The sequence below is a fragment of the Vombatus ursinus genome, unplaced genomic scaffold (genome assembly GCF_900497805.2).
Source record: "Vombatus ursinus unplaced genomic scaffold, bare-nosed wombat genome assembly UNPS02014770.1, whole genome shotgun sequence".
NCBI classification, from domain to species: domain Eukaryota; kingdom Metazoa; phylum Chordata; class Mammalia; order Diprotodontia; family Vombatidae; genus Vombatus; species Vombatus ursinus.
The window spans coordinates 28,333,036-28,404,366 of record NW_020954548.1 but is presented as its reverse complement, the minus strand read 5'-3'; the positions used below and the strand labels follow the sequence as shown (position 1 = coordinate 28,404,366).

Genomic DNA, 71,331 nt, shown 5'->3' with positions numbered 1-71,331 from the left:
CTGGTCTAGCAACACCTTCACACTACACCGCACAGCTGAGCTGTGCCTTAGCTATGCCAGATTGGCACAGGGTATGTATGTACCCAGTGGGCTTTCATCACCTCTTCCTCTTGTGTCTTTTTCTCTACTTAATGGCAGGTCAGACCCAGTTCCCCTGAAAGTGACCTTGAGATAGAACTCTTTCAAGAGTGGAGTTCTCAGTTAACCAATCAAGCTGCCAAGCTAAGCTCCTTGAAAACAGGGACTGTCTTTTGTCTCTTGTCACATCCCAAACATAGTAAGTGTTTAATAAATATTGATTGTTTGATTGATCTGTAAATAGCACCGAGGGTCACCTGCTAGTATCTTATCTTTCCTTTCTCTGCTTCGTTAGGGAGATTTCAGCCCCCTTTGGAGCCATCCAGGCTCTGCTTCCTAAGAAACTATGGTAGACTGTAGGGTGATCTTAACTTTTGCAAGTGAAGAAAGTGAGACTAAGTGACTTTTGCCCCAGGTTACACAGTGACAGAGGTGGGACCTAAGCTCAAGTCACCTGATTCAGCTCTTTTTCCATAACAACCAGCCATTACACGGTGACCCAGGGCTGGACTGTGAGTTGTTTGGGATAGCTCCTGAACCTTAGGTAGAGCAGAGAGCTTATCAGAAGGAGAATTCAATTATCTGTTCTTATTCCTGCTGCTTTGCTAAGCCTGTTCTTTGATGTTTTGTAAACTTCACCACTTGCAGGAGAAACAGGCCAGGAAAAAAGCAGGGACCTTACAGAGAAGAAAGTTAAGTTTTGATGTTCTCATGAGCTAGAACTCTGGATGGGAGCTGAGCCATTACTGAGTCAAAATTCAGAAGCCCTGAAGATCAAGATAAAGAGTGAAGCGGCTAGAACTAGCGGAACAGTTCATACTATAACAACAGTATTGTAAAAATGAACAATTTTGAAAAACTTCAAAATTCTGATCAATGCAATGATTAACCATGATTCCCAGAGGACCAATACAGACAGGTTATGGACTCAGGGTGCAGAATGAGACACATATGTATGTGTATAATTTTTTAACATGGTTAATATGAGAATTTGTTTTTCTTGGCTATGCGTGCTTGTTACAAGAGCTTTCTTTTCCTTTTGGTGGGGGTGAAGGAAGATGGAAGGGGGAAAAATTAATTGAATATAGTTGGAAAAATTAAGTTAATCAAATTAATTGGAATTTTTTTTTTTAAATATTGAAACCAGTCCATGTAAACTTAGATCTGAGACACAGGTTACACAGTTTTATTTGGCCCTTCCCCATCTGAACACCAGGTCTTAAGCAGAGAAAATAGAAACAAAATAAAAGTCAGGTAGTTCTGTTTTTTCTCCATTGTCAGCCATAGGCCCATCCATGGTGGGCAGCCGTCTCATTCCTTCTTACATTGTTACCCTTTTTTGTTTTCCTTAGCAATTTTAGCCAAGCTCAACGGGTTTCAATCTTTCTTACATTATGCTAACAGGACTGTTCCTTTCCTTTGTTTTCATCCTCAGTTCCCTGCAGAGGCTTCCAATACTTGCAAACGCCTTTAGTAAATATGAGTTTGTCAGTGAGCTTTGCTTAGCCTCATTGAACTCTTCAGACCCTGCCTGCCTGTTCCCCACCTCCCACCCCACACTGGATTCACTTTGGACCACATCATCAGCATTTCATTCTAAAGAGACTCATCCTTCTTGATCCAATGTTCCTTCTAAAACCTTAGCATGACAATAATGATAGTTCATAGTTTAAAGCTTACAAAGCATTCTATGTACAGAGAGGTTTCTGTCCTACAAACTAAACACCTCCAATTCATTAAACCAGTCCTCATATAGCATGACCTCAAGGCCCAACACCTTCCTATTTGTTTTCCTCTGAACGTAAAGAATCAACTTGAGACTTGATTTCTTTTGAACATGAGTTCCTTTTGTGTCCATCAAGCAGGCACTGCCAACTGAGGAGATAGATACAATGGTTCTATAGCTTTATTCACTCTCAGTGAGACACACTCTACAAACAAGTGGATGGGAATAAGTCTCTCTCTCTCTCTCTCTCTTTCTCTCTCCACACACACACACACACACACACACACATACACACACACACACGCATATAGGTATGCTTGTATGTATATGTATATATACATATATTACTATTTATAGTAGTTACTATGTATACATATACACACATACATATATATGTGTCTATGTATATGTATTTATATATGCACAAATATATATATGTATTTATTATGCCTCCATTACATGAAATAAATTATACCATTCATTACATGAAATAAATAGGAGATGGTTGCTTGTTACAAGCAGCTGGTTACCAGAGATAAAGAAGGAATGTGTATTAGTTAATGAATAGCTATTCACAAGAGATAAAAGGGGATATGTATCACTTGAGACAGGAGGTAAAGAAGAGAAGCGTAATTGTCCCTAGGTAATTAAAGGTGGAAAGAAGACCCTGAAGTGATACTGCAGTTCATGCTGGGGTCAAATATAGCAAAATGGCAAATTAGAACAAAATGGAGTTGCTTATGCCAACTTTTAACAGTCCGCTCTTAGCAACCCACTTTTAACAGGTTCGATATTATGAAAACCTTCCTAACCAACAGTAGGATTGACTACCTTGGGAGATAGTGGATTCCCCCTTATTGAAGCTGTTCATATTTGAGGCCTTGCAATGATCTCAAGGCCTTCACCACCCTGGTCACATACTTCTGGATACCTCTCAATATCCTTCCTTAAATGGGAAGCCCAGAACTAAATATAAAAATCCGTATGTAGTGCCAGATCATGGAAGGCCTTGAGGAGCTTGAATTCCACTCACAGCAAAAGGGAGCCAATGAAGATGTTAGGGTAGTGATATGAGCATATAGATGTCTAAGAAAGATTTTTCTGCTAGTTGTATGAAGGATGGATTTAGTGAAAGGAGAGAGTGGAGAATATTACAATAGTCCAAGTGTGGTAATGAGGGCCTGGACTATAGGAGTGGCAACAAGACAGAGAAGTAACAATTTCCATAAATGTTTGTTAAAAATCAGATCAATAGGACTTGATAACTAATTGCATATGAGAGGGTAAGGAGAGAGAAGTATTAAAGATAAACCTAAGGTTATAAACCTAAGGTGGGAGAACAGGTGAATGGTGATACCATAGATAAAAGGAAAGAATTATGAAGTCTGGAGGAGTAACAAATTTAGGGGGAAAAATAATCAGCTCAGATGCAGACAGGTTGCAGTTGGGCTGCTAGCAAGACAGCTAGTTAGAAATATCCTGTAAATAGTTTAGAGGCCTGGACCTCAGGAAATAAGTCCATACTGACAGGATAGATTTGGGGTAAAAGGATTCCAAACGCTTTTTGTATGTTTCTTGAGGTTGTGGTTCCCTTGTTTCTGTCCTGTCCAACTCTTCATGACCCCATCTGAGGTTTTCTTGGCAGAGATACTGGAGTGATTTGCCATTTCCTTCTCCAGCTTATTTTACAGATGAGGAAACTGAGGCAAACAGAGTTAAGGAACTTGCCCAGAGTCACCCAGCTAGTAAGTGTCTGAGGTCAGATTTGAACTCACATCTTCCTGACTCCAGGCCTGGCACTCTATCCACTGTACCACCTAGCTGCCCCTTGGAAGAGGACTGGGTCTAAATGAAAGAAATGAAGAAAAGCTATTTAGAGAGGCAAGAGGAGGCCCACAATGGCATCTGTGAAGCCAAGAGAAGGGAGAGCATGCAGCATGAGGGACAGAGAATAGTATCAAAAGTTACAGAGGTGGCAAGAAGGAAAGGATATTGGACTTGATAATGAGGAAGTCATTGGTGACCTTTGAGAGAGTGGGGGAGAGGTAGGATGGAAACTGAAAGAAGTTGCAGAGGGTGAATGGTGAGGAAGTGGAGGCATCAGAGACAGACAACTTCAAAAAGTTTAGCACTGGAGAGGAGGAAAGAAATGACCCAGCAGCTGATGGGAAAAAAGAGCCAAGAGACGTCTTTTCTAGTGTTGGAGAGACCTGAGCATGGGCAAGGGCAAGGGCAGGTAAGGAGGAGCTAGTAGTAAGGGAGGGGCTGTATTTGGTTATTTTTTTAAATCAAATTTAATTTTTTTCAATTAAAAATGTTTTCTCTCCCTCCTGCCTCCTTCCACCCATTGAAAAAATTAAAATATAAAACCCTTGTAACAAATGCAGATCATTTCATTGACCATGTCCAAAAAATGTATGCCAATCTACACTCCAAGTCTATCCCATCACCTCTCTGTCAGGAGATAGGTAACATGCTTCATTATTGTACTCTGTAATCATGATTGGTCACTGAATTCAGAGTTTTTTTAATTAATTGATTAGTTTTTAGTTTTCAACATTTACTTTTATAAGATTTTGAGTTCTAAATTTCACCCTCCATCCATTCCCCCCTCCCCAAGGTGGCATGCAATCTGATATAGGCTATCCATGTATTATCATATTAAACATATTTCCACATTAGTCATGTTGTGAAGGAAGAATCAGAACGAAAGGGAAGAACCATGAGAAAGAAGAAACAAAAAACAACCAAAAAAAAGAGAAAATAGTATGCTTCGATCTACATTCAGACTCCATAGCTCTTTCTCTGAATGTGGATAGTGTTTTCCATCATGAGTCTTTTGGAGTTATCTTAGATCCTTGCATTGCTCAGAAGAGCTAAGTCTAACAAAGTTGGTCATCACACAATGTGGCTATTACTGTGTACAGTGTTCTCCCAGTTCTGCTCACTTCACTTGGCATCAGACCATACAAGTCTTTCCAGGTTTTTCTGAAATCCACCTGCTCACCATTTCTTATAGAATAATAGTATTCCATTGCATTCATACACCACAACTTGTTCAGCCCTTCCCCAATTGATGGGCATTCTCTCAATTTCCAATTCTTGGCCACCACAAAAACAGCTGCTATAAATATTTTTGTACATGTGTGTCCTTTTCCCTTTTTTATGATCTCTTTGGGATACAGATCTAGAAGTCGTATTGCTGGATCAAAGGGTGTGAATTCATAGAGTTCTTGAGCCTTGCAAAGTTGTTTGACTTTACAATGTTGTTGTTACTGAATAAAGCGTTCACCCAATTTTGCTCAGTTCATTTTTCATTAGTTCCTACAAGTATTCTTAGGTTTCTCTTGAACTGTCCTTTCATCATTCCTTATAGCATGATTGTATTCCATTACATTCATATACCATAATTTGTTTATCCATTCCCAACTTGATGGAACCCCCACCTTAGTTACCTTTTCTATACCACTGCAAAAAGATCTGCTATAAATATTTTTGCCCAAATGGTTCCTTTTCCTCTTCCTTCACTCTCTTTGGCTATAGGTCTAGTAATGGTAGACAGATTGTATCTGAATGGGAAGAACTCCTTCACCAAGGTCCTGAGACAAGCAGAAGAGGAAGGAATTGAGGGCCCAGGTAAAGGATTGGCTCAGGGAGTATTAAGTATATTGGTTCTTCTCTGACCACAGAAGGAAAAAAAGGTGATGCTGATGAGAAGTTGAGAGGAGGAAGAAGGACAACCAGGGGAATGCTTGCTTGACCCTTCCATCTTCTCACTTAAGGAGGGAACTCATCTATTAGGGTCTTGGGGTTAGGATGGGTTTTGTGATGAGAGGAGGGTAAAAAAGCTAGGGACCAGTGCCCTAGAGCATGAGATAAGAAATTGATATAGGCTGAGTAGAAAAGATTGCCAGGGCCCAATTGAAGTAATGCATTATAATTTCTAGTAGATGAAATCAGCCCCATTTTGTAATTTATGCAAGCACACTCAACAGCCCTAGATTTGGAGAGGAAAATCAGATGGCAGGCAGTGACACAGGGTTCAAATGGAGGAAGATTATCTGGTAAAGGGGTGTTAGTAGCTAGTGAAATATGCGAAAACACTATCCAAGGGTAAACACTATTTACAGGAAACCAGTGATTATGTGCAATATCATTTCATAAAGCAGGAAACACCAGCGGAGGATACGAGCAGTTTAAAGAAAGCTCAGCATGAGACAAACATAGTAAGATCATCTAGAGCACATTGAAAGATGAAAATGGGGGGACAACAAACAGAAGAAAAAGGAAAATATTCTGCAACAATTTTTATCACTCATTATTTTCACCATCTGAGGCACCATATTTAGACTCTAGCATCACAATACTATATACGCTATAAAAGAGATAGGAATGGTACTAAAGAGAATAAAGGTGAAAAAAAAAGTGGCCAGACTGGGATCAAAGGGCACATAAAGAACAATAGCTACTTTAAAGGACACTTCAATCAGGGAGATAAACTGGAAGAATAGGGGATGGGTCAAAAGAATCAAAGGTTGTAGTAAAGGCAAAGATGAGCTTCAATGTGAGCCAGAATGGAAAAGCTGTGGTTAAGTCATTTAATTTCAAAGTTCTGGGTCTTGGACGTCCTGTAGATCCAAGGATGAAGTCCAAGGTGTGACTATATATGTGTGTGTGGCTTTGGTGGGCAGGAGAAGTCTGTGGCATTTGGGGCGGGAGGGGGGGATGGGATTCTTCAGGAGGATGATGAATTGTGTAGTCAGGTTATCTGAGGGTTGTTGGGTTAAGCGTTGATATGTTGACATTTTAACTTGGTCTAAAGCCAGAGAATAGGTTTATTCAATTTTTAAAATGGTGGGAATGACCTGGATATCAGTAGTTGTCAATAAAGAACATAGAGACTCTTGCCCCTCCCTCCATGGCCCCCCCATCCCTCCATTTCCCCCCACTCCCCTCCATACACACGAAGTAATTCCCTCTCAAGGGCTAGGCTGGAAACGTTCTACTGCTAGTCTGGCCTAGTATTGGAATACTGGATTCCAAACTCATTGACTTTTTTTTTTTTTTTTTTTTGCCAAGTGCGACAGGGTGACTGATTTTCTTCAGCCAGTCTCAATATATGCTTGGTGTCATCTCATTTCAGCTAATGGCTGGAAGCATTTCACTTATTCTAAATTGACTAAAGACTTTTTCTACACCTAGTTTTATGCTTTTTAATGATTGATTCAATAGAGGTGTCTAGGAATTGCTTACACTTATTTTATACCTTTGATTGATTGTGTAGCTCAGAGACTTTCTCACCTGATAAAGGCATTAGGGAATCTGGTATTTTATTCACTAAATTAACTGGGGCTGGGGATGATTAATTGATTCATTGGAGAAGCCCAGACTTTCTATGTTCTGTTCATTGGGGTGGGGTAGGGTGGACCCTTACCCTTATACTAGAAGCATGGATATGAAGCTAGAAGAGACTTTAGAGGTTATTCAATCTAATCTCCTCACTTTGCAGATTAGAAGCTGAGAGTGGGAGAGATTAAATGGCACAGAGGACTCAGTACAAACAGATTGTGTGTACCTTGAAGAAGGAAAGGTCACTGGTGATCTGGACATGGTAAAGAGTGTTCCCACTCTTTCTCTTACCCCTATGAGTTGTTTGTTGTTGTTTTTGGAGAGGGTCAGGGTCCTACAGTAGGGGAATTAATGAAGAGGGTTATGAAAGATTATTATTTTTCTTTTTTTAGACAGTCAGGCTTAAGTGACTTGTCCAGAGTCACATAGATAGTAAATGTCTGAGGCTGGATTTGAACTCACGTCTTCTGGACTCTACAGCTGGTGCTCTAGCTATTGTGCCACCTAGCTTGTCACCCACCTTTTTTTTTTCTTATTATTATTATAAAGCTACTTTTAATACCCTGGGGTAAGGCCCACAAGAATAAAACCATTAGAAGAGGGTAGCCCCCTTACCTCCAGGAATGCCCTGGAGGAAAACAAGGCGCCCAGGGGGAAGAATGCACAGAGGGAACCCACTACAAACACAAGGCAAATAGAATATCTTCAGTTCTGGGACCTGAATGTTACAGAGGAGGTGAGAACAGGTTGGGATTGGCTCCAGCATCCAGCTCCAGGTCGACGGGCAAGAGAGATGGGCGTGAGCCATAGAGTTTGGGCTCACGGGCCCTTTTCTGCTTCTGTTGCGTGATCTGAGTCCCTCTGCTTTCCGGCAGAGGCAGAGAGCATGGTGCCTAGCATAGTGCCACACTCAGGCTACAGTGGTCACAGAGCTCATTTTTTGCGCTCCCAGGCTAAGGTCTGGCTAGATGAGCAAGGGCCAGGTTACAACTCATAATAATCCAGCACCTCCTCACATAGCCCTAAATGATAATTAACTGTCCATCTTAGGGAGAGGTCAGAGCTACCAAGTGTGGTTGCATTCTTGTTGACAATGAACAGGATTTTGTGGTGGGTGTGAAAGGGGGAGGACATGTTAAGTGTCTGGGATAAGGGGAATGAACCTATCTGTTAATGTCCTGTTCTATCCTGTTGGCCCTGGGGTTGTTTGGTTCCAGGCTGGGATTGGTCTGGTTTTTCAGAGAAACCTGAAGTCCTCCTTCTGTCTTCTGCTCTTAGCATGGGAAGAGGTCTAATAAGGATGGGAACTACCCATGAATTCAAATAAACAAGCTGTTGTTATAAGAGACTCTGGGGAAACTGGTGAAACCATTGTTCCTATCCCCATAACATGTTGTTTTGTGTCTCTCATTCATTCAGTTCAGTTCAACAAGCTTTTATTAAACATCTTTGTTGTAGTTGTTGTTGTTTAGTCATTTTTTAGTTGTGTCTGACTCTTTGTGACCTCTTTGGGATTTTCTTGGCAAAGATACTGGAGTGATTTGCTATTTCCTTTTCCGGCTCATTTTACAGATGAGGAAATTGAGACAAACAGGATTAAGTGACTTGCCCAAGGTCACACAGCTAGAAATTGTCTGCTGCCACATTTGAACTCACAAAGATGAGTCTTCTTGACTTCAGGTCCAGCACTCTATGCACATCTAGCTGCCCTTTATTAAGCCCCTGCTATGTACCAAGCCCTCTCCTAGGGTATTAATAAGACACTGTGTTATAGTTATGTGTATAACTTGTATTAATGTCATATCCTTCTTGTATCTCTTTCAAATTATTATTTACTCTTGGACCCAGAGAGATGATGAAAAAGATTTTGGGGATCTCGTACCACACTCTATTTACCTGGACCAGCACTTGAAATAGGTAGGAAGCCCTACAATAGAATGGGGGAAAGTTCTGGACATTGTCTCAAACTGGTTGCCTCTGTTTCCCTCTGTTGTCCTTAAGATTTTACATTCCTGGTTGCCGTGCAGTGCCTGGGACATTGATTGGACTGGGACCTTGGAACGGAGACCTATGGAGGTCTGATAGCCACAAACTGCTTTAACATAATACTGCCTGCTGCTGACCTGGATTAGAAAAGAGCTGAAACTATAAGTAGTGTTCTTTTGAATCCAGGGTACTCAGAGAACAAGATGTCAGAGATCAGAGTTGAGGTGGTAAGACCAGAGGAGCCCAGAATGGCACATATGGACAATTCCATCCATTGGTGAGGTGGGCGATTCTCTCCCACAAAGTTTCCCTTGCTTTCCTTTCATATAATGATAGTTTCTGACCTTGAGAGAAGGTCCAAGTTATACAATACCTTTAATTTTTTCCACATCCTCTGAGGGAAGAAGGTTTGTGGAAATGATTAGAAGAGGATGGCTTTATAGAATGCTTAACCTTCTTATTTTCATTTTCACTGTGTTGACTAAATTATGGGGCCATAGTATATCTTTCAAAAGAGGTGGTTGGGTAGTGGAAGGTTGACTGAGATTCCAGATGTAGAACGGGGCCTCCAGAGTCATAGATTTCTATTTTTTGTATTTTTGAGCAATATTCCATATCATTCCTGTCCAAGCAAATAAACAAAGTCTCTCAGAGTTGTGTTTAGTAATCAGGTCTATTAGAAATACACATTTCTTAGCAACTGCTGAGAGGCCAATTGACTGGTCTGGATTCCCCTGACAAGCCAAGAGCCCTATTTTGACAAAGGAGGTCTGGGAGTTTACATATCTTTGTAATGGAGGGTCTGGCATATGCTCAGGGTGCCTCAGATGGCATCTCCATGTGGAAGGTGCTTCTGGAAGAATCTTGATGAAAGTAAGGAAAATGCGTTGGAGAGGCAGACTGGGGAGTATGCATAGATATTCAATAACTGGTTTCATTTGGCTAACCACTTGTGGAAGAGAAGGCTCTTTCATTGGCTGTGGAGGCATTCAAAAAGATCTGTCACTTTTAGCTATGATCTCTCTTTGCTTCTGCACTCTTGGAAGAGTGCTTAGCTTATCATTTGGTAAGATCAAAAGGTTCAGAGAATTCTTTACATTCTGTCATTCCAAAGTTTGGGTTTGCATCCAGCACATCATTAATGCCTCAGAGGTATGGAGCCTTCTTTGGCATCTAGGAATTCAGAGTTCAAATTTGTAGTCAGAACGATGCCTCAGTAAATAAGGAGCCCATACCAGCAGGAGCTAATAACAGGACTCAATCTGGTATCAATGCCATTTCTGCATGTGAATTTGGTAACATCACTACAATGTAGGAATTGAACTGTTTCAAACCCACTCCTTCAGAAATCAAGGTAGTGTAGGGTAGAGTATATCCCTGAGATACTGGGAGGAAAATATCTGTACATATATTCTGGCTATGTCTTTGAAAAAAACATCCTTTTGTAAAAGTTAATTATTGTTAAGTGATCAAATGGAATTGGGGTGCCAATTGCTGGCACCAGTGAGGGCTCCAGCCAGCAGCAGAGAAAAGAGATACCCTAATCCCTCATGGTTATCACTTACAATTCTGAGAGGTGACAAAGTTGACCCTAAGAGAGTGAGGCCAGAGCATACACACTACACTTTACTTAAGGGCTTCTAGAGAATTCTAAGCAATTATCTCTTACTACACAGATGGCTTATGGGCAGCTGGTGGTGCAGTGGATAGAGTGCCAGACCTGGAGTCAGGAAGACTTATCTTCATGAGTTCAAATAGGGCCTCAGACATTTACTAGCTGTGTGAACTTGGGCAAGTCACTTAACCCTGTTTTCTCATTTGTAAAATGAGCTGGAGAAGGAAATGGCAAACCACTCCAGTGTCTTTTCCAAGAAAACCTCAAATGGAGTCATAAAGAGTCAGACAGGACTGAAATGACTGAACAACAACACAGGTAGCATGAAAATAACAAATCAATAAAAGAATGTTTAAATAACTGGGAAAGCCATAAAAACTCTAATCAATGCAATGATAGAGAAGTGTTGGACTCAGAGCAGGAACAGATATTTTCTGGACATGGCCAATTTGTTTTGTTTGACAGTTTATATTTGATACAAGAATTTTGCTTTTCTTTTTCCTTTTTCTTGGCTAGGTGATGGGGTTAAACGAATTGCTCAAGGTCACACAGTTAGTAAGTGTCAAGTTCTAAGGCCAGATTTCAACTCAGGTCCTCCTGACTCCAGGGTCAGTGCTCTCTATCCACTGCGCCACCTAACTGCCCCTTCTTTTTCCTTTTTTTTTTTTTCCAATGGCAGGGGAGGTAGGGAGAGAAAATTGATTTTGTTAATTTTTTAAAAAATTTAATTGAAAATAGTGTTTACCTAACAGAAAGGGAAAATAAGTCAAAGATATATCTGTGGTATTAAATCAGAGTAACACATAGTTACACATAGCCTGAAGGACTCTATCATTAGATGAGGTGTTATGTGATCCAAACAAACCATTATTTTATTTGATCATATTCCAAAGATTGTTATTATCTCCTACTACCTTACAGCATTTGCTAGTTTGTAATTAATCTTGATCAACAGTCAGTAGCTTAAATTAGAAAGTCTAGTTAATTCAGCCAAGCATTAAGGCCTTTTTTAATTCTAATTTTCTTATGTTTGAGACTCTAAAATTCTAATTCTTCATCCCCTATGTAAATTCCAAAACTATAAATGCGGATTTTAAACAATTAGCACCTCTGTTTAATCTCAGTCATGGCATGGTCAGGGGGGACCATAACGTAGGCTTTTGAAGGCTGAAAACTCTTTGGTGGCCAGACTAGATATTATAGCTGTTAAGAGTCTCTCCCACACACATGCTATAGAGACCACTCGACTTTTAGCTGAAATGATTACTGTTTGGTAGACAACTCAGATATACTCCCTAACTGGATAATTAATATAGTGACATACTACCTTTCTGTAGGCTTGAGGAAGATGGCATATGAGCCATTGTGAATCTCTTGCAGTACAACTGTTATATGGTATGTTCACAGAATTTCACATGTGTACAAGCCTTACCTCCTCTATTAAACTGATCCCCCTTAAGAGTGGAGACTGGAACTGATTCCAGTTTCTATTTATAGCACCCCTTCTGGTTTATGTCCTCAATGCAGCATTCATAGATTGGATCCCCAGGAGGCAACTATTATCTTAAATTCAAGGTACTCTTTTTTTTTTTCCTTTTATTTTCTTTTATTTCTTCCTCTTTATTTTTTCTTACGTAAACAGTACTTTTTGCCCCCAATTACATGTAAACACAATTTCCAACATTCGTTTTCATATAATTTTGAGTTCCAAATTTTTCTTCATCCCTTCCACCCATCCCTGTTCTCCAAGTCAGCAAGCAATCTGATATAGGTTATACTTGTGCAATCATGTAAAACATATTTCCACATTAGTCATGTTGTGGAAGAAGAAATAGAAGAGGAGAAAATCACACAAAAAAAGAAAGTGAAAATAGAATGCTTCGATCTGCATTCAGACTCCATCAGTTCTTTCTCTGTATGTGGATAACATTTTCCATCATGAGTCTTTTGAATTATCTTGGATCATCGTATTGCTGAGAAAAAGCTAAGTTAATCATAGTTGATCATGTAGCTGTTACTATATACAATATTCTCTGATTCTGCTCACTTTACCCAGTATTCGGTCATGTAAGTCTTTCCAGGTTTTTCTGAAATCTGCCTGCTCATTATTTCTTTTTTATATTTTGCTTGCTGGTGAGGCAATCAGGCTTAAGTGACTTGCCCAGGGTCACACAGCCAGTAAGTGTCAAGTGTCTGAGATTGGATTTGAACTCAGGTCCTCCTGACTCCAGGACTGGTGCTCTATCCACCGTGCCACCTAGCTGCCCCTTGCCTCAATTCTTTATCTGACCTTCTCTCCCATTAAGTGCTGTGTTACCTTCTAGGTACCTAGATCCACTGAAATATGTCATAGATAATGGTGCTAGAGGAAAGAGAAATTGTCCTCTCCGCAACACAGTGCCCTGGCAGAGGTACAAGGGAAAAGGCAGCTAGGTGGTGGAGCAGATAGGGCACTTAGCCTGGAGTCAGGAAGACCCCAATTCAAATCAGCCTCAAATACTTACTAGCTATGTCACTGTGACCCTGGGCAAGTCATTTAACCAGTTTGCCTCAATTTCTTCAGCTGTAAAATTGGGATAATTTAAAGCACCTGCCTCCCAGGGTTGTTGGAGAATCAAATGATATGGTACTTGTGAAGCACTTAGCAAAGTGCTTGGCACGTAACAGGAGCTTTTTGTTGCTGTTGTTCAGTTTTCTGACTCTTCGTGACCCGTCTGGGGTTTTCTTGGCAAACATACCATAGTAGTTTTCCATTTCCTTCTGCAGCTCATTTTACAGATGAGTAAACCAAAGCGAAGGGAGTTAAGTGACTTGCTCTGGGTCACACAGCTAGTAAGTGTCTGAGGCCAGATTCGAACTCAGAAGATGAGTCTTCCTGAATCCAGGTCTGGCACTCTTTCCTCTGTAACACTTAGCTGCCCCAGTTAGGCACTGTATAAAAGGGAAGGAATAATCCCCTCTCAAGAGCTAGGTTCATCCTCTATAGCTGCTTATACTCTGGTCTGCCAGGGAGGCTGCATTCCTTGAAGCTACTATTTCACTTGTCTTCAAAGCTAGCAAGCTAGCTTTTTAAAATTATTATTACTATTTAACTTCTATATCAACTTAAAATTTTTTTTCAACATTTTCATTTAAAGTTTTGAGTTCCAAATTCTATCCCTTTCCTCCTCACTTCCCTCCCCCCTTCCAGAGATGGTAAGCAATCAGATATAGGTTATACATGTTCAATCATGTAAAACATTTCCATATTAGTCATTTTCTACGAGAAGATTGGAATGAAAGAAAAAAAGAAAGAAAGAAAGTGAAAAATTGCATGCTTCAGTCTCTATTCAAACAATATCAGTTCTTTCTCTGGGGGTGGATAGTATGCTTCATCATTAGTCCTCCGGGATTGTCTTGGATCATTGTATTGCTGAGAATACCTAAGTCATTCACAGTTCTTCACTGAACAATATGGCTGTTACTGTGTACAATGTTCTCCTGGTTCTGTTCACTTCACTATGCATTAGTTCATGTAAGTCTCTCCAGGTTTTCTGAAATCATCCTGCTTGTCATTCTTACAGCATAATAATATTCCATTACAAATATATACCACAGCTTGTTTAGCCATTCCCCAATTGATGGGCATCCCTTTGATTTCCAATTCTTAGCCACCACAAAAAGAACTGCTACAAATATTTTTGTACATGTAGGTCCTTTCCCCTTTTTTTTAGATGTCTTTGGGATATAGAACTAGCAGTGGTATTGCTAGATCAAAGGGAATGCACAGTTTTATGGCCTTCTGGACATAGCTCCAAATTGCTCTCCAGAATGGTTGGATCAGTTCACAATTCCACAAACAGCGCATTAGTGTACCAGTTTTCTCACATCCTCTCCAACAACCAACATTTTCCTTTTTTGTCATATTAGCCAATCTGATAGGTGTGAAGTGATACCTCAGAGTTGTTTTAATTTGCATTTCTCTTATCAATAGCGATTTAGAGCATTTTTGATATGAGTATAGATGCTTTGATTTCTTTGTCTGAAAACTGCCTATTCATATCCTTTGACCATTTATTAATTGGGGAATGATTTCTATTTTTATAAATTTGACTCAGTTCTCTATATATTTGAGAAATGAGGCCTCTATCAGAGATACTTGTTGCAAAATTTTTTCCCCTGTTTTCTGTTTTGCTTATAATTTTGGTTGTATTGGTTTTGTTTGTGCAAAAACTTTTTAATTTTATGTAATCAAAATTATCCATTTTATGTTTTGAAATGTTCTCTACATCTCCTTCCCTTATCCATAAATCTGATAGATAAACTATTCCATGCTCTCTTAATTTGCTTATGGTATCACCCTTTATGTGTATATCATGTACGCATTTTGACCATATCTTGGTATACAGTTGAGATGTTGGTCTGTAGCTACTTTCTGCCATACTGTTTTCCAGTTTTCTCAGCAGTTTTTGTCAAATAATGAATTTTTGTTCTAGAAGCTTGGATCTTTGGGTTTATCATATACTAGATTACTATGCAGAGTAGATTTATTAAAAACCATTGTGGCCAAACAAAGCAGCCAATAGTACAGCATTTTCTAATTCCATCAAGAACTTATTTGTATCTCATAAAAAAGGTAACAAAATGAAAACTCTTCTTTGATTTCATCTGCTGAGCCGGGGGTAGGGATTGGGGAAGTGATTAATGAGGCATATCCTCACAAAACACTACCTATCCGGCCCTGACCCATTCATGTGGTGTCTAGCATGGAGTCCGGCAGAGAGTAGGTACTCAATAAGTGTTGGTTGAATCGAATACTTTTCTCTGGTTGACTCATCTCTTTACTTGTCTAGCTTTGAGAGATTGCTCAGCTGAGACCATAGGGGCTGGGGCACTGGCCCCTCCCAGTCTTACACCCAGCCATTATGGTTTGTGGATGAGGTTTGGCCCTGGGGAGCCAGCCCTAGAAGCCCTGGTGAGGAGACACTCTCTTTGTTCACACTCATTGGCCCATTAACAAACCATAGAGCCCCAGGGGAAAATTGTTTATGCTTTAGTCATGTCTCATGTCTACAGGCCCCAAAGGGGGGAGTGATAAAAGGACCTCAAGGTGCAAACATGAATGGGGTATAGAGTGGGTAATTTATCCATCCCTTAAAAAGGAATCCAAATAATCTTTCAGGGGAGTAGATGGACATTTAAAGAAATAGGGGACTTCCAAACCTTCCTGATGAAAAGACCAGAGCTCAACAGAAAATTTGATCTTCAAATACAAGACTCAAGAGAGGCATAGAAAGGTAAACAGGACAGAAAAAAAAACAACATGTTATTAATAAGGGCAAACTGTTTACATCCTTACAAGGGAAGATAATACTTAACTCTTGAGAACTGTATTGTTACTACACCATTTAAAAGGGGTATACATAGACAGAAGGGGTGGGTATAAATTGACTTTGAGGTAATGATAAAAAAATCTAATTAAGTGTGGATCTAAGTAAGTGGATTAAGTGGATCTAATTAAGGGATGGTACTGGGAGAAAAGGAAAGGAGGAGGCAGACAAGGGTGAATTATATTACAGGAAAAGGCATGAAAACCTAGTCAGTAGAGGGAAAGAAGGGAGGGAGAGGAGCATTGTTTGAACCTTACGCTCATCAGATTTGGTTCAAAGAGGGAATAACATAATCAGGTATAGGAATCTAACTTACCCTATAGGAAGTAGGAGGGGAAAGGGAAAAGAAAAGGAAGGGGGTGGATAGAAGGGAGGGAAAAAGTAGTAAGGGTAAAGGGGAAGAAAAGGGATGGGGCTAATAGAAGGGAGGGACCAAGGAGGCAGTGGTCAAAAAGTACCCTTCCTAGGGGCAGCTAGGTGATGTAGTAGATAGAGCACCGGCCCTGGATTCAGGAGGACCTAGTTCAAATCTGGCCTCAGACACATAACACTTACTAGCTGGGTGACCCTGGGCACGTCACTTAACCTCATTGCCTAATCAAAAAAAAAAAGTACTCTTTCTATTCAGATTTCTTGTATTCACTTATCTATGTATATGCTGTAACATTCTCCAGCATAATATGAGATCCTTGAGGGCAGAGACCATTTCATTTTTGTCTTTTATCTCTGATACCTAGCACAGTGCCTGGCCCATAGGGGGCAATTAATATATCTTCATTCATTTGAATGAAATAGAATGGAACTGCCTTAAAAGACTAAGGTGCTGGACCAGGAATTCATAGAGCAAGTCAGATTTTTAAAAGATATTGATAAGATAGTCTGTGCTGCCTGGTCACAGAATATTACAGACACTATTCAACAGTGGGAGTTCCAACATACTTCCTATTTTTCTTTACCCATATTCTTGGTTTCTGTGCTCTTGTGAAAACACCTTCCAAGTCATACTCTTGCAATTATCTTGATGGGCTATTTAAGTTAATCTATTGGAAAATGTTCCCTGCTAATAAAATCAGAAGGAAGGATCAGAAAAAAAAAAGAATGCAAAACATAAAGAATGACAAGACTCATGAACAGAATAGGAATAGCAATAGTAGTAGTAGTAGTAGCTAGCATTTTATAAAGTACTTACTATGTGCCAGGCACTCTGTTAAGAGCTTTACAATTATTATCTCATTTGATCCTCACAACAATGCTGGGAGATAGGTGCTACTAGTTATCTTCATTGTACAAATGAAGAAAACGAGGCAAACAGGAGTTAAATGACTTACCCAGGGCCACACAGCTAGTAAGTGTCTGAGCTTGGATTTGAATTCAATTCTCCTTGACTCCAGTTCCAGTCTTCTATCCAATGGGCCACCTCACTGCACCATCATCCACTGAGGCAAATCCAAGTATGCTCCATGCTCCTTGATTCAACATTCATTAAGCACCTACTATGGACTGAGCTCTGTGGTAACAGCTAGAAGCTGGAAGAGATATTAAATTTTTGTCAGATTTAGCTTGTGCCTTCATGGTGCTTAGAAATCTAACAGTAGCAAGATACAATATTAGAAGACATGGACAGTTAATATACAACATTACATGATAGTTACATTTCAATTCAGTTGTTTTCTAGTCGTGTCCACCTCATCATGACCACATTTGGAGTTTTCTTGGCAAGGGCACTGGAGTAGTTTGCCATTTCCTTCTCCAGCTCATTTTACAGATGAGGAAACTGGGGCAAACAGGGTTAAGTGACTTTCTCAGGGTCACACAGCTAGTAAGAGTCCAAGGCCAGATTTGGACTCACAAAGATGAATCTTCTTGTCTCCAGGTCTGACTTTATCCACTGTGCTACCTATCTGCCCTGATAATTACATTAGAGAGGTACAAAACAAAGTGCTATAGATACAGGTGGCATTTGAGTTGGGCTTCAAAGAATAGGCAGGAACTCAACAGGTGAAGAAGGGAAGAGAGGAAATTCCAAATAAAGGGAACTGCCCAAGCAAAGGTAGGTAAGTGGGAAAGTGAAATCTAAGATCCAGAGAGAGAGGAATCCAGTTTGGCTGGAGTATAAAATTGGTAGAATGTAAAATGAAATAAGGAAGGGGAGGTCCTTGAAGGTCCTTAAATACCAAGCTAAAGAGTTTGAACTTTATGCACTAAGCAATAGGGCTCCAGAGATGATTTTAGATCAGCACAGTTGGCATGACCAGAAATTCACTTAAGAAAGATTATTCTGGCAGCAGTCTAAAGAATGGATTGGAGGGAAGAGAAGATGAAGGCAGAAGTACCCACAAGTAAGAAGGCTGTATAAAGTGTAACAGAGACATGTCTATCTGACTACAATTATCATAACGCCTGAGACCAGAAAGCTATCATTCATTGGGAGAAGCTAGCAGAACTTCACTTTCACCAGGGGGACTGTGTACCTGGAATCAGGGGAATTTTGTCAGGAGGTTGGGACTCTGATAGTGGAGTGAGAGACTTCTGGGAAAGCCTACACCAAGAATACATGATACAAATGGTACAGGAAGGATTTGGTGGGTAGGGCAAGGATACTATGGTAAATGTTTAAAAAACTGCTCTCTGGTGAAAAAATGTACATGACATACTTTTAAGCTTAATGTGCATTAGTAAAATTTTATCCATCACTTTCTTAAGTCTAGACAATCAACAGAAAAATAAATGATGTGTTTGCAGATTTCTGCGACTATAAATGAAAATGAAAATGAAAATGAAAATTTAAAAATCAGCTCTTGTAAGCTGGTCAAATTTGGCTCCAGCACACTCCTGGGCAGAGACTCAGAAATCCTGACTTCCGCTGACAATAATAAAATGAAAGACCCAAGACATCTAAAACAAGATGAGATAGGATCTGCTTGGAGTTGGAGATTTTCTGAGAGTCTCCTCAGAGTTTTCCATTCACATCATTCATTGGAGGAAAGACTCAAGGACTCCTACGTGTGGTACCAGAAAGTGTAAACCAATTGACATTTCCTTTGAGGAAACAAGGGGTGGGAACCCTGAAGTTTACTTGGCTTGACATTATCACATCTGAGGTTCTCCACAAGCATGACTTCTCAGAATCTTACTGGTATGGTCTGTTTTGGTGCAAAAAGGTCAGATTATTTGAAGAGTACCCAGCTATCTGGACTTAGGGCTCCAAGTGATGGAGGGATAATCATTTTCAATGGGGAGGGGATTGGATGTACCCAGGTGTAAGGGGAAGTTTCGGGTCCGTGTCTGATGTTGGCCCTAGTTTCTAACATGGCTTGATCTAGTTTTTAAAATGTATTATCCTACAACATTTCATAACATTTTCACAATTGACTTGTATTGCCCCCATTAAGATTCTTCCTTCTTTCCCACCTTAAATGACCTAAAAGCAAAATATATGTTCATTATAGTTTGGATATATTTATTGAATGAAATTGGAATTTAAAAGATACAGCATTAAAACTCCCAGGAGGTTGAACAATGCTCCAGTAAAGAGTCTGCGATTTGGGCAGAAGAAGTGCGAGTTGGACAGATAGCGGAGAGACCGTGGGCAAGAAGATCTTTGTTCAGAAGTGTGCTCAGTGCCACACTATCGAGAAGCAGGGCAAGCCCAAGATGGGGCCTAATCTGAACCGACTCTTTGGCCGAAAGACCAGCCAAGTCTCCCAGCTTCTCTTACATAGATGCCAACAAGAACAAAGGTATCACCTGGGGAGATGATACACTGATGGAATACTTGGAAAACCCCAAGAAGTATATCCCTGGAACCAAAATGATCTTCACAGGCATTAAGAAGAAGGGAGAAAGGACAAACTTGATAGCATACCTCAAAAAGACTACCAATGAGTGAGAGCTGTCTGGCTACCTTATTTATTATAAAAAGATGTCTCTCATGATGAGATTTCTTTTCTTTTTTCACATGTATCATAACTACCCTATTTAAATTGGTTTCATCAACCAGCTGTAAATGATGTGATCCTAAAGAATTCATCAATTAAACACTTGTGAATATAAAAAAAGTCTGCAATTTTTACTCATCAACAATCCCATCTTTAGTTGGGTATTCTCAAAGTACCTGAATGATCTTTTAGAAAAATAAATTCCCATGCTTCATTTTCTTTTTTTCTTTTTCTGATTCAGTAAATGTTTGTTGATCTCTTGTTTTTAATATTATCTATATTTCCCAATGTATTCCTACCATCTGCCCTTCCCATAAAGCTATCACTTGTGGTTTTAATGAGGGGCACATTGTCAAACATGTTAGAATTGGCCTTCCTGTTTCCATTAGACTATGTGAGAGTTTTGAGTCCTGCTTATCAGACTGTAAGCTCTTTGAGGGCAGGAACTGTCCTTCACCTAGCCCATTTTGTTATTGTTGTTGTTGTTTAGTTATTCAGTTGTGTCTGACTTGTGAACCCATTTGGGGTGTTCTTGGCAGAGATGCTGGAGTGGTTTGCCATTTCCTTCTCCAGCTCATTTTCACAGTGTGTGAACCCTAGCCTATCTTGGGCCCAGCAGTCGTTTGTTGTAGAACTTGGTACCTGACTTGAACTCAGAGCAGAGGTACCCCTTGCATCTTAATGCACCTGGTGCAAGGGAGTCTGTGTTGTTATATAAGCACCAAGACAAAGTGGTTTGGTTTCTCACCAGAAGAATGACTTCCAACTGACCCCAAGTTCCTAATTCCTATGGAGAGAACCCCATTTGTTGTGGGAGCTCTGTAAGGGCCAGGCTTTCCCTGTGAGAGGGGAAATTTGATTTTTTTTTTCCCTTTTCTTATTGTCTTTGAATTAGGAAAGGACTTTGCAAATGCCAAGACAGGCAGTAACCTATGAAACTTTTGTAAAATGATATTTGCTTCTTAAAATTGTGAAATCACAAATTTCTAAGTGGGTGCAATCCCCAAAGGCCATTAGCCAGGGTTGATTTGTTTCCTTGTAGAAGAACGTTTATTTCTGGATTAAGAACTGTGCTATGTGTACTTTTCTGAAACTCTTTAGTACAAGACACTCAAAAGGATAATCCTTGAGCTTCCTTAAGTCACTAGCAGTCTATCCAGAATTTGGGAATATGGACTTGTGAGTACAACTTTAAGTAAGGTGAAGGGGTAGGGATGATGGACCTGGGAGGGGGCAAAAATACTACATTTACGGACCAGTTTAGGTTCTAACCAGGTACTATCTTTAGGAACCATCTCTCTCTCTGGTAAGTCAGATGTCTGCTGAATAAGGCACTTTGTGGACTTTTTTGGTCTCCTTATTGTGGCAATCAATTTATATTGATTAAAGTTCTGTCTGAAATTATTACAGTTTGTATAGAAGTTTGTTCTGTTGTTCATTTCCTCTTTTTTATTTTTAATCACTTATTTAAATAATTCAGCATTAAGTTTTCTTAATTGTATACCTTATATTTTTCTCATTATAGTTCTTTGTTTTTTTTATTTTTTTAATTATTTTTTTCACATTATTTCCTCATTTTATTTAGAAGTCTAGGCATCTATGTTCCACAAACACACAAAGGATAAATCAAACACTCAGATGCTAAGAGTTGGTCTTCAAACATCATATCCAATGATGCCACGCTTGCCTATGATCTCACCAACATAAAACCACATGCATATTTCAGTGGCCACCAAACTATTTAGTAAAGCTTCCTTAACTGTGAGATTTTTGAAGCTACCAGTTCGAGCTGATGAGATTATTTTTTTCAGGCTCTCAATGGCTCTGGGGATCTCAGGAGGACTTGGAGGAACCAGCTCAACCTTGGCATATTGCCAAAATGTGACCAATCGAGGCTTCAAATAAGTTGCAGCAGCGTTTAGCAGGGCTGGAGCCTTCTCAATGGCGTTGCAAACCAGCTGGGCCATGACAGGGGCGAGCGGAGGACCTCACGGCTGGTCAAGACCGTCCTCACTGGGTCCGGGCCGCAGGCTCTTGGCTGAATGTCACCCTCCGGAAGCTCTTTGTTTTTTTTAAATAAATTCTGATCTTAGGTCTGATAGTTGACAGTCTGATTAAATACTGACACAGGAATGACTCCAACATCAATAACAAATCTTTTCCAGTTTGCTAAAATGTAATTGATTTTGTTCTTTGTGGTGTTATTTGGTTATGTTTAGTACCTAGCAATTCTTTTTTCAAAAAAAAAAGTGACTATGATAGAGAATTATGAGGATTCTATATAATATACAAGTCTGGCCTCTCTCATCGCTTTTGGTTACGTTAACAAAAAGTGAGGCTAAAAAACTGTGGCTTGCTGCAGCCAAGGGCTACAGCAAACATTGAGCCTGGAAATCTGTGGGAATTTCAGATTGGAGTATCAAGTGGTTACATTTGTGGGAGTTCATCCTAAATTTTTTAAATCTTTTTTTGTCCTGAGGCATATATTTTTAGCACTAACAGGCATGAGTCCAGACTTACTCCCACCTACCCCCTTCAAATTACAGCACATGAGTTAGGCAGTAGCTTATCTAGACAAGTGGTAATGGGGGTTTGTACTCAGATGGTGGCAGTGGAATTGGAGAGAAGAGCCTGGATGCTCCAAAATGTGCAGATGTAGAATTGACAAGACTTAGAAATCGACAGAATTCTGTTCCCATACCAGAACATGCTGATAGGTTCCTGGCCTCTAGTGAATGTTCCTGAAACAGGTCCAACTAAGCTCTCAGCTAATCAATACTGTGAGAGCTTACAAGTAAATCCTCCTCCCCACCCCCACAGACCACCTCTATGAAGTCTTATGATTCAGGAAAGAAGAATATTCTTGGAACAGCTGATTAAGTTGGACTGGATCTTACTGCCAAGACCTCAAAGAGAGACCTAAATGTACTGAATTTCTTTACTCAGAACCACTGATGCAGAAGGCTTAGCCTCTACTTCTTTGGAATTATGACCCAAGGCTCCAGGATTTCCCTCCTGACTCCCTCATTCCCTCACCCCAGCCTCAACTGTGGAAAAAACAGTAGCAGTCTTTTTCACAACCATGCATAGTCAAGTAAAACAAAGTCCTACATTGGTTGCGTATAAAAATGTATGTCTCATTCTGTAACTTGAATCCACCATCGCTCTTTCAGGGAGTGGGTGACATGCCCACTTATTACCAGTCCTGTGGAATTGTGGTTGTTCATTAAATCCATCAGAGTTCTTAAATCCTGCAAAGTTCTTTGTCTTTACAATATAGTTACTGCATAAATAGTTCTCCTGGTCCTGCTTTCTTCTCCCTGTGTCAATCTATACAAGTCTTTATGGGTTTCTCTCAGGTCATCTATTTTATTATTCCTTATGGCACAATCATATTCCATTCCATTCATATACCATAATTTGTTGAACCATTTCCCAATTGATAGGCACCTCTTAGTTTCCAGTTCTGTGCTTTAACAGAGAGCTATTATAAATATTTGTGACATATAGCGTCCTTTTTCTTTTATCTTTTTGTAGTGTAGGTCTAGTAATGGTATTATTGAGTCAAAGGTTTTGCACAATTTTAGGGATTTGGGGGTAGGGGGAAATAGCTCCAGACTGCTTTCCAGAATCACTGAACCAATTCAAAACTCCACCAAAGGCACACTAGTATTCCTGTTCTCCCACAATTACAATTCCCATAAATTGTAATTTTCCTAACAGTTGTAATTTTCACTTTAGTCACCTTTGCCAATCTGATGAGTGTGAGGTGGGACTCAGAGGTTTTCTAAATATTAGCAATTTGGAACTTTTTTTTTGTTTGTTGATAGCTTGGATTTCTTCCTGTGAAAACTATCTGTTCATATCCTTTGAGCATTTATCTGTTCGAAAAGGGCTCCTGTTCTTTTAAATTTGAATTCATTCCTTCTAGATCTTAGATATGAAACCTTTATCAGAGAAACTTTCTACAAAGATTTTCCCTTAGTTAACTAACTTCAAATTTCAACTGCATCAGTTTTCTTTGCGAAAAAAATTTTTTTTATTAATTTATCTTTAGTTTTCAACATTCACTAACATAAGCTTTTCAGTTTAAAATTTTCTCCCCTTCCCTCTCCACCTCCCTCCCCAAAATGGCATGCAATCTGATACAGGCTCCACATATACATTCCTATTAAACATATTTTCACATTAGTCATATTGTAAAGAAGAATTAGAACCAATAGGAGGAACCACAAAACAGTAGAAACAAAACAAAACAGAAGGAAAAAAAGAGCAAATAGTATGCTTCAATCTTCATTCAAACTCCATAATTCTTTCTCTGGATGTGGATAGCATTTTCCAGCATGAGACTTTTAGAGATGTCTTAGATCCTTGTATTGCTGATAAGAGCTAAGTCCATCAAACTTAGTCATTGCACAATGTGGCTGTTACTATGTACGGTGCTCTCTTGGTTCTGTGCAAAATTTTTTAAACCATACTTCCTTTAAGTGCCTTGCCCTATGAGAGACCTTTCCTGATTCCCTCATTTCTAGTCCTCTTTCCCCACTTTGAAATTACTTTGTATGGTTTTTGTATTTATTAATACAAAATTAATTAATACCCTTCCCACCAGGCTCCCTTTTCCCTCTCCCCCACTACCAGCATTCTCAGAGTCTCCGTTACTGGTTCAGGGCAACCACTGGGAAGCTTTAGAGGACCCGTTTCCAGCCATGTGAGATTTGCTAAGGGCTTTGCAATTGTGAGATGAGGAATTAGAAGAGTTGATGGTTTACTAAGGGAGTGTACAAAAGGGAGAGGACCTCCCTCTGCCCCTTCTGTTGGCTGAGACTCTCTCCCTTATGGCAAATAACATACTCTTTGCTATAACTCTCCTGTGTAAGAGGGTGGATGGGATGGACAGAGCTCTTCTCCTCCCCCCATCCCTGTCCCCATACATCAAGAGTGGACTCAACAGGTGACCTTGCGCCTGGCCCTGAAAGGCCTTCTCTGTTTGTGTTTCCTTTCCTTCAGAGTGACTGAACACAGTTCTGGAGGTGGGTCTGTCCAGGCTCAAGAGTGACCTTGTGCATTCTAAAGGTCCTGGAAGGAGTTGTTAGTTTTAGCCTCGGCAGGAACAGGCTGGTGGCAAAGAAAGCTTCTGCATTGGAGATAACCATTGGCAAGAGAAATGACCCAAGCCTAATTATTTTTTACCAGCACACAGGTCCCAGGAGTGGATTGGGCAATTCAATACTGAGGTGAAATGTAAAATACCTAATTAGGTTCCATGAAAACTGCTTTATGTTTTGATAAAACTTAAATATCAACCTCCTAGCAGATTGTCACAGTGATTCTAAGTTACTAAATCCTGTTCTAAGTTTGTTTTTGTTAAATGCATGCTTCTGAGGGTCCTGTGTTTAGCATTCCTTTTGTGGTGCTGGAGTGAGAGTCTAATGCGCCAATGAATGTAAGAAAAGGGACCCTCCCCTACCCCTACTCCAATCCCATCCCACGCCCCCTGAGAGGCCAGGTTCTTCAGGACTGAAACCAGAACAAACCGCGTACCCAGGTCCAGAACAAGGAGTGAGCGCAGGCCTTGTAGTAACCCCAGCAGAGGTTCTTCAGGGCTAAACTTATCTGCATAGGACAAGTAGGTGGTGGGGGTTCTGGGTGTACAGGTGGGGTGCCATCAGTGCTGTACCCAGCCCTTGGCTCACATTTCCACTTTTTGAACTCTACAGAGCAGAGAGCTATCCATAAAATTAACTGACTAAACAACTACTAATGGAGTGGGGGATATATTTCAGCCACTAGGTAAAATTATCTTCAGGTCACTCACCTAGGAGTTCCCTTGGAGTGCAAGGGAAGCCTTTTCTTGGGCAACAGCTTCCCTCCCTAGTAATGATGGCATTTCAGCTATACACAAGCACACTTCTGCTTGGCCTTGGGTTTTATCTAGAGATGATCTGGAACATGTTCAAATACCATTTCCTGATTTTGGACACTTTCTTTCTCTTTCACAATTCCCACACTCATAAGATTTGACAATCCACTTCTAGTGGCCGTGTGACTGATTGAAACACAGTTAGGATACTATGAATGGTAGTACCAGACAGTAAAGAGATTTTAAATGCCACCGGGATCACTGCAGCAGGATTAACTCCCCATTTCCTCCAGCCTCTCCCCGCTCTCCCCCCAGTTGATAGAAGGGAGATTAACGGGATTTGGCAAGTTTCAGAACAAGATGAGATTTCTTCCAGAGAAACAAATTGGGGGTGAGCTTGGATGGAAACCCCTGTCATTTGTGCTGGACTTGATTTTACCACCACAGTATGCTCATTTCTATTGTCCCAATCTGCTGTATAGGGAAATTTAAAGACTCTGAGACTTAACTGCTGGCATAATAAAGACAAGAATTCAGTACAAAAGACCAAGAAGACGAAGAGCATTCCATCACTATAATTCCACCAGAGTTTTTTGGTCTTGTTTTGCCTTGCTTATCTCTATTTCCTTTAACCCAGACAGCCCTTAGTAGTTTGTTGACAGTCCCTGAGAGATTCTAGGTTGGCAGCCAGGAATTGATAGAAATTAAATATGATTTTCTAACACATAAAGGCATGAGACAGAGACCTTATTTTGGGGTGAGCAGAAGAAAGTAGGTTCAACGGCATACGAAGTGCCTTTTGGTTAAACTTAATTGGCTGGCTGTTCAATGTTTGATCTCTGCAGGTAAAACCTCTAATTATGGAGAGAAAAGTTGGACAGAGCTAATGTCTCTGGCAGGGGTTCTTGTCCTGAGGTCCACAAACTATGGCTAGATTTCAGGAGGGCTGTGAGGATGAGAAAAAAAAAAAACCTGCATGTTTAGTTCAACATAATTGGTTTCCTTTGTAAGCCTATGTATCTTATTTTATTCACAAAAAAACACAACACTTTTCTGAGAAAGGGTTCCTAAGCTTCACCAAGCTATCAAAGGGGTCCATGTCACAAAAAAGTTAAGAACCCTTGCTTTATGACAGGTAGCATTTAAGATAGCACTTAAAGTTTGCAAGACATTTTACAAATATCATCTCATTTTATTTTCACTAATTTGATGACTAGGTGTGTAAGGGACTTTCTCTCTCACTAAAGGAGCTGAGGACAGCTAGATGGCACAGTGGATAGAGTTTGTCTGTTTGCCTCAGTTGCCTCATCTGTAAAATGAGCTGGAGAAAGAAATGGTAAACCACTCTGATATCTTTTCCAAGAAAACCCCAAATGGGGTAATGAAGAGTCAGACATGACTGAACAACAAAAGAGCTGAAGCTTATACCTAATATAAGAGACTCTAATATAAAAGAGACATAGCAGAGCCCACTCTGCACTTAGCATGGTGCCTGGCACATAGCAGTGCTCAATAGATGTCGATTGATTGATTGGGGGGAGGATGGGAATAGTACCTGAACTAATAACTACAACTGAAGCAGAAGTTGGTGGCAGAAAGCAGCTCTGTGACCATATGCCCAGTGAAATAATGTCTTGCAGGAACCATGTACATAAGATAGCTCTGCAGTGCCCTAGCACTGACCACAAATCTAGCAGAATATCACCCGGCAGAGATTATTTGTCTGAAAGAGATTACTCCGCATCCCACAGGACCATTGGGTGGTAGGCCTAGCAGGAGCAGGTTGATGGTAACACCTGAAGATATGAGTGACCCTGCAACATCAGAGGTGTGAGTTGTGTCTCTGGTGTGGATTCTTTTCCCACTGAGGAGGTGTATATTTTCAGGAGAGTATGCCCCAGCGTATGAGAGAATTCTTCTATTAATACCATATTTCACAGCACAATTGTTGCCACCACATAATTGTTGCACCCTGATACATTTTATTTTTCAGTCCCAAAAGTGTTTTCTAACCTTTCATTGTGTAATTGTCGCATGGCATAATTCTGTTCATCATGCCGTTTAAAAGGTAAACAGAGCAGCAATGTATTCACTAGTGACATATGGATACGCATTCATCTCTCTCACACTGTGAGTCTCAAGCCTAGAATTCTCAGTGCACGCACATCAGTATATTTCCAAAAGCTGACTGGCATGGTTTGTTTGGAGCACTGCACTACTATTGGTATTGTCATTCAAGTCAATGAAGAGCTGTAGGTACAAGGGGGAGCCGGGCAGGTGAAGCTGGCATGAGTAAGTCATGTGATAATGGTAAAACTTGCATCTTCCCAATTTTAATGTATATTCACTAGTATTCCAAACATCCTAATCTTGCATCAAAGACAGTTTAGTATTAAATGATTTTTAAGTAATACCAGCACCATTTTAAAGCTTCACATAATGGTCACACCCCACTTTTCCAAAATTATGCAGTGAAATATGGTACTCTTCCTACTGTAATAGGTTATTTACTATATCCTCTGGCTGACTAATAAAATAAAGACCTCAGTGTTTTTGTGTGGATGTGAATCTTCAGAGTACCTTGAACCTAGAACCAGGGGCTATATTTGCAAAACACTTTACATAGATTATCTCCTTTAAGTATTATTCTCATTTTAGATGTATGGAAACTGATCCCCAGTGAAGTTACTTGACTTTCCTATGGCCACCTAGCTGGTGTCCAAGGAAGTCCTCCTGATTCCAAGATTTTCCTTTCTATAGCAGTGAAAGGATAAGGCTGATATTTATCCGAGGCTTTTATAAAACCCCCTCTGAAGTGGTAGCCCTGATTCTAGCCCCATTCCCATCTGTACTACCCGGTGGTACAGGGTTCCTGGCTTTTTCTCTGGTACCCAGGAGGAAATGAGTTTAGAAAGAATAAGGTACAGTGGGAAGTGGTCAGGATGAAAAGGACAAATGCTTCCTTTCAAAGTTCAAGTAATATTTTAAAAGTAACTACATATAATTCAGTCCCCACACTACCACACATGACAAATCATTTATTATCACTAAGTTCCCAGGCAAAGGAATAAACTCTGGGGCAGAGGACTGGAGGACTAATTAGATCTGTGGTTTCCAACCTGTGGGGAGTTACTGAAAAAAGCATATAAGGTAACCAAAGGTCTGAGAGGATTTGGGAATTTATCCCAGGGGAGCACATTGCTGGGAGAAACAGAAAGCTGCTGAAAGATTTTGTGAAGGGTACTAATATGGTCAGACTTGGCTCTTCCTTGGAAAGATTGCTTTATCAGCTGGGTAGAGGAAAGATAGATTGGATACCAGATAGACTGTTAGCAAGGGAGACCAATTAGGAGGCTATTACAGTGTTCCATGCATGTGACAAATGGGAGCAAATATGGTGGAAAGGATGCAAGAGATCACAGAATCATAGATTTTGAACTGAAAGGCTACTTACAGGCCATTGAGTCCAAGCCCACATTTTACAGATTAGGAAACTGAAGCACAGAAAGGTAAATTGACTAGTAAACATGTGAGTTAGGACTTGAACCCAGGTCTTCCTGACCCTACATCCAGTGTCCCATGCACTATACTGAACGCCAAAAGAAGACTTGACAACTGATTTGGAAGCAGGGGAGGTGTCAGGAAGAAGGAAGAGTCGCGCAGGGGTGGGGAACCTGCAGCCTCTAGGCCACATGTGGCCTTCTAGGTCTTTGGGTGTGGCTTTTCGACAGAGTCTAAGTTTTACAGGACAAATCCTTTTACTAAGGGGATTTGTTTTGTGAAGTTTGGATTCAGTCAAAGGGTGGCACTTGAAGACCTAGAAGACCACATGTGGCCTCGAGGCTGCAGGTTTCCCACTCCTGGGAGGATAACTCAGGTTACAAACCTGGATAAATAGGAAATTTGTGGTGCTTTCTCTAGGAATAGACAATTTTGGGAGAGGGGCGATTTGAGTGGTCACGGCAGGAAAAGTGAATACTGTTTTGGATGTACTGAGTTTGTGACGCCATCTGATCATCAAGGTACAGAGGGGCAGCAGGTGGTTAAAGATATGGAAATAATAACAACAACTAACATTTATACTGTGCTTACTATGTGATGGGCACTATGCTAAGCATCTTGTAATTATGATATCATTTGATCCTTACAACGACCCTGGGAGGTAGGTGCTATCATATCTTCATATTACAGATGAGGAAATTGAGGCAGACAGAGGTGAAGTGATATGCCCAGGGTCACACAGTTAGTAAATATCCGAGGCCAGATTTTAACTTAGGACTTCCTAAAGTTTTGGGAAAAGATTCATTTTGGCCTGTGACTGAATGTAAATTTACCTGGCCCACTATATCTAGTTAGCCCACAAACCATGCTTCAAAACCCCCTCATCTTTCCTGATCCGCTTCCACACATCCTTTCCTCTCCTTTCCATCTCTGCTCTGGGCACAGTAATCAAATCAATAGCACCTTAGTTGCCTGCCTCACACATCAATTTACCATCCCAGTGATTTTCCTGACCAAAATGCTCCCTGGCTACCATTCCCCTATGCGCAGTTTTCTCCTATTACAATACAAGCTATTTGAGGAAAATGACTGTCTCTTTTTTTAGTATTTTTCCTCTAGAACTTAGTGCAATGCCTGGCACATAAAAAGCATATAATGTCTTTTCATCTATTCACATATAGATCTGCTGTCCATAAACATAAGTAACCCAAGAAGTGATTAGATCCCCAAAGGCAAGAGTGTAGAGAAAGAGGAGAGAACAACCAGATCTTGGGAGGATATCCACAGGATATGGAAGATGATCTAATCAATAAAATGGAGGAATGGTCATGAGAGTAGAGCAAGCAGAGAGCAGTGTCACTGAAGGGAAGGGATGAGAATATCCATGAGGAGGTGGCAGTCAACCAACCAACAAGAACTTATTAAGTGCCTACTACATGCCAAGCACTAACCATAGAAGTATAAAAATGAAACAATCCCTGCCCTCAAAGAGCTGACATTCCATGGGGGGAAACAATACATACACGTGAATGTACATCCGCACACATACAAAGTAATTTGGAGGTAGGGATCACAGTAGTGGCTGGAGAAATCAGTAAAGGCTTCATGTAGGCAGGGTGGCATTTGACCTGGATGATCAATTCCAAGAGGTGCAGGTGAGGACGTTCATTCCAGGACTGGGCAGTAGGCTCTACAAAAGCAAATTAGAAGATGGGAGAACCTTGGGTGAGGAATGCTAAGAAGGCCAGTTTGGCTGGGCCATACAATACTGACGTGGGGTGAAGGAGACGTGTATACAGTAACGCTGGAAAGGCAAGTTTGGGCCAGGTTGTGAAGGGCTTTACATATTAAACAGAAATGTTTCTATTTGACCCTAGAGGGATTAGGGAGCCACTGGAGTTTATCAAGGAAGGAAATGACATGCCTGGACCTCTGCTTTAGGAAGACCACTTTAGCAGTTGTGTGAAGGATGAATTGGAGTGGGTAGAGACTGCAGGCAGGGTCAAAAGTTGTGAAGGTTAAGGGAGATGTGGATGAAGAAAAAGGCATCATATTCAGTTAAGGGCTTGTTGGCAACCTTTGACAGAAGTTTCACTGCAGTGATAGGATCAGAAACCAGATTTTGAGAGATTGAGAAATAAATGAGTTGTGAGGAAGTGGAAGCAGGGAGCATAGAATACCCTATAGGTTAGCAGTGAGGGGAGGAGAAACATAGGACACTAACTTGGGTTGAGGGGATAATAGGGTCCATGAATGCTTTTTAAGGATAGAGGAGTCCTGTGTACATTTGTAGGCAAAGGAGCAAAAGACACAAAGTAGGACTGTCTCTAGGAGATGTATGCTACAGAAGTCATCCATCAGAGGATACATCCATTGGGAGATTGCCTAGCACAGCCTGGGGCCTCATTTATGCTGGAGGGCACGGTGCTGTCTTCCAAAATGCTCAGTAAGCAAAGGGGAGAGGAGGCAGTATATGAGCTTCTTTGCACCTGAGCAAATAGTACCAGTTTTCCTGACATGTCAGACCTTTCTATAATTAGGAAAACCCCCACCATGACCCAATCCTTCCCCACTATATGTGTGGGGTGGTGGATTGGAGTATGGGACTTTGCACCTGTATCTTCTAGCAACCCTCATAGATAGAAGAGTGTCGTATCCACATAGAAGCTCAATACTCGTGAAGCTGTTGGCTGTGACAGCTGCAACTTGAAATTTCTTTGAATACCGTAACAGGCTCAAGTAATCATCCAAGATAAGACAAGTCTCTAACCACACTATTCTTCAGATTCCTCAGAGCCTGCTTTCTTTTAAGGCACTTCTCAGCTTCTGCTCAGTGAGGAAGAATCCTTGCACTGTCTGCATGTCACATGTAGGGTATCATTAGCCCTCTGCATTGTCACTTTCACTCAATTCAACTATTTCAGCTCCACTCTTCAAGTCCCAAGTCCCAAAGATAATTGTGCTGGCCATCTGTTAGGGGAGGGGTTCTTAACCTTTTTGGGGTCATGGAGCCTTTGGCCGTCTGGCAAAGCTAAAGCCTCTCCTTGGAATGTTTTATTTTATTTCATTTCCGTTACTCATGTTGCAAAAGAAAACAGACCAAAAAAGAAAAAGTATGCTTCAATCTAAATTCAGACTCCATCAGTTTCTTCTCTGGAGGTGCATAGCATTTTTCAGAAGTACTTCAGGACTGTCTTGCATCATTACTTTCCTGAGAACAGCTAAGTCATTCACAATTGATCATTGTACAATACTGCTGTTACTGTATACCATTTTCTTCTGGTTCTGCTCGTTACTTTGCACCAGCTCATGGATGTCTTTCCAGGTTTTCCTGAGAGCATTCTATTCTTCATTTCCTATAGTACGATAGTATTCCATCACAATCTATAACCCAATTTGTTCAGCCATTCTGCAATTGATGGGCATTCTCTCAATTTCCAATTCTTTGCCACCACTAAAAGAATTGCTATAAATATTTGTGTAAATATTGGTCCTTTTCCTTTTTTTTTTTTTTTCAATCTCCTTGGGATAGAAACCTACTAGTGGTATTGCTGGCTCAAAGTGTATGCATGGTTTTCTTGCCCTTTGGGCATAGTTCCAAATTGTTCTCCAGAATAGTTGAATCAGTTCCCAATCCCAATTCCACTGCTTTAGTGTCACAATTTTACCACATCCCCTCCAACATTTGTCAATTTTACCACATCCCCTCCATTCGTCATTTTCCTTTTCTGTCATATTAACCAATCTGAAAGGTGTGAGATTATACTTCAGAGTTGGCTTAATTTGCATTTCTCTAACACTTAAATAATGATTGTTTTTTTGTATGACTATATAGTTAGCTTTGGTTACTTTATCTGAAAACTGCCTGTTCATAACCTTTGACCATTTATCAATTAGGGAATGGCTCTTATTTTTATAAATTTGAATCAATCCTCATGAAAAACGAGGCCTTTATCAGAGAATTTGTTGTATTTTTTTAGTTGATTAACTGTGCATTTCCCTCCATCCTATTTTCCCCATTTATCCTACTTTCTCTTTTCACACTGGTCCATCAAGTGTTTTGCTTCTAGTAGACCACCCCCTCCTCCAATCTACCCTTCCTTCTACCACCCCCCTCTCTCTTCTTATTCCTTTCCCTTTCTACTTTCCTGTAGGGTAAGATAGATTTCTATACCCAACTGAGTGCCTATTATTCCCTTTTTGAGCCAATTCTGATGAGAGTAAGATTCAAACATTTCCCTCTACTTCCCCTCCCCTGAAAAGCTCTTTTGCACCTTTTATGTGAAATAACTTACCCCATTCTACCTCTCTTTTGCCCTCTCCCAATCCTTTCTTAACTTACCCAATCCACTTGCCCTTAATCTTATTTTTTTAGACAACATCCCATTATAGTCCACTCACACTGGTGTCCTCTATGTATATTCTTTCTAATTGCCCTAAAAACTTAAGTTCTTAGGAGTTACAAGTATCACAAAAATGTGAACAGTTTAACCTTATTGAATCCCTTACTATTTCCCTTTCCTAGTTACCTTTTTATGCTTGAGTCTCATATTTGAAAGTCAAACTTTGTATTCAGCTCTGTGCTTTTCATCAAGAATGCTTCAATTTCTTTGAATATCCATTTCCCCCCTGCAGGATTATAGTGTTTTACCAGGTGTTGTTCACAATCCTAGTTCCTTTGTGCTCTGGAATATCATATTCCAAGCCCTCCTATCCTTTAAGGTAGAAGCTACTAAATCTTCTTATCCTAACTGTGGCTCCACGATACCTCAATTATTTCTTTCTGGATACTTGCAATATTTTCTCCTTGATTTAGGAGCGCTGGAATCTGGCTATGATATTCCTAGATTTCATTCTGAGACCTTTTTCAGGAGGTAATTCAGGAGGTAACTGGTGAATTCCTTCAATTTCTATTTTACCCTTTGGTTCTAGAATATCAGAGCAGTTTTCCTCGGTAATTTCTTGAAAGATGATGTCTAGGTTCTTTTCTTGTTCATGGCTTTCAGCCAGTCTAATAATTCTTAAACCATCTCTCCTGGATCTATTTTCCAGGGCAGTTGTTTTTTCAATGACATATTTCACATTTTCTATTTTTTTTTTATTCTTTTGATTTTGTCTTACTGTTTCTTGATGTCTCAGAGATGATAGTTTGCATTTGTCCAATTCTAATTTTTAAGGAATTATTTTCTTCAGTGAGTTTTTGCATCTCCTTTTCCATTTGGCCAATTCTGCTATTTAATGAGTTCTTTGTTGGATTTTTGTAACTTTTACCATTTGGCCTACTCTGTTTTTTAAGGTGTTATTTTCCTTTTTGGGGGAGGAAGGTGCCTCCCTTTACCAAGCTATTCACTTTTTTCATGATTTTCTTGCATTACTCATTTTCTAATTTTTCCTCCACCTCTTATTTGATTTTCAAAAATCCTTTTTCAGCTCTTCTATGAGTTCTTTTTGGGCCTGAGACCAATTTACATCTTCTTTTAAGCTTTGGATGTACCATTTTTGACTCTGCTGTCCCTTTCCAAATTTAGATGTAGCATTTTTGACTGTGCTGTCCCTTTCCAATTTTGTTTTAATCTTCCCTGTCACCACAGTAACTTTCTCTGGTCAGGTTCTTCTTTTTTTTTTTTTTTTTGCTCATTTTCCCAGCCTATTTCTTGACTCTACTTTAAAGTAAAGTAGGACTCTACTTTAAAGTGGGACTCTGTTCCCAGGGTGGAGGGGGCACTATCCTAAGCTTTAGGCCTTTCTAACTGCTTGTTGGGGTGTGGAGTATCTATGAGTTTTCAGTTCTCCCAAGGTAGTATTATCTAAGGACAGGTGGGGATCACTGTTCTCCTGGCCTGTTCCTGTGGAACTATGGCCAGGGTCCCCATTCCCCTATGGCTACAAGCTCTGGAGTGCTAGTAATCCTCCTCAGCCTGAGGCTGCAACCTGGATATCATAGCAGCAAAAGGATTCCTGTAATCTCCTTCTGACTAGTTGTCTGACCCCTTACTACCTGTAGACTGAAAACTTCAGGAGCTACTGCTGCCATTGCTGATTCAGTCACCCCCAAGGCTTGCTGATGTCTTGCTGCCTGTGTTCACTCTCACTCTGCTGATCTTCTAAGTTGTCTTGAGCCAGAAAATTGTTTCACCCCATCTTTTTGTGAGTTCTGACACTCCAGAACTCATTTTGAAGTGTTAAAGTTGTTTGGAGGGGAATTTGAGAGAGCTCAGGTGAGTCCCTGCCTTTTCTCTGTCATTCTGGTCCCTCCCCAAAAAAAAAGTTTTTGGAAGCATAGAATACCTAAGATTACAAAGGAAACCAATTCTATTGAAAATAATTTACCAAAATCTTTTAAAAAATAAGTCCCCCCGGTCAAGAAGTCTTGTCTAGTACACTGCAGAGAAAGCAACAATGAATTAATCAGATCTGGATTAAAATCCCAGATATGCCACTTGCTATGACCCTAAATAAATCACTTAACTTCTTAGTTTTTAAAATGAAGGGGTTAACATGATTCCAAAGAACCTACAATTAAGATTAAGAATGCTACCTACCTTCTGACAATCCATGGCCTAATGTAGAATGAGAGATGTATTTTTAGACATATGGGAATTTGTTTTGCATGACTGTTTATTTGTTACAAAGGTTTTGTTTTTTTTTCTTCTTTGGGGGGAGAAGGAAGGCAAGATGGAAGGAATAAAAAAAATATGCTTTGTAATTTTTAAAAAACTTAATTTAAAAAAAATCTTCCTTACTAGTCACAGTCTTTGTGGCCTCTATTTAAAAAACAGCTTATAAGTAGTTCAGCTTTCCCCCAAAGTCATTGCTTGGAAGGGGAGAAAGGTCAAAGTGGGCAAGGGTGAAAATCCACATTTTAGCTAGCTCCTGTCATCCTGAAGATCAGTGCATACAGTGAAGGCAAAAATAAAAAACCTTCAGAGAAGGCAAAGAAGGGGAGTAGGTGGCTTCTTTAAGAAGTGGTGGTGGATCAATAACTGGTGGCAAAGAGGAACCACATGACCACACAACTCAGTTCCAGTGATGGGCCAAATGAACACATCAGCCAGGCTGCACTTACTTCTCATATCCACCTCTCAAGGTTTGTTATAACACACCTTCCTGCACAAAGCCTTTATGGATGCTGCTAGCTGCTAGCTGCTAGGGCCCTTGCCCCCTCCCTAAACTGCCTTATATTTACTTTGTAGGTATTCACATATGGACCTGTTGCTTCCACCAAAAGAAAGAAGCTCCTTAAGGACAGAAGCCATTTCATTCTCATCTGTGAGTTCCCAGAGCTTAGCACAGCTCCAGCCACATAGCAGACATTTCATCAATACCTGCTGACTAACTGACCCAAATGGAGCAAGAGCGTCAGCTTTAACCCTTTATGTCCTTTGGAAAAAGCAGCTCAATGAGGAAACCCATAAGCACAAAACTCCCATGGGATGAGCCCTGCTTCAACCCCTCATCCAAGGAGAAAAAGCATGAGATTTTCCTTTGGGTGAGGCTGTGAGGGCATTTAAATTGAGAAGTAAGGACTGTTTAATCCTTTAGAGATGCACCATGACTGATGGCCCCCAAGCCATGCTGTCCCTGCCCTCTATCCAATTACCCTACTGTGACCCATCCTGTTGTCCCAGAGAGACACTCAGATGAGAAAGTTGAGGGATGATTTTACTGAATGAAGACCTCTCTAGAGGCACCAAGGTAGCTAAGAGGTAAAAGCCAAATCAGTCTTTTTCAAGCAGCTTCAGCTACCTCCATCTTCACCCTCTAGCCAAGGCACAGTACAAACTAAGCTTGTCTGTCTTCAAAGAATTCAAGATATGGTAAATACATATCTATCCCACAAGGGGCCTGGTGACCCCACATGTCAAGCAGGGGCTTCTGTGACAATGACCACACATCTGAGAAGCAGGAAGTCTGAGCCATCTCAATCATATATCTGCCTACCAGGTGACTTTCCCAAACCTGATTACCTGCTCCCTCTCCAGCCCCTAGAATGGGTTGGGGGTGGTAGTGGCAGATTTTTTGGCAGAAATTAGGGAGATCCCTGGTGGGTAGGGATTAAAAAAAGTTAAACCTAAATTCTTCCTTTGGAGAAGGCACAGAACTCATCCCTCCACCCGGACGATGCCTGCAGACCCGGCTACTCTTCCTTCGGACAGCCTCTTCAACGGGCAGCATCCGAGCTGATCGAGCTGCTGCAAGAAAGAGATCAAACAAGGGGTTGAAGCCGGAAAGGCAGAACAAACTTAGTGTTATAAGCCCCAAGCCTCAAAGTACACAATGGAAAGAAAATAAATTCTTTGTAGCTCCTTCCTCATCTCCTCTACCTTCTCCTCCTCAAGGTCTCTGTCTCCATCCTAGTGATGTATCCAGCATTGGTTACTGCCTGTGTGGTCTGGGTAAATAACTTCACCTTTCTCAACTTCAGCTGACCCATCAGACCATAAGAGTCAGACTAGAGGCCTCTAAGGTCAGTTTCAGCTTTAAATCTATAATACTATGAAATCCTTTCAGACTTGGCCTATGTTACTTACGGCGTAATAGGCAACTCACTATCTCTCTAGGTCAGTCTCCTCATTTGTAACATTAAGAAGCTGAACTCTGTATCAAGGGCTTATTCGTGTTCACGTAGTTAGCAAATGTGGAGCCGAGACTTAAATTGAGGTCTTTTAAATCCAAGCCACTTGGCCTCCCATGAGGGCTCTTTCCAGAAGCTATTGTGATGGGTTTGAATCCTAGTTCTTCCACTAATTATCTGTGTGGCCTCATCATTACAGCAGAAATAATAGCTACTGACATTATTTACTAGGTCATTGCAAGGATGATGGAATGTATACATGGCACACTGAAGCATCCCGGAATAGCCCAAACAGCTCTCAGTAACCTTCTCTCCTCCCACCTCACCAGCTTCCATGGCCTTCAGGGCTGTTTTGCGATCTTCCTCCATTCGGGTCCGGTAGTCCCCAAACAGTGACCTCATCACTTGACGTTTCTTGGGTAACTCCGCTCGATGACTCCGAAGCGTCTTTATAGCTCGGGCTGCCTGTTCCGCTGGGAGGACAGACGGGATCACGTGACCCTGCCAGCCCCAATACCCCCTTCCCCCACACTCGGCCCTGCTCGTCCGGCCTACCCTGCCTTGGGGTGGACTTCTGAGTCCTCAGGCCCAGCTCCAGCTGTTCCACACACCAGTCCAGCTCCCTCTGTAGCCGAAGCTGCTCATCCTGCTCCTGCGTATCAGGAAACGAGAGGGTTCTGATCTGCAGTCCCACCAAGTCCTTACTAGGTGCCTGCCACTGGGTTAAGTGCTGAGGATACAAAGAATAGCCAAAAATGTTCCTGTCCGCAAGGAGCTTCCATTCTAGCAGGGGCAGGCCTGCTGAGAGGCAGCGGATCAGGCAGGCAGGAACCTTCCCACGCCTGTCCCTCGGCTCCCACTGAATCGAAGAGCCGAACAGAGAATTGGAGAACACCTACGCCAGCCTGTAGTTGAACACAGTCGGAAACTAAGGCCCAAGGGGGGTCCCGAGCCGGCCGCCCAGCCCACCCCCGGCCTCTTGCTCACCGGCACCCCGGCCACCTCTTCGGCGCCCCGGCCCTGGCCCCGGCCCGGCCCGCTCGGCTCGGCCCGGGGAGGCGGCGGCTGTTTCTTGCCCTTCTTGTTGGCCCCGCGGCCTCCGCCAACAGGCTCCGGCCGCTTCTGGCCCGTCGACTGCAACGCCTGAAGGAGAGGGAGGAATCGGCGGTCACTGGGGGATCCGAGCCCTCGGAGGCTTCGCTCCCAAGGCCGCGCCGCACGACCCAGCCCTCACCTCCATGCACGGCCCCGCCACCACGCGCTCCGGTCAGTCCAGGGTCCTGCGCAGATTCCCTTCCGCCCGGAAACGCGGTTCACCTTTCCAGTTCCGCAGCCAGCCCCTAGCTAGGCGGTCTACTTCGCCGGCGGCCAGGGCGCGGGGCCGAGGAGCGACGGCGCAGGCGCAGAGCAGTCTTCGCACGCCCGGGCAGGGCGAGGCGTCGCCTGTAGGGTAGGACGGCCTTAGCCACCCCGAGGTCCCTCAGGCACAGGTGACCACGGCAGCCCAGATCGCCGAGGTCTCCACCTCCGTCTAGACTACCTTCCTCCTATGCAGAAGCGCTGTCGCTGACAAATGGCGGTCCCCAGGGCCCTGCCCCCTTCCCTTAATATTCAAATCCTCTGCCCCAACCTTTTCTAGTTAGTCCTGCGTTTCACGGACTATTAGATAATGGGCGGTCTATATGAATGGCCCACAAGCACTACACACGCACTACATCCAGAACTGAACTCCTCTCCCTCACTGCTAAATGAGCTGTTCCTCCTCCTTTATTTCACTCAACAGTATCCATGCTTGAAACTTTATTTTCCTGAGTCATCCTTGTTCCCTGATCCCTCATACCTCCAGCTAGTCGAGTTCATTCTCCCTCCCCACACCCTTCCCTTTCTTCCTCTCCCTCTTTGACTGCTGGTTTGTCTTGACTCCACGTTCTCATTCTTTCTCCCTCCTCAAAGTCTTGCTTGTTTTTGCATCTACTCTTTTCCAAAGTCACCAAATCCATAGGCTCTCTTACAGTACTTGACCTTGTTCATTGACTTCTCTGGAGTTCTTGTCACTGTTAACCATACTCTTACTGGATACTTCACTCTCTTGGATTCTCTCCTGTGTCTCCTCAATATACTATAAATCCTGCTGGGTCTCTTCGTAACTCCTTAATAAAGTTTTGCCTTAGGATTTCCCTTTGGCCCTTTCAGTCCTTTTCTCTCCTCTTACTAGCATCTTTGTACTCCTTATGTAGCCTCTTATGTCGTGCAAGATTTTTTCCTAAATGTTATTCTGATCAGGCCATCCCCCTCTTCAAACACATTCAATGATCCCCTTAAACCTTTCCACCCATCTTAACATGAAAAAGTCTTCCACAGACAATTTGGCCCTAACTTAGGTCTCTGACTTTATTATTTCCCTATATTGTGCGCAAACTGCTTTAATTCACTCTGAAGCACATCCCATTTTCCTGCTTAAAAGCTCATACTTAACTATTCCCACCTTGCCTAGGCAGGGCCCAAGGTCAAGTATCATTTTTTCCAGGATGTATACTTTTTAGCCCTTATTAGTCTTTTTACTATCTGAACCACAAAAATCTAACATGTTAACTTGCCCTATTTTCTAACTGCTTCATGTTGTTAATCATTACTCCTAAATAAGACTGTAACCTTCTTGTGGGCAAAGAATTACAGCCAGATTGACTGAATGAGCCACACCCAATTAAAAAACAAGCAAAATAAGAAAGGAACACAAAACACTGTAAGGTGCATGTTCATCAGAGTTGTTGATTAAAGAGAGACGGGGCTTGATCATCGAAGGTCCCATCAATACCCATCATGGTTCTTCATGGAGCAAGGAGTTGTAGGAGTATCCATTTTATTTTGGGGAGTAGGAGGAGACTACAGAAGAGGCCCTCCCATGGAGTCCATGTCTCAGTCCAAGACTTGGGCTCAGTATTCCTCCAAGTGCAGGGTCTAGAAGGGCCTGGAACTTCTGTCTCCTCAGATATTTAAGACCCCAAGGAAGCTGCCAACCTCGATGTAGATGCAGCATCTAGATGAGGGCTGAGCAAAGTCTTCTGGCTCCAGCCCATCAGTGACTGAAAGTCTTGTCTTTCCACACCAGGTCTCCTGCAATGTATGTGGCCTTGACATTCAGAGAGTCATCGAGGACTACGAAGTCTGCAGACAAAACACCGATTGAAATGTCCTTGTAAAGCATCAACCTCCCAGTATTTAGGGAGCTCATACGATCAATTACCACTGCCCCTCCCACTGTTTCCATTTGGTCAAGGTATCTTCACAGCATTTCAGAATTGGGAGGGACTTCAGAGGCCTCCAGTCCAACTCATATCTGAAAAAAGAATCCCTTCTACAAAACACCTTGCAGGTGCTCATCAGTCTTTGGTGAAAGACCTTGAGGGGAACCACTAATTCCCACAGCAGCCTCTCTCAATTCCAGGTCACTCTCTGAGTGGGAAGGGAGAATGCTTCAGAATGATCCCAGGTTTTCTACTCTCTACCCCATTTTTTAGTCAATAAGGGGAGGTTTTATGTACAATAAGGGGAGGAAACCTTCACCAAACATAGCCTGCTCCTGCTCCTCCTCTTTCTCAGCTCATTCTTCTTTATGATTCTCCCAAAAACTCCATGAAAGACGAGAGGGAAAGCAGGTATCTGGAATATCTGTGACCTGGTCAATCATTTTTCCTCTCTGGGCCTAAATTTCCTCATCTGTATAATGAGATACTGAACTAGATATTTCCTAAACTATTTAAAAACACTATCTTATAATTATGAAGAAATGCCAAAGGTGCTTGAGTGACTCTAAGTGAGTCCCTATCCCTATGGGAAGGGAGACAGACAGCAGGCTTAGGAAGGGACAGTGTCAGGGAGAAGAAAAACTCAGCCCAGAGAATACAGAAAACTCTCTGGAGCTGAAGGCTTCTTCCTGTTCAAGGAGACACAAAAGCTGATAGCTTTAGGTTTTCAATATCTGGTTACCTAGCCTAATCCCTCAGCACTATTTGGCAATAAAATTTCATAGAAAATTCTGAATTGGCTTTAGCCAGTGTTGGCTTCAGGGGTGGTTAAACTGGAAAACAGTTTAGTTGGTAAGCAGATATTGCATCCTACATTCAAAAGAGCAAGGAAGATGTTCCCAGCCATTGAGGCCAGATAGGAAGGGGTGATCTCATTTGAGTCTTGAAATTAGAGGAGCCACAGGAAATGGTCTGAGATCTCCAGACCCAAAGACTGTACCCTTTCACCCCACAGAGTTCAATCCATCACATTCCCAAACCCAGATACCTGCATCTGAGCCAAAGTCCAAGGTCCCCTTTTGTTTTTCTATCCCTAGCAGCTGGGCTGGGTGCAAGGTTGCAGCCTCAAGTGCCGTCTCCACACTGCAGCCTGTTGGGCAAGTGATGAGTATGAGCAAATGCCCTTCCTCTGGAAGTACATATTCTTGTGATGTGTCTTCCAGTTTGGCCAGGATAGTGGACATTTGGCCCCAGGAAGCAGGCAATAAGCAGGAAAGGAGAAGGAGAAAGGAGTGTCTTGGGAGGGAGCTTCCCCAGTGGAGCATGTATGTGTTTTTTATGCCCTGGCCTAAAAAAGTTTTGTTATGTTCTGTTAACATTGCAAACCTATATGCCTCATCCTACTTCTCAAATTAAACACTAGAAATGCACATCTGCCTGAACAGCAGGGCTACAATATTTCACCCAAGGTCCTCAGAAACTGTGATTTCCTGAGGCAAACAAGAAGGGCATATCCAGGCCTAGAAAAATAGACTCAAAGGCCCCATGGCACTGCAACCAAAAAGGTCTATGCTCTGATTGGAGGAGGAAGGAAAGGACTCAAAAGAGAACGACTGGAAGCAATAAAAAGCAGAGTCAACCTCACCCTCCCTCCACCCCCCCATTTAGACTTCCTGGTCTCAGTCTCAAAGAGCATCTATCCCCTTCCCCATTCGGAGGACCTGTGGCTTGGAGAAAGTGCCGGACACAAGTATCCAATGAGGCCACACTGCCACAAAGTGTGTTGGTACCTATGGGAAAAGAGACAAGAAGGTAGACACAAGAGGCTGAAGGATAGACATGGATGGAGTTAGTTGAAGGATGCCAAAGAAGGGGTTGGATTTCAGTGGTAGATGCAACAGGGACACTGCCCAGAATGGGGTGTTTTGGTGGATATTAGAGCTGTTGGGGCTTTGTTTTATTTTTCAAGGGGAGGGGAGGAACTTGATTAGAACTCAGTGTCCCTTCCTTTTAGCCATTAGAACATCAATCTCTAACCCCTTACCTGCCACACAGCATCTCAGCCCATCTACCTCGATTTCTTGCTGACCCAATGTGTGGCGACCATTGCCCAAGCCCAAGGCAGGAAGGGCATCAGTGACCAGCACGAGCCCTAGGAAGGGGAAGATCACAGCTGTCCTTTATTCACTCCCAACCCTCCACTGTCAGTCCTGTCACCCACGGGGCCCCCCAACTTTGCTCTATTTCCCTGTGGTTCTATCTTTCTCCTTGTCCCCACCTTTGGGATGAGCACGGTGTGCAATCCTTAGGGCAGCAGGATGTGTGTGGATACCATCTGCAATCATTCCAAAGAAAACTTGCTGTTCTGGTGCGATCTGATCACTAGTCAGAAGACCCACAATGCCAGGATCACGATGATGAAACTGGAAGGTCAATGGGGACAAAAGGAAGAGGCAGACTGATGGAGGAGCTGGCCCATAAGCACTCCATATTGCCAACATCACCTGTCTCAGGCTGATAGCTCCAGAAACCCTCTCATATTCTTAGGAGTTCTCTCCCCCTAACCATAGTTACTACTCTCTTCCCCCAAGCATGGAGCACGTCCTCCACCACAACACCAAGATTTGTGCAGGAGCTGGAATAGGGCTCACTGAGGCAAGGCAAGGCAAGGCAAGGCAAGGCCAGACCAGTCATACCACATTGGGGGAAAATAATCATAGGGATAGTGAAAGAGAAGAGGACTGCTCCTGAAAGGATTGAGACGGGAATGCCTAAACAGGTAGCAGAAAGTCACTCACAGGCAGCATGGCATTGAAGAGGTGGGTGATAAAACGGGCCCCATTCCGGACTGCTTCTTCAGCCTCCTTCAAGTGAGAGACAGAGTGACCTGGGGGGTTGGGTCATAAGAAGAGAAATTAGTGTTGGGGGTCATGGAAGGTATCTGGGGAGCAGAGAATTCTGGGTTATAGGGAGACAAAATCTGTCCGTTCTATACACACACCCCAACCTGCTCTCACCCACGGACACACAGACGCCACGGGAAGTGAGTTCCTTGATGACCTCATGACTTCTTTTAAGTTCAGGGGCCAGGGTGATGATGGCAATGTTGTCCAGGGATCCATAGGTTTTCAACAATTCCTGGAATGCATCACCCTCAAAAGTGCGGAGATGGGAATCAGGATGTGCCCCCCGTTTCTCATGGCTAATGAATGGTCCTTCTACATGTGCCCCTGAAGAACAGAGAAAAGGGACTTAAGATAGGCCCACTGTATACTCCTCTACCCCTTCTTTCTTCCCAGGGTAGGCAGAACCAAGGAATAGAAAGATGTGGTTGCTGAAGAGCCCTATGGGGTTAGAGGATTAGTTACTCACCAAGAACCCCTGCTCCTTTGGAGCTACCATTTCTCACAGTGATCTGAGGAAGGACCTGGGAGAGAAGAGCAATTAAAGCTCTAGACTAGACCAGACCAGACCAGACCCCCTTGTCTAAAGCTAAGCCCAAAGACAATGCAGTCTGGCACATCCAGACTACTACCACAGACTACAGGTGCATCCCAGCCTAGCTAAGATCCCAGTGCCTAGGACTCCAGCCCAAGCACAGAGATCTAGAGTCCAGAATCTAGCCCATCCCAGAACCCATAGCCCAGAGCTCAGAGTCCAGAGCCCAACCCAGCACCCAGCCCAAAGCCAGGACCCTAATGACCATGGACCAAGGCCCAGAGCACAGCCCAGAACCCAATACCTTTCACAGCTTCTCCCTTCTCCCAGGAGAAGAACTGCATGGCTGGTGGGGCTAAATGGGCAGGAAAAATCAGAAAATCAGTGAAGAGAACTCCGAGGGCCTGAGCCAAGGAACAGGATGGAGTTAGATATAAAAGCAAAAGAAGTCACAAAAAGTGAACATTGGGACAGTTCCCTACAGAATATAAAGCAATAGGAAAGATGCAGTAGGAAAACCTCAGATCTAGAAAGTGACAGGGCACAAGAAAACCCAACCTAGAAATGGATTAAGTGAAACCTCTGAATTCTCCTTTCAACTACTCCTTTACAAAAACAGTGCCAACTGGTCCCTGGAGGCAGGAGAGAGGGGGTCCTCTAAAAGATACCACAGCCTATCAGGCCTAGAAATGAGTGACCTTAGAGAATCAGTCCAGCTCCCTCATTCTATAAAAGAGGAAACTTCCCAGAGTGGAAATGACTTATCCCAAGTCACCTATCAAGTTAGAAGCAGAAGCCAACCTTCCTCCACCCAGAGACAGTAAGGTGACTGAATGGAGAAAGTGAGTGTCCTGGACTTAGAAGACTTGGTTCAAATCTGGCCTGTGAGACTCTGGGTAGGTCACTTCACCTCACCTCCCAGGGCTGTTGTGAAGATCAAATGAGCTAACATTCGTAAAGCGCTCAGCATAGTGCCCGGCACTGCATATGTCCTTTCTTCCTCCTGGGCTCCCTTTGGGTGCTAAGAGGCAGGGCAGAAGTCCCCAGGACATAGGGCAGCATCGATCAGTGAGTCTATGTTAGGAGCCCTCAAAGCCAGAGCTGGCCCTAAGGAGAAAGAGCCCACTGGACAAAAAGACTATGTCCTGAGGCCTGAGGATAAAGGCTATAGCCAGGACCAGAGCTACATGAGGAGATGGAGAGAGGAATCTCCTCAAATGTCTCCCACCCAGCTGCCTCTCATATCACTACCAAATTAATCTTCCTTACATGTAGATTCGACAACATCACCCCTCTGTTCAAAACTCTTCAACAGCTACCTAGTATTTACAGAAGAAAATACAAACTCCCGAGCCTGGCATTCAAGGCCCTGGACAGCTCCACACCTACCTCCTCCCAAGTTTTGTCTTTCTCTCATGTACTCTATATTCTAGTCAGATTGCTCAACACATATACCTCTACCCCACCACTATCTCCATAAATGTCCAGCAATTTACCATCTCTGTGCCTTAGCCCAAGGTATTCTCCACTCCCTGAATATCCACAGCTCACGATTTTACCTTTTAGAGATGCTACACCTCCCCGTGGACCAGTCTCAAATCTAAGACCTCAAACAGAATAGTGACTAACAGAAATCTAAAGTATTACCTCACTGTGAGCTCCTGAGGGCAAGGACCAGACCTCATTAATCTCTGTATCTCTGCTTGTGCCTATCATAGTGGTCTATACAACTGAATACTTAATAGAACTACGATCAAGGAGAAGAAAGTGTGTACAGGTGATATGAAGTGTGGTTAGCATTTTTTAAAAATGGTCAATAAATAAATATGTAATATGTATAAACATTAGGCCAGAGATCCAGGGAAGCATTTTTAAATACTTAAATATGCAACCATAGGAATGGTCAAGGGAACTGGCTAAGGGGCCTAATAGGAAAAGGAGAAGACTGGGAAAAGACAGAGAAAAGTATCATGGGAAGCATCCCTGCTTGGAAGATAGGCAGAAACATAAATAATGGTGCTATGAGTCAAGTGGATGGAAGAATTAGGAAGCAAAGGGTCCAGATGTCATTCAGAGGAGTAAGGCAAAACAGAGGGGCTATACATAAGACTCCTTCTTTGACAGAAGAGGTCCTGCTCAACCATTTGGACCTAGAATGTGGTTCGTTGCAGATGGGCAAAGAGGTAAAGAGTCTCTGGGTCAAACCAGAAATTGTGTGGTATTAGGAATAAGACAAAGAGCTACCCAGATTTAGCCCTTGTGTTGTATGCTCATTGCAGGTCTGTACGATCCTATATGGGAAGGGTGGAGAAGCACCCCAACCCTCAGGTGGTGTTCTATGTCTGAAGCAACTGTATATGACCCAAGGGAAGGTAGAATTGTTTTGCAAAACTTAAAGTGCTCTACAAACTATTACTATTATTATGTTGGCTTTCAATACCCTAGAATTCAATGCCTTGGGAACCACAAGTGCTAACCTCATACGCAATGTGATAGCACCATCCCTCCCCAACACATACCCTACACCATAGTCAAGTTATTCACCTTCCTTAGTGGAGTACTTCCTCCTGGAGTACCCCTTTCTCTCACCCATAAATCTTAACCATCTTTCAAAATCCTGTCAAGTCTACTTCTTCCGAGAAGCCTTTCCTAACCTCAAGGGACCAAGTATTTATTAAGCACCTAATATGTGCCGGGCACTATGCTTAGCACTTTACAAATATCACTCATCTAACTGGGAAAAAAGCCTTGAAACCGTGTGATTAACTGCGGTTCCCACATGCTACCTTCAGCTGCTGTAATGAGGCAGCACTAGCCTCCCAAAGAAAAACCAAAAGACATTAGGCCAATCACCAATAAACTCACCCACAATTCTATGGCCCAAACTGAGCTTCTTCCTCCATACCCTGCAAAATCTTCCAGAACCCAAAAAAAGAACGTGCTTCATTATAAAAACAAACAGGAAAAAAAAAAGAGTTGCTTTTCACTTTGTCTAAGGCCCTCAACTTACATCTTCCTGTGCTGGTGGTTCTGATAAAGAATTATTCATTCATTCTCAAAGGCCAAATGAAATGCAACTAGTTAGTAGGTGGCAACTGGCTAGACACAAGAAATGATCAGAGATGGACAGGGCACCTGGAGAACAATCAACGACCACTGGTCTTTATAGTGAAGGGTTTGTGGATGAGTGGGAGTTCAGCAGCATGCCTGAAAACAGGGGCCTAGACTAGAGGACCTCTGGGATTTTAGAACATAAAGAGTTCTTTGGATGATAGGAAGCAATGACAATACCAAAAGGCCTCAGTTTACCTACCTTGTGATAAACATCAGGTGGTGAGGTGACCAGGGTTGGGCAGAACGAAGTAACCCCATAAGCCAGGAGATTCTTGGCAACCAAAGCAACCCCTGCACTTATATCTTCATGGGTCAGGGAGAAGTCCACCCCAAATCCACCTGTGGCCAGAGAAAGAAGCTGACACTCATTGCCCAATCCATATCACCTAGCTCACCAGCCCTTGATGCAAGGATCTTGTATCAGCCAGAAGGCTGCTCTGTCAGTGTAATAGGTTAATTTTATCTGTGTTCACCTATGAAGTATATACCCAGGAACTACTGTAGTTAGACCAACAGAAGCCAGAGTCCAACAGAACAATATAGATAAAAGACTAAGGTTCTGGGAGAAGCATAAATGGGTAGAGGAGTTAAGAAGTCAAATGAATAAGCTCTGCAGAGGTTGGGAGCTAGCCTATAGTTTAGGGAATAGGTTTCATGGGGGACTAACAATTCTGAGAGGCATAAAATTACAGAGACCTTTAGGTCAGAGAGAAGGGCTTAGGGAAGCAAACCAGACTAGAGATTCCATACTGGGAGGGGATGTGGTCTAGTTGAAGTGGGTATGGCTGTTAGGCCTCCCAGTTGGGAGAGGTGCATTTGGGAAAGGTGTCATATAGAAGCTCTTAGCTCTGTGGTAGGAGCAACGAAAGCAAAAACCAGAAGACTGAACTGGACAGCGTAGAACTAGGGGTGGAGGAGATGGAGGGGGGAAGGATGGGGACTTTTTCATACCATTTATCTGAACATCAATGAAGCCTGGAGCCAGGATGTGGCCCTCACAGTCCTTCTTCACATCAGCTGATTTCTTCTCCTCAAAGAAAAGCTTCTCTGGATCCAGGATTCGGCCTTCTCGAATCCACAGGTCCTCCCTGAAAGTGCAGAGCTTAAACAAGTAGAATGGGTGTCAAGGTGAGGGGGGCCCTCCCCACACAGAATCCAACCTCCAAGAGTTAGTTTCTCTAATCCAAGGGTGGGGAACCTTCAGCTTCTGGGCCACCTGAGGCCTTCTAGGTCCTTAGGTGTCGCCTTTTGACAAGTTTCATACAATAAATCCTTTTATTTAGAAGTTTTGTTCTGTGAAATTTGATTCAATCAAAGGGCTGAACTTGAGGGAGGGAGTCCCCCTCCCACCCTTTTGAGTCTAATCTATGGGGCAGCAAGGTGTTGAAGTGGATAGAGTGCCAGGCCACAAGTCAGGAAGGCTCCTTTTTCTGAGTTTAAATTAAGCCTCAGACTAGCTGTGTGACCCTGGACAAGTCACTTAACCCTGTTTGCCTCAAATTTCCTTATCTGTAAAAGGAGCTGGAGAAGGAAGTGGCAAACCATTCCACTACCTATGTCAAGAAAACCTCAAAGTGGGGTCACAATGAGTCAGACACGAGTAAACAACAAAAACCTGAATAAATTCAGCCCTGACTCCCTTCCGGACCTCCCTTTCCATCAAAACTCAGACTCATCTTTCTCCAAAAGCCCCCCTCTCTCGAGAAGACAGCGGTCTATTTTCCTTCGGAGCAGGGTCCTCTCTTCTCTGTGACTCTAGAGGCCCTTCCTCCCCTTCTCGGGTGCTATAAGTTCCTCCACATTCCAAGCCTCACCCCACCCAGAATCAGGAGTCGTTGCCTTCTTAGATTCTACAGACTCATGTCAGCCTGGATCCCCGTCCGAGCTCCGTTACCCACCCCACGCCTCCACCAGCCCCTGTCCCCTCACTTGCCCCGACCCCGGCTCCCCCGGCCCCTGTCTCCTCACATGCCCCAACCCCGGCTCCGCACCAGATCAGCTCGTGGCCGCGCAGAATGCGGCAGTTGGTGAACTGCACGATCTGGGCCTCAGTCCCGATCTTGTGGGGCGGCATCCTGGACTGGGATGTGGAGGTGAGGTGCTACAGTCGTAGGGAAGAGCCGGCTCCGTGCCAGAACCCCACTTCCCGCGGCTCTCCGCACCCTGGACAGTGAGCCTTCCTCTGCCGGGCCGTTTTTCTCCCCGGCTCCGGGGCCCAGCCCCACCGTCACGTGACCACCGATCAGCTGACAGCGCGTGACTAGGCCCGACAGCCGGCCCCGCCCACAGCGATCATTTTCCGACTTCCGCCACTCTCTCCGACCCTGACTCAGCCTCCCGCTAGGTCAGCCGGAAGAAAGCTCGGCGCCGCGCAGGCGGCTCCACACCTGGGGTTGGGCGTGGCGCGGATAGCGGAGTGGGACTGGGCAGGAGACAAAGCTGGGGCATGACCATGGGCATGAGTGGGGCTGGCGTGTCTGAGGCAGCATGACGCAAGGGGCTCCAGGACTGGGCAGGGGCAGCAGTGAGGACAATGGCATGTCGCCTCCTCCGCCTCAAACACCCAAATGCAGACCTTCAGTAACGTATGCTGGTCATGTGACCCTCCAGAGCTCATCTCTCCAGGTTAGACTGTCTACAGCCCCTTCCACCTCTACTCATGAGCTAAACACCAGCCAAGGTGTTTCCCTCCCTCCCTCCCTCTCCCCCCATCTCCAGACCCCAACACCTTTCCATTGATACTATGGAGTCTGAACTTTTTATACCGACAGCTATTTCAATAGACTTGGTTTCTTTGTAATCTCTGCATTTTATCCATTTAAAAGGTCAGGTTGTCAAAGAAGTCCATGACACAAAAAATATGAGGAAACTCTGCAGTAAAGGCTGACCCACCCATTCACAGATCGACACACCACACCAGCCCCTCCAGTCAGAATTTTATTTGGAAACATCACTGTGAGCCCTGGCCCCGTGCTACACAGCACCACTGGAAACACATGTTCAACATGTTCCCAAATCATACAATTCTTACTAATACCAGGACACTACAGCAATCTTGAATTTCAAATGATCACATCCAAGGAATTCTCAGCACTTGACACTTAACCCCACAGTGCAATAATCTACCTATATTTAAGATTAATATATAGCATGGGAAATTGAAAATTCTTGCTCCATAAACGTTATGAACATGTCAAATCTTTATAAATAAACATCCAGTGAAGAGAAAAATGACAATTCTAATTCATCTTTATACACAGAGTACTAACGGCAAATGGGTAGGGAGATTGCACGGCTGCCTGGCTGATCCCAGGAGGCCTCAGCCCCAGCTGGGCCCAGTTCAGGCACCATCCAATCCGGTGCGGTGCGACACAGACAGAAGAGTCACTAAGACATTGCGCATTTACAAGACCAACTACCGACTGGACAACTGCACCAGGTGTCAGGCCATTCGTTCTGGAGCGAATTGGGAGGGACGGGGTGGTTCAAGACAGGTCTTTACATCATACTCTGTGGCTGAAGGGGTGGAGGAGGGAGGAGGTGGGGCACTGGGAAGAATGGGAAATGAGGGTCTACTTTGTAGAGAGAATGAGGGCCACGATCAGGCCGTACAGCCCAAGCACCTCAGCGAAGATCAGAATCAGGATCATCCCCACGAACAGTCGGGGCTGCTGCGCTGTCCCCCGAACACCAGCATCACCTACAATGCCAATGGCAAAGCCAGCTGCCAGCCCGCTCAGGCCCACGCTGAGGCCTGCTCCCAGCTGAAGGAAGCTCCTATAGAGGTCAAAGGTCAGAAGTCAAAGCCTCAAACAGGCTAGCTACTCACGTGCAAAGTGGGGGTAGGGGGAGAGAATGCTGACCCAAATTCCTCCCTCCACTAACTACCCCCCCCCAAAATTCCCCAGAGGCCACCCTGCTCAGTTAATAACTGTTGAATGAATAGTGTCAGCAGCCACAAATGGGCACAGGCAGGAAGGGAGCAAGGAAAGGAGAGGGATCTTGTTCCTGAGCAGGTATGGGTGCTAGGCAGATAGGTACCCACTAAATTATTAATGAGAGTTTCCTCTGTGACCTCAGTTTGAGCTGAGAGAGGGGGGTGGGGAGGGAGCGGGGAGGTCCAGGATTGTCACTCACTTGAACAGGGTGATTCCCGGTGTCAGAGAGTTGGCAATGAGAACAGCCACCACCAAACCATAGATAGCGATGATACCAGCCATGACGACAGGAATGATTGACTTCATGATCAGTTCAGGTCGCATGACTGACATGGCTGCAATACCAGTGCCACTTTTTGCTGTGCCATAAGCCGCACCAAGAGCTGAGAAAGGAAGGAAAGGAAGCCATCAGTCAACAAGCATTTATTAAGCCTGTCCCTACCCTCAAAAGAGTTCAAATCCTAATGGGGGAGGCCAATATGGAAAAAACTACACACACAAGATACAGTGTAAATGGGAGCTAATCTTATGGAAGACACGTGAGGAGTGGGAATGGCCACCTATAGAAAGGGGGTTTAAGCAAAGTCTTAAGGGAAGCCAAAAAGGGAAATGAAAATGAAAACATTCCAGGCACGGGGGATAGCAGATGGAAAAAACAAAAAACAAAAAACAGGTGAATCAGAACCACCTTGACGGCAGGCCAGTAGACAACACCTGAAACCTTAATTCAAACCCACTTACAGTCTCAGCCTCAGAAGAAATTGTCCTACTTCTGGTCTGAAAGTACTTAGCACTCTTCCCCACCCCACCCCCCACCCCATGTTCCTATACAGCTTGGGAGAATGGAAAGAGACAGGAGTTCTTAACCTGAGATCCATGAACTTGGGAGTTGTTTTTTTTTTTAAGGCAATTGGGGTTAAGTGACTTGCCCAGGGTCACACAGCTAGTATGTGTCAAGTATTTGCTCTGAGGCTGAATTTGAACTCAGGTCCTCCTGACTTCAGGGCGGGTGCTCAATCCACTGCACCACCTAGCTGCCCCATCTTGGGAGTTTTAAAAATATTCTGATAACAGTATAATAACTTATTCCATATAATCATAGAAACACAAACTGTTTATATCTGCTTGGTCCTATTGCCTGATATCCAGGAGAACCTAATGAGACAGATTAAGAGCAAAATGGAAAGCCTCAAGCTTCTCTCAAATATTCTTTTAAGATGAGAAAATAAAGGGAAAGTACAACAACAAGCAATTTAAAGTCTTACTTCAAAGGTTGTATCACCTTAAGCAGACACCCCCAGTGTGGGTTTTTACTTAGCTGAGAGAAGGTAGGGGAGGTTGGAAGATTAGGTGTAAAGGAGAAAAACAATGAAAAACAGCAGAGAAAAATTGCTCGTTTTCTTCATTGTAAACCCCAGGACCTGTTTCTTCATTCACTAGGTGCTCCTAAGATAGGAGGTATGAATCACCTTTCTGCTTAGTCCAGAAGCATAAGTTTCTACCATCCAAAACCTAGCACTGGTTCATCTGGTGAGCCTCCTCTGCTATAGCCAGGCAAAGTTCTCCCTCACTTCTTTCAACCCAAAATGCCTTCAGATGTTTCATCTCCCACCTGGAAGTCCTAGCCCTAGTAGCCCAACATATCCAAAAAAGTGCTTTGACGTGACAGTCAGAGAAAGACTATCCAGGATAAGGTGGCTAACAATTTCAGGTATTTCAAGTCACAGAAAGCTACTGGCTTGTTGATAAGTGATAGGTGACCTTGGAGAAAGAAATGTTCATAGAATGGTGAAGCTAGAAGATAGATTTCAATGAGGTGGGCAAGAAGAGGTCTGGAGGAAAGCTGAGTATCCAGGAATTTGAGATAAACCTAGTGAGATGACCTCTAAGGGTCAAGAGATGTACTCAGTGGAGTGGGGGTTAACCTCTGTGGGCAGAGATAATAGAAAAGACACCAAAAGAATGCTCCTGGGGAGAATAAAAGCAAATTACATCCACGCCTTCTAAATCAAATATCCTGTTCAAAGCAGCTTCTACATTTACTTCAGGTCGACAGGTCAAGCGGAAAAGACAAGGAAGTAGGAAAAAGTACGTAGAACTCTGGGAAGAAGAGTTGTGGACCAAAGACCAACTTCTAAACTTAAAGTATTGAGTACCACAAGGTTTTTGCCGAGAATTCAGGCTCAAAGAAAGCACTTGCCCCTTCTGATTACCACAGTCTTAATTTCTAACTGGCTGCTTTACCTCTGGTCAAGTAAGATAGATAATGCAGAGTACGACAAAGCCCTATACAACTGTCATTGATTATTAGCCTCCCTACTTCTATTCCACTCTGAATCTATCCTTCACAGGCTGCATGACTCATCTTCCTAATGGACAGCTCTAATCACATCCCCACTGCTAGATATCAAGACCAAGCTTCCCTAATCTCACAATCAGAGGACATTTTTGGCCCTACCTCAACTCTACCAGAGTCTTCTACTGCTCCTTAAAATGTGAAGTTCATTCTCGGTTCTGTACCTTCATACTGCTAGTTTTCTGTCTGTAATGTTCCCCTCTTGCATAGCTGTACCTTATCAGGACAAAGACCAGCTCAAATCCCATCTTTACCAGAAAATTTTCCCAGATCACTCAAATCCACAGTGGATTCACTCTTCTCTAAAGGACTACAATACTTCTGGAGTGTGCTAACTGAAAGAATGAAATATTGCTTGAGGAAAAGAGGAAGGCCAAGATTCTCCGGTATTCTTCCATTGCACCTAGCACCAAGAATTTCTAAGAGTTTAATTTTCAGCTTTTTGCAGATGAGGGAATTATCTGTAGTCATCCTAGCTCTGCAGAGATTTACTTCAGCCTATAAGATCATAACAACAGGATCTTAACAGAAGTTCTTAGCAATCATCTAATCAAATCCATTATCCAGAGATATCCTACAACACCACTTTCTCTCCCTCTCAGTTCCAAGGATCCTCTGGGTGACTGATTAGGTTGATCCCTGTCCTCCACCAGAACCAGGCAGAGGGGGTAAGAACATGAATAAAGGTACTTGTAATAGTAACTGGCATGGCATGTATAAAACGGTAAGGAAATTGGCTTTGCTTGATATGTTCCATGGTGAATGAGATATGAAGGTAAAACAATATAGCTGTTGAGTAAAGTAAGGTCTTGAATGTCAGGCTCATGGATTTGAACTCCTATGGCAGCAACAAAAAAAAAAAAACAGTGATGCTTCTGTGCCAGATGGATAGGATGTAAGGAAGTCCAATAGAAGTTGTGAATAGTCTAAGATAAAGGTGATGAGGGCCTAGTGAGGCATTCTGAAGGAAGGGATGAAGATTTAAAAACTCAAGGAAGAATGGCAATGACAAATTGATACTGACAGAAATAAAAAGGTTAGGAATACTAAGGTGCTGGGAAGCAAGACTGATTAATTTGGCTTCAGACAAAAAGCAACTGACAATAGAGAACTGTAGCTCAGAGGAGAGCAGATTGAGGGCGGAGATAGAGTTGGAAGTCATCTGCTTAGAAGCAAAACAGCCGAACAGTACGAAAATTTGCACTCTCCAAGGAAAAGCCCTTGGTCAAAGCCTTAAGGAACAGTCAATTATTGAGGCACACAGAGGATCCCCAGCAAAAGAAATGAGAACAGACAGGACAGAGAGGTTGGAAAACCAGGGGAATTGGATGATAAAGTTGGAGTGTTGTTTCAACAAAGTGGTTAGTGTTAAATGTTACAAAGAAATCAAGGAAAATGCAAAAAGGAAAAAACAAAAGCCATTGGATTTGGCAAGAGAGTAGTCACTGGTGACCTTGGAAAGAACAGTTTCAATGGTAGGGGGAGAAGTCAGATTGAAAGGGTGCTGAAGGAGTAGGCATGAAGAGATGACTACAAGCCTGAGGTGAGTTGGACAGCTGCTAGATTAGGAAGAGTTTACAAAGGTTTTATAATGCTTTAAACCAGTAACAATGGGATAGCTAAATGTGTGTACTTGTATATAGAAAGAACCAGTGCTTAGAAAAACTGAAGATGCTGCAAGATACACATAAGGGAGTAAGATCCCAATAGCATTAGGCAAAAGCCTAAGGATTGGGCTTCGTGGTACAGTGGAAAGAAAATGAGATTTGGAGTGAAAGGACTTGGGTTCAAAGCCTCTCTTTGCAGAATACTACCTGTGCAACCTCGAGGCAAGTTACTTAATCTTTCTGGGCCTCAATTTCCTCCTGCTGACCTCTAAGGTCCCTTCTGGGTCTAAATCTATGATCTGATAGTAAAACTTTCACCTTCAGCACTAGAGAAAAATATTTGTTCCCCCCCATTACTACATATATATATATATATATATATATATATTTAGTATTTACTTTCTTCTGTATACATGTATCCCCTCTCCTATCCCCAACAGAATGTAAGCTCCTTGAGGACAGAGGTTCCTTATCTCCAGAGCCTAGCATATATTTTTAATAAATGCTCTCTGAATGAAGACCGGAAATAGTAGCTGTCTCCTAATTTGGGCACAAGCACACAACAGCCAACATAAGATCTGAAAAAGCTAAAATGAACAAACAGTACCAGCGACCACTTTATTCCATGAATCTAGGCCAGACCAGAGAAGCTGGTGGAGCAAGCGCAAAATGGAGGATGGCTAAGGATTGAGCAGCCAAATACCAAAGGGAAGAAGCTGGGGAACACAGGATGTTGGGCCACCACCCTTACAGCTATTGCTAAAGACTCAAGGGTGGAGTTGGAGCAATCCTTTGCTTCTATGGTGGCAAAGACATTTTTAACCAGTGGCTCAGGTTTGTTAGAAGTCAGGATACATTTGCCAAAAAGTCACATACAAACTCTCTTAGGGTGCCTGTTCAAAGCAGCTAATGCAATTAATGTTATGACTTCAAATTACCTAGCAGAAAGTCAATGAAAGCTATGGACATGGATGATTTGGAAATAGCAGAAGTTGCTTCTCAGATTTTGCAGAGAATGGGAAGTAGAGTTTCTTAAGGCTTTTGCCACAAATTAAACCCCACGTGATAAGGAAGAAATTACCAGTCAAGAGCATTTGACATTGAGACACCACGGAGGGAAACCTGGACAAGAGACGGGCAACAGGCATGAGTCAGTATGTAGGAGGGCTGCAGGAGACCCATGGAGTTCATGACTAGCTCAGTCCAGGTTTCCACTGATGAGGTATTTACTGTCAGCAGATGATATTTGGTGTTCAAACCCTTCACATACCTATAAACATACTTGAACTCAGCCACTAAAGCAGGGCAAGACAGGGCTTGGTCACTGAAGCCAAAACCCAAACCCACTAGATGAGGATAAGACCAGGCAAAACCAGTCAAAGGAGACTGCTGACTAGGAATCAATCTCTTTACTAAACTTCATTCTTCTCATAACTACAACTTTTTCTCTCATATATGTGCCATTACAAATATGGCTCCTTCTGAAACCATTATTCCTGTCCCTCTTCTTTGTTTAAACCCAGACCTGTCGGTAGGAGGTTTGGTCTTCAAAGGGTAGGTATGGAGGGAGGATTATATGCTTGGCATCCAGGGACCCTGCTTATCTTCCTAGGATATGTCACCAATTAAAGTGACTCAGTTCTCCCTAGCATTTTCAAGAGAAACTAAAATCCCATCTGGTCTTTCATAACCTCATGCCACTCCTGCCCTGGTACTTTTCAATCCAGTGATATTGGCCCCCTTGCTGTTCCTTGAACAAGACACCCCATCTATTATATCTAGGCATTCTCACTGGCTGCCTAGGCCTGGAAAATTCTCCCTCCCCAAGTTAGCCTCTTGGATGCCCTGCCTTCCTTTAAGTCCCAGCTTAACTCTCACCTTCTGTAGAAGTTTTTCCCATTTTCTTAATTCTGACTTTCCTCTATTTCCTATTTATAACTTTTCTGAACACAGTTGTTTGCATGTTGTTTCACTTATTAGATTGGGGGCAGCTAGGTAGGAAGTAGGTAGCATGCTGAGCTTCAGACACTAGCTGAGTGACCTTGGCCAAGTCACTTAACTTCTATTTGCTTCAGTTTCCTCATCTATAAAATGTGGATAATAATAGTACTTATTTCCCAGGGTTGTTGTGAACGTCAAATGAAGTAATAATTGTGAGGTGCTTAGCAGTGCCTGGCACATATTAGCAGTTATAAATATTAGCCATTATTGTAAGCTCCTAGGAAAAAGAGACTGTCTTTTGCCTTTCTTTGTATTCCAGAAGTTTGGGTTAATATGGTGTCTGGTACAGTGCTCAACAAAAGCAGACTGACTGGATCTCCTATGGAGCCTCAGACTGGTACACACCCAAATTTATAAAGAAATTGAAATCATAGTCTTTAAGAGTGGGGACTCAGGGCAGTCATCCACTTCTTTGGATCCCCTAAGGCAAAAATCAAGTGAAAGCTCAAATTTTTCCCATTTACCTCTTAGGTAAGGGGACACTAAGGCTTTCTACCTTCATTCCAGTTCTTAGGTATGCTCTGGGGCCATACTCTGTCTCAAAATTACTATTTTTACTAATGCACTTCAGCAAGTATTTAAGTGATATGTATTTATGTTACCAGGTTCTGGGGAACACAGGAAGAAAACAATCGAAACAGGGAACAGTCCCTGCCCTGTAGGAGTTTACATTCTATTTGGAGAAAACAAGCACAAAGAAGGCAAAATACAAAAAAATGGGGAGGGGATGCGGGGAGGCGAGGATGAAGCCTATACATAGGCAGAGCTGAGATGGGAGATGGAATGAAAAGGAATAGCAAGTAGACGAGTTTGGTGGGAATGTACCAGTGTGTGAAGAAGAGTAATGTATAATAAACCTTGAGCTAAACTGTGAAGAATTTTAAAAGCCAAGGAAATTTGATTATACTGTACAGGGAAAAGGGGAACCATAATAGCTAGTTGAGAAGGGGAGTGCGAAAAGTTGAGGGTGACTGGAAAGATGGTGGTGCCTCCAAACAGAAACAGGGAAGTAAAAAAGAGTGCTTAAGGGGAAATAATGAGTTACTTTGGACATGCTGAGATTGAGATATGCCAGTGAGACATCCAGCTGGAGATGTCTGATAGGCCGCAGGCTTTCAGGAGAGATACTAGAGCTAGATACATAGATTTGGGTGCTGAGTGTAAAGAGAGAAGAGGGTCTTTGACATGGATAATGATCCAGCAAAGAAGAGGGAGAAAGAAGCAGCCAGACTTGGAGAAAATGGTGTCACCAAAGCTAAAACTACTTGAAAATTAGATAACTGGTAATGATGGAGGGGAGTTCCAGTTGAGTGACTAGGTCAATCCAAAGAGTAAGGGGATTGAAAAGTAATAGACAGTCTTTTCCCCCCTTAGGAACATGAGGGCACACGGGAAGAAACAGCATCCCAATTCATGCAGCATGGGAGACAAGGGCTGCTAGGAATGAGAATTGTCTTAAGCAGTTTAAGGCCCATAGTCTGAACCTTTGGGGTATAATAGTTGGATATCTTCACTATGCCTTCCATAGCTCCAAAGGAAACCCAAGCCTTTCTAAAATTCTCAAACCACTGCAGGGAGACAACAGCTGATATTCAGGTCAAACCTCTAAAACATCAAATAATCATAATGAACTGAGACCCCACGAGATGAGTGAAGGCTGTGTTTAGGGCTAATGCCAGTATTCCAGAGGCAAAGACAGAAACGACTAGGATGATTAATGATCCTCTCTGGCCAAAAAGAGCTTCCAATCTTATTCCAGCAGGGAGGGCGCATTTGAGAGCTAGCTGCCTGCCCTCCAACCTGTTACACCAGTCGGACACCCATGCTCCCTCTTCCAGGGATAGGTCCTAAGAAGCTGAGTGGGCCAGAAGGCATTTTTAATGAGGTCGCCCACAGCATCATCCTGGAAAAGGTAGGGCCCAAACATCCCAGTATCTCCAGGAGCTAAGATGGCAGCTCCGCAAAACGCTGCTCTCGCCCCTCCCCACCCCAGACCTGCGGGAGTCCGCAGAAGCGCGGGTGGGGGAGGGAGAAGGGGCTGCCGCCCTGCACTGTGCGTGGGTTACACGCCAGACCCCGCACCCACCGACGGCTAGGAGCTACCAGGACCCTCCCGAGCCTTCCGTTCCCCAGGACCAGATGCCCACCAAAAAGACCCCTCCAAAAAAAGGGGAGAGCCCCTCCTCTCGGTCACATGACGCGCTGGGGGGGCGCCCCCCGCCGGTTGGAACTGTCGTCAGCCTGTGACGTCATCAGGTCTGAGCCCCGGATGCAAAGGTCCGGGACCCCCAGAGACAGCGAGTTCTCACCCCCACCCTGCCCTTCTCACCGCTGAAGACCATGGCGGCCGAGGCGCCCATGACGGCGAAGAAGGACGCGTATTCGGGACTCTCGGACATGTCTGCGTGGGGTCGGCAGGCCGGAAGGAGAACGGGGCGAGGGGAGAAAGGCAAGGGCACGGGGCTGGGTAGCGGGTAAAGGACTGGAGGGCGGGTGGGCAGGTGGGACGGCGTGAAATCTGGAGACACCGGCTCCGCTCCGCGCTGCGCTCTAAATACCACCACCGCAGAACAAAATGGCGGCCGCAGTGGCGTCACATGATCTGAAGGCCCTGCCCCTGGTCTGCACCATTCGGCGCCGGTAGGAGGGGACCGCTCGGGTGGGGCTGGCCAGCCTACATCACATGTGGTCATCCCAGGAACGTCACTACAGACTCACACTACAAATTTCTGTCCTTATTTAGCATAACTGAAGATTTCTGACTTGATTTCGTTTTTGCTTCCATAAGCGCAGCACGGGGTGCTACCCGCTTCCCCTTCAGCTTCAGACTCAGTGTGGCTGTCCGACCACCTGACTCCGGGGGCGGGTCCACAGCTCCGCCCTCAGCCGCATGATTCGCTTTTATTAGCATAAGGGGTGTGTCTTTGGGCTTCGTTCCGCCTCCTCTGCGGGCTCTGCTTCCACGCCCCTCCAGACCTGGGGACAGCCTCAGTCTCTGCCCAGGGGACCCGAACTCCTGGCTTCTGTCGGTAAAGCGCCGGCCTTGGTTTCCCCAGGGTCCAGGCCACTTGGCTTTGTGTCAGCTTACCGTATCTCCGCATCAGAGGGTCCCCGCCCCACCCCAACCCCAGCCTACTCTCCTTCCTCTAGGTAGGCCCCTACCCCACCTTATTTTGTGCTCCCTTTCTTCCCCTCCCACCCCTGGCAAAAGTGCTCCCCATTTACAGCCTCCCAGCCCCCGAAATTCTGGGGGTGGGGCAAGAAGTCATCTCAGTGTCTACTGTAGGTCCAGTGATGTGGGTAGTGGTCAGTGGAGGGGAGTTAGGCCTCAGGGGTGGGGTGACTGTCCCGAGGTCAGGGGTGAGCCAACCATAAAACCCCAGACCTAGAGCTCGGCCTGTAAGACCCTCAGCCAGACTCACACCCCCATTTTCCAGGTGGAGAAATTGAACTGCAGCTAGGCCAAAGCCTGTCCAAGGTCATGCAAAGAAGGGAAGCCCCACTTGGAGGCTGGAGGGTGAACTTCCTTCCCGACCACTATTTCCCAACTCAGGAGGTGTGTCCAAGAGGGCAGCTGCAGCCTGATCTTCCCTAGACAGATCCAGTCTGCACTTCTCCCCTTGGCTTAATTACTACCAAATTGACAAATTAGTAATAAATGATAAGTTTATATTCCTATATTCTTTTAAGGTTTCCTAAGTGTTCCTTCCAAAACAACATTATGGGTAGTGCAGGTATTAGTGGCAGACTAGGAATCTGGCCCAAGCTCCACAGACCCCTAAAAGAGGCCGTAGCCCATGGGTGTAGTTCATCTGACCAACTGAGAGGACAGCTTTGAGGGGTCAAGTAGCTAGGAAACATACATAATAGGCAATGGTTCTTGGTCCAAGTCTCATCTGTCTGTCTCCTGTTTCCCTCTGTCTTTTTCTTCATCTGTCTTTTTCTGGGATCTCAAACAGCTGACAAAATGATCTTCTTTACTCTGGGCTGCTGTATATGAGGAGGAGGGGAAGGACACAATGCCTTCCCTTCATCTTCCATTGGGGACACTTCCTCCTTCTAGTGAGAAATCACGGGTTTCAGGCTGAATCACAGGGCAGCTCTTGCAAGATATTAGGGATGTTGGAGGGTGGGGGTGGTGAGGAGAGCACATTGCCCTTATATAAGTATATGTGGGGAGGGGTGATGTAAAATTGATTCTATGGAATCATAGGATCATAAATTTAGATTTAAAATGACTTAAGAAGTGATCCAGTACAGTAGCTTCATTTTATAGATGAGTGTCAGAGAGTTTAAGTGTCCAGATACACATGTAGTAGCCATCCAGATTTTGAACCCAGGTCCTCTTACTCCAGGTCCAGTGCCCTTTCAACCTGTAGAATACTTTGCTAGCCTAACTTACCACTCACCTAAAGCTAACCTAAACCTTCCTGTCTATGTCCCAAACTCTTGATCCCCCAATCCCAATCATGCAATGTTAGTGTCAGGGGTTATAGGATTTCTCCAGCATCCTGCTGCTATGTAGATCAACCCTGCCAGGATTTCTTGTTTTTTCTATTAAACTCTCAGGAATCTCTTTGTAAATTCACCTTCATCACCCATCTCTTCCTCATATGATGGAGGCAGCTAGGTGGTTTAGTGGATAGAGCACTGGGCCTGGAGTCAGGAAGACTCTTCTTCCTCAGTTCAAATCTGGCCTCAGACTAGCTGTATAACCCAAGTCACTTAACCCTGTTTGCCACAGTTTCCTCATCTGTAAAATGATCTGCAGAAGGAAATGGCAAACCACTTCAGTATCTTTGCCAAGAAAAGCTCAAATGGGGTCATGGAGTTAGACACGACAGAAAAAAACAATTCTCTTATAATTCTTCTACTTCCTGGTAATAATGGAAAGGTAGATTTTTTGAGGATACCACATTCCTTTTTCCTAGTATTCTTTATCAAGTATCCTAGTATTCTTTCTCCTTCCCATTGCTCCCATCTATATTCAATGCTCCACTCCCCACTTCTACTTCTAAGTCCATCATACCTCATACCCTGCCATCATACCTTAATTGTCCTTTTCATCCTTTAAGGTTAATGCAATTCAATAAATATTTATTTGTTGAGCATCTGTCCTGTACAAGGCACTGTGCTAGGTGCTAAGGATAGGAAGATAGCAAAAGCCAACTGACTTAAAGGAGCTCATATTCTACTGTGTGTGTGTGTGTGTGTGTGTGTGTGTGTGTGTGTGTGGTGGGAATGGAATACAACATATAGAACACTTGGGTTTGGAGTCAGTAAAACCTGAGTTCAAAATTCTGCTTCAAAAACTTACTACTTCTAAAGGTCTCAGGCAAGTTATTTAACCTCTTCTAGTCTCAGTTTACTCATCTATAGGTCAGTCAGTCACCTACTATGTACCAGGCACTTTGCTAAGTGCTGTAGATGAAAAAAAGAGGCAAAAGACAGTACCTGTCCTCAAGGAGCTCACAATCTAACAGGGAAGATAACAAGCAGACAACTATGTATAAACAAACTATATATAGGATAAATAGGAAACAATTAAAAGAGGGAAGGCATTAGAGTTGAGAGGAGTTGGGAAAGACTTTTAATTGGGACTTGAAGGAAGCCAGAGAAGCCAGTGGGCAGAGATGAAGAGGGAGAACCTTCCAGGCATGAGAGACAACCAGAGAAAATGCCTAGGGCTGAGAGATGAAGGGTCTTGTTTGTGGAATAGCCAGGAGGTCAGTGTCACTGGATCAAAGAGTACTTGTTGAGTAAGGTGTGAGAAGACTAGAAAGGTAGGAGGGGACTATGTTATGAAGGGCTTTGAATGCCAAATAGAACATTTTGTATTTGATCTTGGAAGTGATAGTAAGCCACTGGAATTGATTGAGTTGACATGGCTGGACCTACACTTTAGGAAAATCACATGAGTGTCTGGAGGATGGATTGGAGCAGGTAGGGACTTAGGGCAGGCAGACCCACTGGCAGACTATTCCAATAGTCTAGGTATGAGGTGATAAGAGCCTGCACTAGTGATGGCAGTGTCAGAGAAGAGAAGGCAGTGTATTTGAAGGATGTTGCAAAGGTGAAGTCGACAGCCCATGTAAACAAATTGGAAATGGGGGGCAGTGGTGGTGAGGAGTCCAGTATGACTCCTAGGTTTCAAACTTGAGGACTGGGAGGATGGTATTGTCCTTTACAAGTAATAGGGAAGGTAGGAGGAGGGAGAGGTTTTTAAGGGGAAAGATAATAAGTTCAGTCAGTCAATAAACATTTATTAAGTGCCTCCTATATGCCAGGCATGGAGATACAAATAAGAAAAAGAAACAAGAGTCCTTGCCCTCAAGGATCTTAAAATCTAATGGGGGAACTGAGATGGGAGCATGGTAGAAAACTCAGAGAAATCCCAAAATAGAGCAGCCAGGTAAGAAATAAGATGTTCTGAGCTGAGCTGTCTCCTGAAATGGAGGTTTTGGAGCTTATGGCTCCAGAGGGACAGAAGGTGGAAATAAAGTAGTGTCCCAAGGCTGATGGGATCTTGCAAGAAGATGAAATATTCCCAATAATGAGCTTTAATTTTGGTCATAGTGAATTTAAGATGTCTGCCGGACATCCAATTTGAAATGTTTGAAGGTAGATGGAAGACTAGAGGTCAGCAGAGAGGTCAGGGCAGGATAAGTAGATTTGAGAATCATCTGCAAGAGATGATAATTAAATTCAGAGAACTGATCAAGAGATCACTAAGTGAAATCATGTACTGTAGAAGAGTGTACTGGGCCTAGGACAGAGCCTGAGGGACACCTAAAGTAAGAGGGCATGATAGGGAAGAGGATCCAGAAAAGGAGACTGATAACTCTAGTACCTTATGGTTGTTGTGAGAATCAAATGAGAAATTGTATATGTCAAGTACTTTGCCAACATTAAAGCCTTATAAATGTCAGTTATTACTCTTATAATTAATACAAGGTTATTTGAGGAGGAGAAAAGGATAAACAACTGGGGAGGGTCAAAGATAAGGATTCTGAAAGACAGAGATGAGGAGAGAGTATATTATAGGCTTGGGGTGGGTCAACTTGTACAAATGCATGGTGGTAGGAGATAGCATATCACATTTAGAGTAGAGCTAGTTTGACTACAACAGAAAGTCAACCAATCATTAATCAATAAGTATTTATTAAAGGACAACTATATTCCAAGCACTGTGCTAAGTACAAATGATATAAAGCAGTTCCTGCCCCTCAAAATCTTACATTCTAAAGGGGGGAGACCTGATGTGCATAAATAAGTATGTACGTGATACATATAGAGTAGAAACCTGGGAGGGGAAGAAACTAGCAATGGGGAGGACTGGGAAAAGGGTGGTTTTTGTTTGTTTTGTTTTTTGAGAAGGTGGCATTTAAGGTTAATCCTAAAAGAAGCCAGGGCCTTCCTGACAAGATCGCTCCCTGAGAGGAGGCAGATCACCCAGCTCCCATATACTCTAGCCAAACACTACAATTCACACCAGATCACATAATGATAATGTAAATCCAGCAAGAAACTACAATAAGTGACTTCTTGGAACTGCACAATAGGTCAACCAGAAGCTGCAGGACAATAGGAAAGAGGGCCACTTCTTTCCAGCAATATTTCCAGCAAGCAACCTTCAGAGCACGGTTGCTTCTTAGCAAGACCAGAGGTGACCTGGGACATATATACTACATGAGTCTATGTCGTGAGACAGCAAGAGCCGAAAGCTCCCCAGAAAAGCCTCAGGGTGAGAGCCTTGCATGCTTGTGGCAGCCAGTGGGGACATTAATTGGAAGGAGAATAAGTAGCTTAGAATAGGAAATGGTAAACCTTAACCAAGAAATGGACTTCCTGAAAACATGAAACAGCAAGAAATACTAAAAGAAAATCAAAAGATTGAAAAAAAATATGATCTGATTAAAAGAAAAAAGCAACTGACCTGTTAGAGAATTGAAAAATCATTAGACTCCCTGAAAACCACGATTTTTTAAAAACCTCCTAGACAGTACAGTTCAAGAAATCATACATGAAAATTCCCCAAATTATTAGAACCAGAAGACAAAGTAAAGATAGGAACAATCCACTCATCACCCCCTGAAAGAAATCCCCAAAGGAAAAATCCCAGGAAGGTCAGAGCCATAATCCAGAGCTTCTATATCAAAGAAAAAAAATACCACATTGATCCAGAAAGAAGCAGTACAAATACCAATGAACCCCAATCAGTGTCACACAGTACCTGACAGTTACTAAAAATAAGAAAGAGATCTTGGAATAATAATATTCCAAAAGGCAAAAGACATAGGCTCATAACCAAGAATAAATAACATGGAAAAGTAAGTATAATTCTATAGAGGATAAATATGAATCTTAAATGGAACAAAGGACTTTCAAGCATTTATAATGAAAAGACCAGAGCTAAGTAGAAACTTTGAAATACAAACATAGTAGTCAAGAGAAACCTAGAAAATTAAATTTATTTGAGCAATCAAAAAGAGCTGTATGATGATACAGTGCTAATGTTCTAATGGGGTAGAAGAAATGTCTTTTCCGAAACATCTTCAAAGGTTGTCAGTTGAGTTATATAAGAGAAACAGATATTGTAACTTGTTATGGTCCCCTGGCTACTCCACTCTCTTCTAGTCAGTATAGTTAGTAAGTAAGCAAGTAAGTTTTACTGTAGCCAGTATAAAGGGGGCAATAGCGGGGCATAAGATTGCAAAGTAAAATCTGAAAATCAAGGACAAACTGTCCCAAAGATCAAAGGAACATAATTTGCAAGTTGTAGTATGTATTAGCCAAAATTCACATCCTAGTAATTTGTTCTGAATCAAGGAGAAACCATCTGGGTGCTGTTTGTTAAGGTTCTGGTTCAATGATGTAAATTCCAGACAAACTCCAGACCTCCACAAATCCAGAACAACAGAGCATCAAAAAGGTTCTGATAATTTTGAGATGACGACTTTGAAGTCTTACCTATAAATACAAGATGTTTTGGATATGTTAAAGAACTAACTCCAAGGAGGCACTAAGAGTAGTTGGTCTGTTCCCCCTTCCCCCCAAAAAAGTCCTATAAAAACTGAGACCTCACACTCCTACCCCACCCACCAACACTCTTCCATCTCCCGACTCCAACTGCCACTATAAGTGACTCATCCTCTCTCCATCCCTCTTCCTCAGGCTGCCTGCCTCCCTGAGTTGTTTGCTTCTGTATCCTCACTTTTCATTTCTTGTCTTTGTGCTCTTTGACCTTACACCCATGAAGGTTAATGAAATGTGATTGTTGCCCTGTTTTCTATTGCCAGTCAAGATTTTTCTAGGGGCATGAATTTCTATTTCAGACTGTTTACTTAAAAAAATAGTAAATATTGTACATTGTTTTCAAAGATAGGCTGCTTTTCTGTGCTTCCTTCTAAGTTTTCTTTTGTTCTCTGCTGTGCACTTTTTATTTTTTTTCTCCTCTCTCCCCACCCCAACCCACCCTACCTTACCCTACCCTACCCTGTTAGAAAGGCTGCAATTAAACACACACACACACACACACACACACACACTCTCACACTATTTCTATTTATCAGGTTTTTTTTCCTCTGAAGGTAGATAGCATCTTCCTTTGTAGGTCCTTTGTAATTGGTTCATATATATATAATATATATAATATTATATTATAATAGTATGATGCTATATATAATATAATAATAATTAATTATAAATATATATTTTCGAGGCAGTGGGGTTAAGTGACTTGCCTGGGGTTACACAGCTAGTAAGTGTCAAGAGTCTGAGGCTGAATTTGAACTCAGATCCTCCAGACCTCAGGACCGTCCTCTGCCCACTGTGCCACTGAGCTGCCACTATAGTTGATTTAAATATTTATGATACTCAAGATGAATTAGTCATTCAAAGTTGTTCTTAGGATAATATTTCTGTTACTGCATACACCATTCTCTTGGTACTGCTCATTTCACTTTTCATTGTTTCATGTTTGTCTTTCCATGTTTTTTCTAAAATCAACCAGTTCATCGTTTCTTATAACACAGTGGTATTCCATCACAATGATATGCCATAACTTGTTTAGCAATATCCCAGTTGAAGTTATCTATCATTTTAGCCAATCTAATAGGTGTAAGATCAAAGTTGTTTTAATTTGCATTTCTCTAATCAATGATTTAGCATTTTTCATATGACTATATATAGTTTTGATTTTTTTTATCAAAAAACTGCCTGTTCATATCCTTTGACCGTTTATTAATAGGGGAATGACTTGTATTCTTATAAATCTGACAAAGTTCTTTACAGATTTGAGAAATGAGACCTTTATCTGAGAGACTGTCTATAAAGATTTTTTCCCAATTTTCTTCTTTCCTTCTAATCTTGGTTATATTGGTTTTATTTGCACAAAACTCTTATTAGTTTAATGTAATCTAAATTATCCATTTTACATCTCACAGTGCATACTCTCTCTCTCTTGTTTATAAATAAATTGTTCTATCCATAAGTCTGATAGGTAATATGTTCCATGTTCTTCTCATTTTCTTGTGATATCTCCTTTTTTATCTAGGTCATGTATCCATTTTGACCTTATCTTGTTACATGGTTTAAGATACTGCTCTATGCCCAATTTCTGCCAGACTGCTTTCTAGCTTTCCCAACAATATTTACTAAATAATGAATTATTATACCCAGGACTTACATCTTCATATTTGTCAGACATAAGATTGTAATAACTATTTACTAATGTATTTTGTATTTCTACTCTGTTCCATTGATCTACCTTTCTATTTCTTAGCCAGTACTAGATAATTTTGATAATTACTGCCCTATAATATAGTTTAAAACCTGGTACTGCTAAGCCTCTTTCCTTTACATTTTTTCATTAGTTTCTTTGGAATTCTTGACCTCCTTCCACATGAATTTTGTTGTTTTTTCTAACTCAATAAAATAATTTATGGTAATTTAATTGGGATGGCATTGAATAAATAAATTAGGTAAAATTGTCATTTTATGATATTGGCTTTCCCTACTCAGGAACAATTAATATTTCTCCAATAATTTCTGACTTATTTGTATTTAAAGAGTATTTTATAATTATGTTTCTATAGTTTATGGGTCTGTATAGGCAGGTATACTCCCAGGTATTTTATACTGTCTACAATTATTTTAAATAGGGCATTTCTTGCTATCTCTTCTTGCAAGATTTTGTTGATGATATATAAAAATGCTGTTGATTTATGTGGGTTTATTTTACATCCAGCTACTTTGCCAAAATTATCGTTTCAACTAAATTTTTAATTGAATCTTTAGGATTTTCTAAGTATGTCATCATATTGTCTACAAAAAGAGATAGTTTATTACTGCATTTTTCATTCTGATTCCCTCAATTTTTTTCTTCTTATTGCCATTGCTAGCATTTCTAAAACCATGTTTAATAATATTGGTGACACAGTGTAGTTTCCCTGTTTATTTCTTTTAATTAAATCTATTTTAACTTCAACTTTGCCTTAGATCATGATTGTTACTCCTGCTTTTTTTTTTTGCACCAACTGAAGCATAATAAATTCTACTCCAGTCCTTTATTTTAACTTTGTGTGTATCTCTCATTTTTGTGTCTCTTGTAAACAACATATCATTGGATTCTGATTTTTGATCCATTCTGCTATCCATTCCCATTTTATGGTTGAATTCATCCCATCTACATTCAAAGTTATAATTACTAGTTGTGTACCCTCCATCCTATTTTCTTTCCTCTTTATTTATCCTTCTTGCCCTATTTACCCAATCCCTCCTCATGAGTCTAATTTACTTCTAACCACTATTTGCTCTCCTCTTACCTTTCTATTCCTTAATCTACCCGCCCTTCTAAAAATCCCTCCCTTCTTTATAAATTTAGAAGACTTTTATAGATGTATATGTTGGTCCCCCCCTCCTTTTTGTGAGGCAATTGGGGTTAAGTGACTTGCCCAGAGTCACACGTGTCTGAGGCTGAATTTGAACTCAGGTCCTCCATCCACTGTGCCCCAGCAGTAACTTTTTAAACTTCACTATCTTCCTCTGAGTATGAACCCAGACCTTCCCTATCCCATAGTAGCTGTTTATGGTCAGTTTCTTTCTCCTTTCATTATTCTTTTTTATTTTTATTTTGTTTTATTTTCTTTTTAGCAGCTTTTATTTATTTAACAGCTATTATTGTAGTTGGCTCTAGTCCTAAGGTATGGGCAATGGTGCCGCAGGCCTCAGGTCCTTGTTACTCTTATTTTCTGAGCTCTGTCCCAGGGGACCAACCTCAGGCACACTTCTTCACTCTTAAGCCATGGCTGGGGTCTCCCAGCCACACTCTCCCACAAACACTCTTGCTCCCTGCAGTCTTTCTGCAATAGCAAATTTCAGCTCTCCCTTCTTCCCTGGAGCTGAAACCAGGGCTTCCACTCTCCTGCAAGTGCCCACAACCAGCAGGGTCCCTGCCCCTTTGCTACCCACTAACCAGGCACGTGTGAGTTCCTTCTTGCCCACAGCCTCAGCCCTAGACCTCATCTGGTCTGCGCAGCAGGGCCTGGCATCCCAAGATAGTGGGGGAGTCCTTCAATCTTCCCCTACTTAGCTACCTGACCCCCACACTGTCTGTGAGATGACTCCTGACCCAGCTGCCCCCGGGTCTCGTTTGTTGTTACAGTGGAGTCTGCTGGGAGGTGTTTGCACTTCACTTTGGCCAAACCTCTGCCCCTGGAGGTCGTCTTTCCCAAGATTCTCTCAAATCGTTTTAGGAGGATAACTGCTTTACCCCAACTTTTATTTATTTTTGCCACTCTGTGTTCACTTTGAAGAGGTGTTCTATCTTGTTTGTGGAGGAAATTTGGAGAGCCGGGGATTTTCTGACTTGCTGGACCATCTTCCCAGTATCCCCTCCTGACTATGCTCATATGTTACAGGGTTTTTGTTTTTGTTTTCTAGTTTTCTCAATGGGGCGGGAATGTCAGGAGAAGGGGAAGTTTAATACTAGTGATATCGAAAATAACAAAACCACTGTGATGTTTTTAAAATAATGCAGAAAACAGCTGTTCAGAAGGAAGCAGAGAAGCAGGAGAGCTTTAAAAGTAATGTAATATTCATGATGTGCTATGTGGTATGATTCAGTTTCCGACAGAACCTCTTTTAATGTTCAGCTGTGTGGATGAAAATTATCTCTCTCAATTTCGAATGACTTAAGGACTGATCGATGCAATGAGCAAACACAATTCTAGAACAACCAGGAAGTATGCAGCCTACCTCCTAGCAGGGAATTAATGGCTCAGGGTGCAGAATGAGACATATTTTGAGACATGGCCAATATAGGAATGTTATATTTGACTATGCATATTTATATAACCCCCATCCTAAGGCCCATTTATATTGGACACTCTCCTTTGTGGAGATGAATGCCCTGCCCTGTGGTGAGAGGCAAGAGAGCTCTAGCCTTTGGAGTACCTTTTGGGACTATTCAGGGTCAATCCCCTTTGGAGACTTTTCAGTAGGTAATCCCTCTATGGGATTCTTCAAACTTTAAGTCATTTTTTGGGTTCTTCCAGCTTTGAGAGAGAAGATGAAAGAGGCCAACCCCACTTCAGGTAGCTGAAGGAAAAGACCCTGAGAAGACGTGAGAAG

The 71,331-nt window shown here is 42.6% G+C and overlaps 3 protein-coding genes and 2 pseudogenes across 4 annotated transcripts; 1 reads left to right on the top strand and 4 right to left on the bottom strand.

Annotated features, from left to right (window-relative positions):
- Positions 1-19,371: 19,371 nt before the first annotated feature.
- LOC114043623 lies at positions 19,372-20,012 on the top strand (annotated as a pseudogene).
- A 1,602-nt stretch (positions 20,013-21,614) lies between these two features.
- Positions 21,615-22,028, bottom strand: LOC114043963 (annotated as a pseudogene).
- Positions 22,029-37,069: 15,041 nt separating this feature from the next.
- LOC114043979 (UPF0488 protein C8orf33 homolog) lies at positions 37,070-39,240 on the bottom strand. The gene is given in 5 exon segments (XM_027863281.1): positions 37,070-37,617; positions 38,327-38,473; positions 38,556-38,652; positions 38,988-39,171; positions 39,173-39,240. Coding segments are annotated over 5 exon segments (633 nt in total). The 3' UTR covers positions 37,070-37,480.
- Positions 39,241-40,742: 1,502 nt separating this feature from the next.
- AMDHD2 (amidohydrolase domain containing 2) lies at positions 40,743-50,023 on the bottom strand. Of its 2 annotated transcripts, XM_027862996.1 has the most exons (11): positions 49,789-50,023; positions 48,749-48,885; positions 47,997-48,136; positions 44,618-44,672; positions 44,263-44,475; positions 44,044-44,132; positions 43,524-43,668; positions 43,290-43,397; positions 42,967-43,035; positions 42,294-42,395; positions 40,743-41,165 (listed from the first exon to the last, which is right to left on the bottom strand). In XM_027862996.1, the coding sequence occupies exons 1-11, from the start codon at positions 49,869-49,871 to the stop codon at positions 41,077-41,079; spliced, it is 1,230 nt and encodes a 409-aa protein (XP_027718797.1). In that variant the 5' UTR covers positions 49,872-50,023; the 3' UTR covers positions 40,743-41,076. The 2 variants fall into 2 exon arrangements, with proteins under 2 accessions (XP_027718797.1, XP_027718798.1); XM_027862997.1 differs by lacking the exon at positions 43,290-43,397.
- A 698-nt stretch (positions 50,024-50,721) lies between these two features.
- Positions 50,722-60,278, bottom strand: ATP6V0C (ATPase H+ transporting V0 subunit c). The gene is made up of 3 exons (XM_027863053.1): positions 60,029-60,278; positions 51,935-52,118; positions 50,722-51,574 (listed from the first exon to the last, which is right to left on the bottom strand). Exons 1-3 carry the CDS (start codon positions 60,096-60,098, stop codon positions 51,370-51,372), a joined length of 459 nt encoding a protein of 152 aa, XP_027718854.1. The 5' UTR covers positions 60,099-60,278; the 3' UTR covers positions 50,722-51,369.
- Positions 60,279-71,331: the final 11,053 nt, after the last annotated feature.

Bases quoted from the DNA above. Each gene is read 5' to 3' on its own strand.
- AMDHD2 (XM_027862996.1), bottom strand. From the start codon at position 49,871: ATGCCGCCCCACAAGATCGGGACTGAGGCCCAGATCGTGCAGTTCACC. The intron at 48,886-49,788 runs GTGCGGAGCCGG...CTGCACTTTCAG, and splicing joins CGCGGCCACGAGCTGATCTG to GGAGGACCTGTGGATTCGAG. The intron at 41,166-42,293 runs GTATCTGGGTTT...TTTTGTCTGCAG, and splicing joins GGACTTTGGCTCAGATGCAG to ACTTCGTAGTCCTCGATGAC.
- ATP6V0C (XM_027863053.1), bottom strand. From the start codon at position 60,098: ATGTCCGAGAGTCCCGAATACGCGTCCTTCTTCGCCGTCATGGGCGCC. The intron at 52,119-60,028 runs GTGAGAAGGGCA...TTCCTTTCTCAG, and splicing joins GGCCGCCATGGTCTTCAGCG to CTCTTGGTGCGGCTTATGGC. The intron at 51,575-51,934 runs GTGAGTGACAAT...TGACCTCTATAG, and splicing joins CCGGGAATCACCCTGTTCAA to GAGCTTCCTTCAGCTGGGAG.